Here is a 72,089-nt window from a genome sequence, read left to right on the forward strand (position 1 = left end):
CATCTTAGAGAAATTATAAATGAAACAAAGTGGTTCTAGACCCAGTGAAATATAATAAACTCATCCTCTGAAATGAAAAACTATTTAAAAGTTTTGTTCTCATACTTTGAATGTTTATCAACTGAAATAAGCAGAACCTTTTTTTTTAAAGAAGACTGTTATTTTGATCAGCAAGGACATTGGTACTGTTATATACAAAAAATACACTCAAGACACCTATCAACAAGTATTCTTGCCAACTGTTATCCATCCATTTCAACATGGTATATCAGTACCATGTTTAGCCATGTGGCTAATGCAAGTTTTATTCAAACAGCAAGTCTTATGTGGTTTCTTAGATATTGCTACCATAAGGAAAATGACATCATTTTCTCCATTTCTACAGGTCTTATATGATGCAGTAGCAAGTTAACCTAATGTTTTGAGACAATGTGGGACCTATTGCTCAATCTTAGTTGTTTTAATTTAATTTATAGGATGGAAAACTTCTAAAAAAAAATTCAAAAGCCAAATCTTATAATTTATATACTTAAAGCTTTTTCTTAAACTGCTCACTTAAATTTACAGCCTCCATAAGATTCAAAGGTAACCCGTTCTAAAGGCCAACCACCCTGTTAAAAAAATAAAGCTGTCTCAGTTGAAGATGAGTCCTACTCTACCAAAACTTATATTTGTGTCCCCTGATCATACTATTCTTACTGTTAAATATGGAGAAATATAATACATCAATACTATCAACTCCCTTTACAGATCTTATAACTCGAGAGAAAATTTAAGAGATTTCAGCCCATCCATCCTAAACACCATTCTAGTAACCCTTCTCTGAGCATTTTCCAGAGGTAAGGAACCCAAGACTGAATGCAATATTCCAAATATGACCCAACCAGCAACCTGTACAACGAAATTATAACCTCTTTAGACTTGTATTCAATATTTCTGTAGATACAACCCGAAGTACTATTTGACCTCCAACAAGTAACATTACATTGCTTGGATGGCTTTATAGACTGACTTTACACCAGGATCACTTTCTTTTGTGATTGTGTTGAGGTTATTTCCATCCAAATTATAATAACCGACATACATTACTTTGCATTTATTATAATTAAAACCCACAGCTACCAAATCCCATCCTACGAGGCAGCACAACGACACAGATCAATGCTGTGTCAGAAACATTAATGCTGCGGTAGAACTAGAAGTACTAACATTAGTATTAATACTATCAGTAACCTACATACCTGGAATAGGGTTAAAATTTAAAAAATTGCTCGAGCTTGGTTTCTAAATTTTCTAGTTTCTGGGTTGCTGCTGCTACTCTGTCCTTTTACCCACTGTTTTCCTTTGTTTTTGGTAGCTTTTCGAGCAACTTTCATTCTCTTTCGACCTACCATGTTGCCACACGTGGTTTCTCAGCGCCCTCTACTAAAAGGATCTTTTCATTTAAAATGATATATATATTACTAGTCGTGATACATGTGCCCTAGAGTCTAGGGCCTAGACGAAAGTTATGTAATTAATAAAAGGTTATCTTATCTTAGGACATGAAAAGTTGCTAACCTTATATGCAGTTGTACAAACGCCCATATAAATTGCAAAGCACAAAATGTGAGGATGCAGGTTTACATTTATGTGTGCATGGGCCCAACAAACCTTCTTGCCAAATTTTGTGAAAAGCCTTCAAGAGGAAGAAAAGTGGTGGTAAAAACGCGAAAACGACCGTAAAAGTGCAAATTGCAAAACAGAAACTTTTACGTAGCCTCGCATGGACTTAATGAGCTTCCATACCAATTTCGGCGGAGATTCACCTAAACCCTGCGAAATAGTTACATGGACGTACAATAGACAGTACTACTTTTTTTTAACGTGACAGGGATTTAGTTTTCAAAGAAAAACAGCTTTTCCAAACAGGCGTGTTCATAGATATGTATATTACTCTTCTCCATGCTTATAATAATTGATTTATTTAATCTACAGTAATATTTGATTTAAGTTGTTGAGTGAAATTCCAAGTTGCATTTGAGCACGAGAGAAAAATTGCAGTGTTTGCAGCAGAGAGGAAGTTCAGAAGAAAAAAAGAAAACAAAGCTAAGACGTAAAATATAGAGATAGATAAAGATCGCAGTCGCATATATATCGAGAACAAACAGTCGTGGATCTTCATTAACTCACTTTGTAATTGAAATCTTTTTACCATATAACGATATAATAGCAGCCATGGTTAAAATCAAACCTTCAAATTAAATCTTGAATATATATGCTTATTGAAAAATAACATGAACATTAAGCTTAAATTAATAAAAGAGCTTTAATGCATTTCTAAACTGCTACCTTCCTTTTTACTGTTGCTAGTGTTGCAATATTTTTCAGCCTACACCTTCAGCTATTTTCTCATTGAAGCCATGTATATAACGACAAATTACATTTGTTAACTGTTGTGACGATATACATTTTATCTTTTACCTCTTGTTGCATTGTTCCTTTTGATATGTAGAACATGTCACTGCTTATATGTTTGTTTGTTTTTGGAATTTCGCACAAAACTACTCGAGGGCTATCTGTGCTAGCCGTCCCTAATTTAGCAGTGTAAGACTAGAGGGAAGGCAGCTAGTCATCACCACCCACCGCCAACTCTTGGGCTACTCTTTTACCAACGAATAGTGGGATTGACCATAACATTATAACGCCTCCACGGCTGGGAGGGCGAGCATGTTTGGCGCGACTCGGGCGCGAACCCGCGACCCTCAGATTACGAAGTGCACGCCTTAACGCGCTAGGCCACTGCTTATATGACTTGATATCATCAGGCATTTTACTGGATTAATTTTTTCTTCCCCATTAAGTGATGGCCAAAGCTATACGGTATGCAGACATACTAGTGTATTCTCACCGCCCCGCCCCCTCAATTTAATATAAGATTTTTACAGATTTCCATACATGAAGGTCTATAGTTATGACCAGCCCTGGATTAACCATTAAGCTAATTAAGCACGTGCTTAGTGCACCAAGGGAAGGAAGCACCACAGAAGTTTTCTCCTAGCTATCACGCCCTTAACTCTTTCACTGCCACAGTCAATGGCCCGGCATGGCCTAGCGCGTTAAGGCGTGCGACTCGTAATCCGAGGGTCGCGGGTTCGCGCCCGCGTCGCGCTAAACATGCTCGCCCTCCCAGCCGTGGGGGTGTATAATGTGACGGTCAATCCCACTATTCGTTGGTAAAGAGTAGCCCAAGAGTTGGCGGTGGGTGGTGATGACTAGCTGCCTTCCTCTAGTCTTACACTAATTAGGGACGGCTAGCACAGATAGCCTCGAGTAGCTTTGTGCGAAATTTCCAAACAAACAAACAAACAAGCCACAGTCAACTCCAGTCAATTTTTTTGTAATTGTCCTTATCTGCCATGTTCGACTTAACTCTGCATTGCTAAAAAAACGTTTTCTTTGGCTTGGTGAGTGACTAAAGTTTCGAAAAATTACTAAACTATGTATCTGAAGTAAGAAGTCATTGATTTTCGAAAGATTAATGTAAAAAGCAGTACAAAATGTTGATAGAACTTTAGGTAAAAGATAAACGTATGTTATGATGTCTGACCTTGAAGATGAATAATTTTTCTCAATCATTCCTTCTGTTGTGACTATTCATAAGAAATTACAGGCAGTGGAACTGTTTTGTTTTACCTTTTACTGCTTTATTCAGTCACATCTACAGAAAAATAAGAGTATAATACCACAGAAACATAAGTCAAACGAAATGATGATAAATGTGTACAGAGACGTGGCTAGTTTTATGGTTTTTCAGACTTCTGTTTTCGTACGTTATATTTGGGTTATTGTCTCGTTTGTTTTAGTTTTATTTGCGTTAGTATTGCACTATTCATGTGTGTTTTGTAATATTTTATAAATGTGTTTCTCACTGAAGCTTTCCTGAGCTGTAACACTTTTTGCTTCAAACATCTTGCTGTAAAACAAAACTCCTTTGTGTGTGAGTACATGTTTTGAAATTTATCATACCAAGAAAAAATTTAGAAATGAATGCTACTGTAGCAATGCCACTGTTCATAGATTACATGTAACCTATAAGAGTATTTGGGCGTGTATGTATTCCCTTGTGATTATGTAATAATATAAACAGATCTGAAGCTGAGATTTACTTAGGGAATAAATAATCACCAAAATTTTGTCAAATATGCCACTTTTGGACACAAAAATGGAGATCAAAATTATATTCTCCTTACTTCTTCCTTGACATATCCTGACGTCATAATGCCCCGTCTCTTCCCCGCCCTCTGGTGATATTTTTTATGAGACGAACGAACAATCCAAGACAGAAACAGAGAGACAACGACGACAAGCGTATAGGTGTTATTCAACTATTTTGCGACCATAAATTCATATCAGAACATGTTCTATTACATTTCTCAAAAGCTGGGAAAACAACTGATTAATCGGAGCAGTCTAAAGGCGATAATTTGACCTTTCAGGTCAAATTTTGTAAAACTTCGACATGTACGACAACATGATTTTTAACGTTGTTATTCATACACTATATTACTAGTAGTAGTACAATACTGTGGCATCGTGGTCATGCAAAGATACTGTAAAGAACCGACAAATCAACAAAATCAATTTAGGAATGTCTGAAAAAGTGCATGAATTGAACAAGTTCATGTGAGCAAGGTTAGTATTGAATACTAGGCTAAACATTAGTGGCCTTAATTGCTATGTATCAGCATTAGGCCTAACGTTAGTGATTTTATCTGATACTGAGTGACAATAACGTAAGGCCTAAATACTGTAACAACTTTAGTGAAGTACACTGGAAACTGTATCCTGGAATAATGAAGTGGACTATTCCCAATTTAAGGCCGTCGTTTTGAATTTGTCTTCGCACACAGGCATGCAGATACAGTTTCAGACACATGCCTGTTTTGTTGATGTATGGTTTATTGACATATCTAAAGTCCTCAGGTCAGAACTCAGCTCAAAGTTGAGGTTACGATTCGTTCTTCAGATATTTGATTAGGATTAAGGTACTCTAGCCTAAGCCTAACCCAATATTTAGTAGTCCAATGTGCAGTACAGTTTACAGTTGATTATATGTTATGAATCTGTACCAGCACAGAATGATCACTGTGTATATAAGCTACTACAGTATGTGTTGTTGATCACAAATTGTTTTGGAATACGTTTTGGCTCACAATGGATTTGCATATTACCATTGACACTGCTTTTTGCATACAGCTACCACAGCAACAACTTTTGCAATGACTGAAAACTAATTCTTCTAAAATGGATTGAAGTCAGTATCGAATGGTTTTCAACCAATCAGAATGCAGCAAATCAATAAAGGTATTTATGAATTCATGTTTATGGGCTGATGGAACTAGGTCTTAAGATAATTTTCTGACAATCTTTGTCCAAATGTAGACCTAGAGTTTAATATGTTTGACTGTCTTACCAACGTTTTTCTTTATGAATTTCAGTCTTTCTAATTATTATAACTATATACGATTCATATTCTTTTGTGTTTTTTTTTTTTTTGTTTCTGTAATTTTCAGACTGCAAAATGAAACGTGTTAAATTAAGTGGTGAACAAAGAGAAAACTGGCAAAAAAGAAACAACAAAAGGCTTTGGATTTAGTGGCCATTGTTTGTAATTTTTCACTCATCTTACACAACATAATCTTCAAATGAAAACCCATCTCTGCCATCAGAAGTCATTTGTACTGCATCTGACTGACAAGATTGAAGTGGAACCAAGCTCCACACCTACAAGTATCACTTTGTTCACTTCAAGGTTAGAACATCATGATGACGTTAAAGTGTCACAGGTTATCTTAACTGGCACAAGTCTTACAACTGATCTCACTTTGCCTGTAAATTATCCTGATATTTCTAGTGTTAATGTTTGTGCAAGTTGCTCTACAAGACAGTCTGAAGTTGAAATAATTGCTGAAAATGAAAATTACTGGATTATGGTAAAATGCTTCAGTCTACAAAAGATGAAGAAACTAATGCAAAAGATTCAGGGTTGTAGTTCGATATTTCTGCTGATGATGTGGCTTATTGGATTGCTTTTGGACCCACTGACTGTCAACACCAGAATGGGCCATTTAGCAAATCATTCCGGACTTTCAGTAGTGGCAAACCAACGAGATACTGTTCACAAAAATTCGTTTTTGGGTTGAAAGCCAATGTTGAGCAATCCAAGAGAGAGTAGTTATTGTATTCACCATCAACAGGATCTGTTTACTGCTTTGTTTGTAAACTTTTTTCCCCTAACTTTTCCTCGCGTTTAGTTAAAAGAGAAGGATTCAGTGACTGGAGAAATATTATTGTAATTGATCATCATGAAAAAGCACTACTCACCAAGACTCTATGTTAACATCCTTAACTCCCAGACAAGGCTTAGGCTTGCGATAAGACTTGGAAAATCAAATTAAGGAAGAGTACAATTACTGGAAACATGTCTTGAAGCAAGTAATAGCTGTTATTCATACATTAGCTGAACGTGGCCCGGCTTTTCAAGGAACAGATGAAAAATTTGGTTCACTGTAGAATGGGAATTTTTTTCGGGCTGCTTGATCCATTTTTAGCAGGACACATTTCAAAATATGGAAATTCTGCAAAGGAAATCCTTCTTACTTGTCCAAAAGCACCTGTGAAGAACTCATTGAACCAATGGCTCAAAAGGTCCACGCTTTCATTGATGATGGAGTAAATTATTCTGATTATTTTAGCTTGTCAGTTGACTCGACGCTGGATCTATCACATATAGATCAGTTAAGTGTTGTACTTTGATACTTAAATGATGGACAGCGTATTGAACGCTTTTTAACCTTTCTGGAACTGAAAAGCCGTACTGGTGAGGAAATGCCAAACCAGGTATTGCAGTACTTGCGTGAAGTTTCCAAACTTAAATTTTCAAAATGTAGAGGTCAGTCTTACGACAATGCTGCTAACATGTCTGGGCGTTATAAGAGGATGCAGCAAAATATTTTAGAAGTAAATAAGTTTGCCATATATGTTCCCTGTGCAGCCCATTCACTAAATCTGGTAGGCCGAAGTGCTGTTGACTGATGTCAAGGGGCAGTTTATTTTTTCTCTACAATGCATTTGCTCTATACATATTTTTTCAGCCTTAACCAACCAGTAGAATATTCTTAAAGCTTGTCTTGGAAATGAAAGTGTTTTAAAATCCCTCTCTGATACCAGATGGGAGACACGTGCTATGACAACAACAACGATTTTGAAGTCCTTTAAAATTTTGTAAGCTTTAGAACCTCTAGTTGAAGACCAGTTACAGAAGGGAGACACTAGAAGAGATGCAGGTAATATTGCAAATAAGATGCAAAAGCTAAAATTTGTTTTTAATGTTGATCACGTGGGATGAGATTTTGCAAAAGTACCATAAAGCAAGCCAAGTTCTGCAAAATGAGGATGTGAACTTAAAATATGTACAGATCTGTACGGGTCATTAGCTGACCAACTACGCACTTAAAGGGATGACTTTGAAAGATTTGAAGCAGTTGCAAACGAAATACTATCAGATATTGATTACAATGCAGCTCAAACTCGCAAACGTGTCAGAAAGAAGGTACTCAATGACGGAGATGCACAAAAAGTAGATCTAAATGCCAGAGATAAATTTCGTATCACAACCTTCTACACAATTGTTGACAAACTAGAAACCCAGATGAGAAGAAGAAGTCTACAAAGAAATAGCACACAGATTTTCTTTTCTAAATGATGTGACAAATAATGTCACTTCATCTGCTGAAACTGAAAGGTACTCTCAGTGTTTCCAAAAGCTAATTGATGCTTACCCAGAGGACTTGGACACTAATATTTCTGCCGAGCTTTAGCAGTATCACTCATATGTGCATCATAAGTTCAGTGCAACAAAATCTAAAAACCAGATTCAGTCATGCTGAACTCTATAAAATAATTTCAGAAGACAAAACCGAGTGTACGTTTCCAAACGTAGACATAGCATTGCGTATATTTTTAACATTAATGATCACAAATTGCACAGCTGAGTGTTCATTTTTCTCAACTCAAGCATATTAAAAATCGCAACAGAACAATTATGCGACAAGATAGGCTGAATGCCTTGTCTCAGCTAAATATAGAAGCATATTTGTTACGCCAAATTAGTTTTGAGGACTTGATCAAAGACTTTGCAATTAAAAAAATTAGAAGAAAACTTTTTTTAAATTTAAATAAATATTAAGGTATAAGTAAATAATTTGCTTAAAGAGTTTTAAGTTCAAAGTGAGAAATTATTAACATCAAAATGAGAATTTTTTTTAATAAAAGGGTTTTGAATAAATATTTCATTCTTTTTAACATCAAAATGTAAATTTGTTAACATGAAAGTGAGAATTGTTAATTCAAGAGTGAAAACAAATATACAGTAAAATAATTATTTTAATTGTCTTCAATCAAAGAAATAATTTCCCTCATCATTTCTAAATAAAAGCCCTCAGTCATTGTTTGATTTTGATCCATGCCAAATCTGTTAAATAAATAAAATAAAAAAGTTTTTATTCTGGCTACTTCAAAACAAATAAATAAATGAAACTGTGAGTTTATCTATGGTTACCTTATGCTATCACACATCCCACTTCATCATGTAATTGCAATAATATTATCCCTATTACGTTATCACAAACATAGGAGTTCGATAATAACTCACAATCCTTTCATGGCATAATATAACATTCAAGGACAACAACGGTCCTTTTGATCCACCTAGACCATCATATATACTAGACTGCACTAAACACAAAAAAAAACTCAATGCCAGTTCTTGTTCAAATACTTATTAAGCTTTCTCATAAAATTAACTGCAACAGCAATATCTGAAAGCTACTTGTGCCATTTGACATTTATAAACCACTGTGTTAAAAATATAAACATGTCTTAGCTGAAGGCATTTCCTACCTTGTCATGGATATCCCAATACTAGAGTTTTCATTAAAGCACACCTTATGGATCAGAATGATTGCTCAGTTCATCTAGAATATTGGCCTTAGTGAAGCATTTCTGCGCATTTTAAATGCTTCAAATAATGAATAATTATGTGTATGAAGGATACATGTGATGCTTATTTACAGAAGTAAAAAAAAAATGGTTATATAACAACAATTGCCTGCGAATAGAAACGTGTTAAAAACGTTTTGCTGGTGTGTTTATACCAACTATAAACTGATGCTATCGACGTCAAGGGAGAGTTAAGAAAGCTTCATAAACAAGACGGAACTGCGAATGTTCCCCGACAACTTTGAGACACTTTGTTTTGTTTTTTTGGAATTTCGCACAAAACTACTCGAGGGCTATCTGTGCTAGCCGTCCCTAATTTAGCAGTGTAAGACTAGAGGGAGGCAGCTAGTCATCACCACCCACCGCCAACTCTTGGGCTACTCTTTTACCAACGAAAGTGGGATTGACCGACACATTATAACGCCCCACGGCTGGGAGGGCGAGCATGTTTGGCGCGACGCGGGCGCGAACCCGCGACCCTCGGATTACGAGTCGCACGCCTTACGCGCTAGGCCATGCCAGGCCCTTTGAGACACCACAGTATGGGTGAAGGCTACGAAAAATTTATGATTTTCGTGCACAAAACTGACAGAAAATGAAAGTAGTCGGCGATTTGAAGTAGTATCAGTAACAAAAATGTATATATAGATACAAGAGAGGAAGCTGCCAATTTACTTACTCTTTCTGCAACCAATGACTAAGCAGTTTTGTTTTTGTTGTTGAGTATTGCACAGCGATCAAGTAAAAATAACCAATTAAGTGTCAGAACTACTTGCGGGTAGTTATGTATGTTATTTGGTAAAATACTGGGAATAGTTTGAATAAAACTCATGTACCCAGCGGAAAAATGAGCTCTCCTAAATTTAAAACAGTTCCCTGAACCCCACGCCAGTGCTTTCGCTGAGCCAGTTAAAGTTTGAAGATAACCATGACCATTACAGTGATGAGTTCTGTAAACGTTTCTCATCTAAACTCACTGTAAGTAACTTATTGCCATTATTCCTGACATCGGTTAGCATGGTAAAATACAGTTGAGTTGATGTATGGAAAAATATTTGTTTTAAAGAGTGTTTTGTTGGTTGAACTAAAAGAGTTCTATTGGTCTAAGCGAAATATGCAATATTGATTGTAAGCCTATAAAACATCTTAAAAATTTTTGGAATCTTACTGTTAAAGCTGAATCCTTTATTATAACTCTCATTCCTCGACTTAGTGCTTGTGTACTCCACATGCACACTGCATTCCTCAGTTTAAATAACAGTTTACTGGTGATATTAGTCGAAGCTCCAACGGCTAAGCTGAAACAACCAGCCTGCCTCTATTAAACTAGTGAGTGTAGATAAATGTGTGGTAGTTTAGAAGAAATTGGCCATCTTTTATATGCAAAAACGGCTCGTTTGGGCTGAGAAAACACTTTACATAGAAGAGCGAACAACGTTTCGACCTTCTTCGGTCATCGTCAGGTTCACAAAGAAAGAGGTAACTGACCGGAAGCTGACCACATGTTTGAAAGGGGTTGTGTAACTGTGTGTCGAAATTGGCCATCTCTTCCCACAGTTTGGCTAAGAAACTCTTTTTTATATGACTGCAAAAAATAACTTTAAAGATACTGGAAATAAATATCCTTATTTGATTTTAAACTACGCTGTGGATTTTATCGTTGTTAAAGATAAGATAAAATAGCAGTAGATAAATAACTCATTTCCTTTGTTACTAGATAATGTTTTATAATAAATTAGCACAGCACGATTAGCATATTTGAGGGATAATAATGGATCCAAACCTTAGAATTTGAATTACAAAAAACTTGGTTTTAACAATGTTATGGTGTGAAGTGTGATTATAATATATTATATTTGGCATTAGATAATATTACTAGGCTTTTAATCAGTGGCAGTATGATCTACCAGGTAACTGGCAAAATCCCGGTGAGTCCTTAGAATTCAAGTAGTAATGCCTTTCACATTTTATAATTTATCACTTAATAACATCTAAATTCATGTTTATAAGTTAAAATCAGTGTCCTTTACCTATCTTGAATGGATAAGTTGATGCAGAACACTAAAAGACACATTGAATGCATATAAACATCTAATATACAGTCAATATTTATACCCGCTCTTGAAGACCTGACTGCAAGTAAATATAAAACACATTCATAGCCTCTTGAGAGAGTGTTTTAAATGGCTAAACGCGTCGCATTCTTTAACCTACTGGTCTGTTTTAAGAATTTTGCTTATGTAATAGACAGGGATTCCCAGTAAGTTTTTATGTATAAACATAGACACTTGTGTAGATCTGTCCTTTCAGGACTGAACATGACTGCATGCTGCGAAGGTATACATATAAGTTACAGTACCAGATTCCTCTCGTGACTTTTATCTCATAGTTTTATGTATAAAAATCTGAATGACTGTATAGCCTGTGCCGAAATTGGTAACAAGTCTTCTTTTTTCATTTTCATTAAAGTCAAGTCTTAAGTCCTTCAAGTCAAAGTTGAAGTTATAAGTCATTTCCAGCAAGTCTCAAGTCATTTTGTCTCACTTACAAGTCAAGTTATAATAATAAAGGTGTTTGTGAACTAGCCAAATGCTCCATAAGGAGCAAGTACACTATGCTTTTTTTTTGTGAGTGAGTTATGAAAGCCAAAATAATGTACTCTCCATTTGTTTCTACGCATGCTTAGTAAAGTTTGTTTGTAGGAGATCGTTTCCAACATACTTCATGAAATAAACTGGATATCATTTGAATATGATGTCATTCCAAAACAAACTGATTGTACACTATTTGTACCTCATATATAACAATCCATGGCGGTGAAAAACGTAAAAAAAAAAAAGAAAAAGGTTTTGTCTGTGAATATATTGAGCTGTTTTTTGTAACTTGTCCACGTGCAAAACGATTTTCATGTTAAGATTATAAACATTTTATAGAGCTGACTTCTTCATCTATATATTCTTTAATATAGACCAACAATTTACCACTAACTGCTCTTGAAACATTTCCACATCACCACTAGAACAAAAAACCTCAAACCTCAGCTCACAAACAAAATTGACATTGGTACCAACCAACAACACAATATTACAAAATAGTTTATCATTTGTCTCTGACATCAGTTCAGAAATAATTTACCCGTAGAGAAAACATTACACATAAAATTCCTGTTGACTTCAAAGTCACCACAAAACTGGGCCCTAAACTAAAATCTTTATCAAATAAAAACTACATAGAATCACACAATACCATCATAATTTAAAAACAGAATTCTACATAAGAGAAACTGATAGAAAATTGGAAACCAGTTTTATTAAATACAATAGAAACCGTCCCTTGTTTACCATCATTGCAACTTATAAAACCTCAGTATATCTGTACAAAACGTAATTTTAAACAAAGAACCAGGCATTGTTAAATGCATAATAAAGGAAGCTGGCCTAATCGAACAAAACATTCCTTCTATAAACCAACCAAGATACTTTACTAAGCTGTGAAGCGATATCTGGTCATGATCTTGTTGAAAAGTTCTTTTCGTTATCAGCCTCCACCACCACTGCCACAGCAGTATGTCTGTAGATTTCTACCATTAGAAAATTGATTTTGATATCCGTGATGGGCAGAGCACCAACTGACTTTTGTGTAGTTTGTCCTCAATAATAAGAATCGTTTTTAATTACTTGAACAAGCCATTATAAAACTTTTGTTTTATAAACATTACGCCCGGCATGGCCAGGTGACTAAGGCACTCTACTCGTAATCCAAGGGGCACGGGTTCGAATCTCCGTCACACTAAACATGCTCGCCCTTTCAGCCGTGAGGGCGCTATAATGTGGCGGTCAATCCCATTATTCATTGGTAAAAGAATAGCCCAAAAGTTGGCGGTGGGTGGTGATGACTAGCTGCCTTCCCTCTAGTCTTACACTGCTAAATTAGGGACGGCTAGCGCACATAGCTCTCGTGTAGCTTTGCGCGAAAATTCAAAACAAACAAATAATATAAACAGTAAGTTCCTTTTTACCAAACTCCCCCCCATTGGCTCAGCGATATGTCTTCGGACTTTCAACGTTAAAATCCGGGTTTCGATACCCGTGGTGGGCAAAGCACAGATAGCCCATCGTGTAGCTTGTACTTAATTCAAAACAACAACTTTCTACCAAATTCACATTCAAAATTAAATTAAACATGTTATTTAAACTATACCAATAAGTAACGTATATAATAGTATCAAGTAATACATATTTTAATAGCATATAAATTTTACATTCTTAGTTTTATTAGGTAATATTTTTTTTTAAATCCTGAATTTTCCCAATGTGAGAAATTCGACATTTTTCTCTAGGCATCCTCTTTTCTCTAATTTATTTACCACCCCTCCAAGAAATGTAATGTCTCATTCACAACTTATATATGATGTCACTACATATGTACTGCAAGTAATTGATTCTGGGCAAGAATCTTATTCATCATTAGCGTATTTACCCTGTTATTAAGAATGCAAAATTTTGCTGGTTCAGATATATGTTCACATACAGTAATGGGAAGCGTGTAACGAGGGCGTTCCCGCATTAGCAAGGTGGCAGCACAATCGTCAGGGTCCTTCACCTTGTTTGTTGTTGCATCATCTGGACGCGGACTATTACCGGGTAAATGCATAACGTTTATTCCTTGTATGTCGTGTGTAACTTATTTAGGAACATGAAGTAACAAATATACAAATACATCGTGTGTATTGTATTTGTGTATTACGACAAAATTTCTTTTTCTCAAGTGAATCATGAACTTTGAAATGGGGGATAGTATAAACCTTGTTATTGATTTCAATGTCATCTAGGCCTAAAAAAAAAGTATAGAGTAGCTGCATGACGAAAAAAACAATGTCAATTTTATGGTGATAGTGAGCTTGTGACATTCCTTGATTTTTATGCTTACGAAGGTTAGGGTTTTGTCATAGATGAGTATTTTAATTACGAAAATGATTAATTCATTGTGGCATGCCGGGGACAGATTCTACCAGGTACAGGGTCAACTTTTTGTACAAACAGTGATGTGTGCAAATTTGTTGTGTATACTCTTAAAGATTTCAAAGTCATTCCAATACAGAAAAAGGAGAGATTTATTAGCAAAATGGATTCACAATTGACAGTGTTTTATGAGCAACATTTCCGCAAAGTTCTTTTGAAAAACACTTCTATTGGAACACAGAAAAATACAATTTTAATGATTACTAGTACATGTATTGGTTAAGCTGTTTAGTGTTATTATAACTGTATCTACCACCCACATATTATACAATTATTTGGTATGCCTGGTTTAACTTTAGTATCCCTTGCTGATATCATCCTGTATTCCTGAGTTGCTCCCTTTTAGCTTGAGCTTGGTCCATGTTCAGATACACAGGAAACTGTTTGGGATAATTGAGGTTACATCTAGTTGTATGTTCACTATTCTTTTACTCGAGGTTTGAAAGGTTAATGTGAGCAGAAACTGTATGTCACGAGAAAGATGTCATAATGTGCACAGCTTTGAAGTTATTATACCTTGCACTCCACGCATTCCTGGATTGAATGTGAACATCCTGGTTAACTCTGGCTTTACATAATTAGTCCGATTCAGGCGTTTTGTTTGGCGAGCTGTCCTCTCCTTTGCTTCCGATGTCTGTGAAACCGTCCACGGAAACACTTGGAACTGCGTTTGGTCGCAAACGTTTTGCTTGAGGTTCATAACCTGAAAGAGAATTATTTATAAAAAATATGTATCACTAAAATCCACTTGTACATGTTACGATGTACAACTTGTCATACTTTCAAACATTGAACACAGTGGGATCATATGAAATCATAAAGGCTCTAGAAGAAAAAAACTGATGATGGTGGCAGGTGGTGTGTGTGTGAATGTATATATGTACATGTTCCTCGGCCCCTGTGGTGGTGATGGTTGAGGTAGTAGGGGGAAGTACTGGGTGTCATTTTTTTAATTACTAAAAGATGTTTCACTGTAGTAATCTGTCACTACGAAGTGCTCATGGCACACGACACAGCTTGGCCCAGGCTCCCACACACGAAAATTGACCTTAGAATCAGCTCTTCTAATGACCAGAATCCAGCGTTTTCAAATAGTCTCTCTTTCCTTACTCGTATTAGAGTATCTGTGCTCACCACGATTTTTGCACAAAGGAACACAACATTTAGTTTGCGGCATACTGTTGTTTTCTGTTAAAATGACTCTTTCAAATACCAAAAACAACCAGACAAATGCACAAACAAATATGATGCTTGGACCTTCTTGATTGTGCTACCGCTTCGCGACTATGTCAGAACTACGATATTACGAGTCGACCATTTGATGCCATCCTTGCCCCATGCATTTTGGAACTTACGTAAACACAGCGTAGCGTGTTTGCTTGATAATGTTTTTTTGCAGTAAAATTTAAGAATTCGTGTATTTTTACTTGGACTGCCAACAAGTCAAATTACAAATCATAATGGGCAAGTCTCAAGTTAAATCACAAGTAATTTTGTCCAAGTCCCAAGTAAAAACAAACGTGACTTGAGTCGACAACACTGAACTTTGAGTAACTTTTGGGCCTATTGTTTAAAGTTAACAGCGCTCTGCTAGACTTTATACTTTACAATAACAAGTAATATCGGAAAAGAAAATCTGTGGATGTTAAAAGCACGAATCTTCTAATATAAAAAGTGCAAGAGTCTGCAAAGGTTACAAGAAATATAAAAGTCAGTGTTTGTCGTTCAAAGTCCCCTTTTGAATAATAATGAACATTCCTTAAGAAGTAGATTTATGAGTAAATCTGATTTTGGTTGTATAAATATCAATTTGATCACGTTATTAGTTTCTAATAATGAAATTATAACCATAGTTTAGTTTCGCTGATATTCATATCTATTACAGGCCTACGTTGTAAAGTGGTTGACTAAAATATGTTATGCAGAATATTTTGGGAGCTATATACAAAACAACTTAGCGTCAGAAAAAGGACACAGCCATGCCAGAATAGAGTTTTACTTGTAAATATTATATTTTTAATCACATTTTCACATGCTATAATATTTGTGGACTGTTGCTTTTAATCATTACAGTCTCAGTCTGTCAACAGTAATTATTTTTCAAATCTAATAAATTGTTCAATGATTATTAAAGGTATACCTGAAAGTTAAATGATAATTTGTGGTATATTAAGATGCTGTGTGTTTCTACTTTGTTATTTTAATATAATATCCTTTTAAATTTATAAATGTTTCTGGGTGTGTGCAGCCCCCTCCCCATAGCACATAAGAGAGTTATTAAGCTAAATTAAGCTAATTTCGTTCTAGTAGCCATTGTTCCTTTGTCTTTCACTAAATAATACTACCTGTTATACTCATAACTGCAATGTTGCATGGTATGCAAAGACATAGTAGCTGTATCCTCGAATGGTAGTTCAGGTTATATTTCAAGGTTATAGCCTCCCTAGTGTTTCAATGGGATTGACCTTCCGTGACATAAGCAGCGCTCACGTCTTAACATTAGAATTCCCCAATAAAGTAGAGAGAATTATCTGATTTAAAACTAAACAACTAATGCCTCTAGTTCGAATAAGTTTTATAAATAAGAAAGAACACGATTCTCTACTTGCAAATGGCTGTGTCCTGTTTTTCCAAACCTACCGGACCGAAACATGCAAACCCTCCTCTCAAGAAAGTTTTGCAGTGTTTCAAGTGTCCGAAATTCGGGGAAATGGAAACCTAACTGCACGGCCAATGCTCGCTGTGTCAGATGCGCTGGACCCCACGAGGAAGAAAATTGCCCCAAACCCCGTGAAGAATAAGGCTAATTGCCAGGGACCGCATCAAATTTTAAGAAATCAGAAACTGTTTATACAATACAACCAACACTGGACAAAACATTATCTCTTTCACACCAATACTCACTCTACCTAACACTACACGACTGTCACAACCACACATCACAGTACAAAATTTCCCCCTCCTCACAAACCCGTTTTTAAGTTCCAACATTGAACAACTTATGCCCACACAATACACATATTCAAAATATTTTATCTTCATGGGAACAGAAACTTCCACTGCAGACACAAAAAAATAACACTAGCACCTACACATCAAAACTATCTGAAGACACTAAAGAATCAACAACCTAGGTGATTACGCAGTTAGTTTACTAGCCCTCATGACCGAATTCTGCATGATGCTCCCCTAAAAGCACAATGGCATCAGTAGAATTCGATGCACTGATTTCACATATATGCGAAACAGCAAAATACTATGTTATGATACCTAATTTAAAACCCCACCACATCACTCTGCACATAACAAACAGGATGTACAAACGGACTTCCCACGGGTCTGGTCTACAATCACACAACAAATGATTGGTCAATCTTCAACCATACTTCTACCGGAAGAAGTTAAAATTATCACAAACAAACACGATCTTGAGAAATACGTTCAGTGGTCTGTTAGCTCAGTTGATTAGAGTATCGTGATAATAACGCAAAGATCGTGAGTTCGATCCCTATACAGGCCATTTATAAGTGACTAATTTTCCGACAGATTCCCAATAACTTCCCGTACTCAATTATTATTGGCGATCTCAATTCCAAACACCGCAATTTCAATTGTAGGTCAATTAACCGAAATGGTGTAATTCTTAATAATTTCATTTCTCAGCATGATCTCATATTAGGCAACAACAATATCCCAACTCATACTCACCATGATGGGACCCAGGACATACTTGACCTTGCACTATACACGACTAGAATATCCCCTACATTCAGGATTTCACGGTTCACCATGATATCGGAAGTGATCATTACCCCATATCTGTAACTTTAAATATCGCCGATTCTCGAACCCCAAATACTCAGCCATATCTGTTTGATTTCTCTGCCACTAATTGGCACTCTTTCTGGGAATTTCTTGACCGAAATTTACCTCCAGTCATTACTCAAGCTAACGACCCTGAATCTATCAACGAATATTTACTTCACATCACTAACGCAACAACTGATGCTATGCATAAAATAATTCCCAAACGTCGTATCGATAATCATCCAAATTCATGGAAACTAACTAGAGAAATACATTTACTGATCACCAAAAGGCGCAGACTGAGACGTCAATTTACAACTTCCCGAAACCCCAGGATTAAAACTCAAATAAACCGTGTGACCAACCTTATCAGACGTCGCATTAACGAACAAAGAGATCAAAACTGGACCGAGTTTTGTGAATCTCTAGATACTTCTTATAAAGACCCTGCCATATTCTGGAAAAAGCTTAAAAGTATTTGCAACGACAACTCAACCAACAGGATTCCTAATTTAAAACATAATAACATTGTTGCAACTAATGACCTCGAGAAAGCCAACTTACTAGCTGAGTACTATAAGCAGGTTTTCGCCACTCCCAACTCGCCGTACTTTAATCATACTCATCTGTGCACTGTCCAAAATTTCATTCAAAATAATATGGCAGCGTTCAGTTCGCATTTCCCGTGCTGTATACCCCACAGTAACTTTGTCTACAGCACTGCCCTCCAAAAACTAGCCAAACCAATTACACCGGCTGAGATAAAACTGATTATTACAACTTTAAAAAATAGTGCCCCAGGTGAGGATGGTATACGAAATATCATTCTCAAAAAAGCATCACCTTTATTCTTAAGACACCTAACAGCTTTATTCAACCTTTCCTTTTATTCAGGCTACTATCCACCTCCGTGCAAATCCGCCATAATTAAAGTAATACCTAAAACAAACCCGGCATCCAGCAATCCCACAGATTATCGACCCATTAGCCTAATTAACAACATTGGCAAATTGTTGGAAAAATATTAGCTAATCGTATAACATGGTATTTGGAAGATGAAGAGCTACTCTCTGAAATACAAAATGCTTCCCGGAAAAATAGACAGACAGCTGATCATTTAGTTCGGTTAACCGAATCAGTTACACAAGGTTTTAACAGAAATCACACCACAGTTGGCTTATTTTTAGACGTGAAACAAGCCTTTGATTCTGTCTGGCACCAGGGGCTTAAATTTAAACTCTTCCAATTTAACTTTCCGCCCACCCTAACTAGATGGGTATCCAGTTTTCTTGATAATAGAACAGCTAAAGTTAGAATCAAGAACGCTACATCTCATACTGTTCACCTCTCAGCAGGGGTTCCCCAAGGGTTTGTACTCAACCCTCTGTTGTATATTCTCTATGTCAATGATATCCCCTTCCCGCCGCTCAAATATACTTATGCGTCGCAATATGCCGACGATATCGCGGTATGGAGCATGTCACGTGATCCCCTCTTAGCTGCCACGAAAGTCCAAGCCACATTAAATAGGATTACCGCCTGGTGTAATACCTGGCGGGTAGAACTTAATGCTTCTAAAACACAGGCTATAATATTTAAACGAAAAAATTACGAGGAAAAATAAATATCTTTCCAAAATTAAACTGAAAATAATGAACACCGAAATTAAATTTTCGCCTACTGTAAAATTCTTGGGCATTATATTTAATAGAAAGCTGGTTTGGTTTTTGGAATTTCGCACAAAGCTACTCGAGGGCTATCTGTGCTAGCCGTCCCTAATTTAGTAGTGTAAGACTAGAGGGAAGGCAGCTAGTCATCACCACCCACCGCCAACTCTTGGGCTACTCTTTTACCAACGAATAGTGGGATTGACCGTCACATTATACACCCCCACGGCTGGGAGGGCGAGCATGTTTAGCGCGACTCGGGCGCGAACCCGCGACCCTCAGATTACGAAGCGCACGCCTTAACGCGCTAGGCCATGCCGGGCCTAATAGAAAGCTTACATGGACAAATCATTTTCAATCTATTCTTTCTAAAGTCTATAAACGTATCTACTACCTTAAACGTATTGGTAGTATAGTCCGTGGATGTAGATCCAACACGATTCTCGCTATTTACAGAACCTACATTCGACCGATAATCGAATATGGTAGCATGATCACGGTAAACGCTCCCTCTTCCCATCTTAAAAAATTACAACAGGCCCAGAATCTTGCCATTCGTCTTGCGCTCCGCCTGCCCAGATACGCCCCGTTAGCATACGTCAATAGAGCGAGCTCCATCCCGCCTCTCAAGAAGAGACTCACCCATCTTGCAGCCAAATACTACAAAAAAGCAAAGAACCGGACATCATTAACAAACCAAATTCCACGATTAGCAGCCACCCCACGCTCTTGGCAGCGATACCTCTCGCCTTATAATTACATACATGCCCTGAATGTAAACTTAAATGTCTAATCATTCATGTTCCCTTTTCATTTCCAGCATCGGGCACTGGTGAGGTTGGTTTCTTTCGGCGCCTCACCAGTGAAAGTGGGTTTTCTCGGGGTACTCCCGTTTCCCCCCACAACAAAATTCCTGTTACCTTGGATCTATAGATCCCAGCCCTGAAAAGAGGCCTGTCAGAGCACACATTTTAGTCTATCCAAAAGTTTAAAAGTTTAAGATGTTTAGGGAAAAAATCAGAAGATATGACTTAACTCAGCTGACGCACTGCTTGCATCTCTCGGCTCGCTCACTCTGAGAAACCGTCGACGACCACTTCTTTTCTGATGTATTTCTGATGTAATTCTTCGAACTTTGGTGGATGTGATGCTGAACCTTCCTCGTCATTCTTCGCTGTCTCCACTGGCCGGCAAATCTTCTCAGTTTCTCCTGACGCCCCCCATTAACATTCAGTAAACTATTAACTTCCATTTTAGTTTATTTGCGACCGTCGCGTTAGTTACACAATTAACATGCCACTCTAGCCTAATCTTCCTCTACCGTAATCAGTTTGTTTATTTATTCTTGCCTTGTGTGGGGTGAAGAAAAAACAACAGTATCTGACCGCCCCTGGTTATTTTTCGTTCAAAGAACGAAATGATAATTTAACCAAAATCCCTACCTTGATCGGGCGGACAGATTCCCACCGTACACACTAAGCTAGCAACACTATTTTGCCCCCCCCCCCAGTAGCTCAGAGGTATGTCTGCGGTTTTACAACGCTACAATCCGGGTTTCGATACATACAGAGCTCAGATAGCCCATTGTGTAGCTTTGTGCTTAATTCAAAACAACAACAAGTACGTTCATGACGTCACTGTTGCCATTTCGAAAGCCACAATTCATCCATTCTACAAAAACACTTCCATACAACAATGGACACTAGCACCAGAAATACACAACATCATTAAGGAGCGCAGAAGATTCAGGCGCTTATACATGAATACGAGGGACCAACTGCTAAAACCAAAAATAAATAAACACACGCTCTAATTAAACGCAACATGAACATCCAAAGAAAATAAAACTGATTCAAATACTGCAACACACTAGATAACAGCAACGACAAACCAAACGAATTCTGGAAAAAAATTAAAATCACTCATGAGGGAAAAGAATAACAACAAACGTTTCCAACACATTAAATATAACAACATAACCGCTAAAACTGACGTCGGCAAGGCAAACTTACTTGCCGAATACCACACAAGTTCATTCGCTGACATAAACTCACCATCTTTCAACTAATCTTTGAAACAAAACATTGACAACCATGTCTTAACTAAACCTAGCATATACACTCCGCAATTTCCGGCTAACGTTACTGCTAACTTAACTTTAACAAATGTTCATGACGTTTTCGGAAGACTAATCACAATGGGGGAACTAAAAACTTTCACTGCCAAAAAAAACTCCTCAGCTGGAGAAGACAGCATCAGAAATATCATTTTTAAAAAGGCCTCCAATAACTTCCACCGACATCTTATCAATATCATGAATATTTCCTCACTGACAGGATATTTTCCCGATGCTTGGAAGAAGATGAGAATAACTGTCATTCCTAAAACAAATACAGGAAATTCCAACTCTGTTAATTTCAGACCTATAAGTCTACTAAACTGCATTGGAAAATTAATTGAAAGAATAATCTCAAAAAGATTGCTCTTATTTTGTGAAAACAATAATCTCATCCCCAATATACAGAACTCCTCATGGAAAGGAAGACAAATCACTGGTCGCCTAACCAGACCCACAGAATCTATATATAAGTCATTTAATAACAACTAGACAACAACCGTAGTATTTCTACCTGTCAAAAAAGCCTTTGATTTAGTGCGGCACAACGCCATTAAATATCACCTATACTCTCTAAACGCTAATCAAAGAATCATCAGATGGATTTCTAACTTCTTAACTAACCGTACTGCAGTGGTTAAAATAAACAGCACTTTATTTAAGATCTTCAATATTACTGTGGGTGTCCCTCAAGGATCTGTCCTACTCCCTTTATTGTACGTAATAAAAAACCTCATATCGCATTCAGACGCAGCCTAAACAGACATCACAAGAATCTGAAAAAAGTAAATATTAAATTAGGCAGTAGCATAATTAAGTTCTTATGCAAAATTCCTAGGAATAACGTTTGACACGCGACTCCCCTGGACACAACACTTCAAAATCATAAACAAATCAGTTAGCAGGAGAATTTATCACTTAAAACGTATTACAGGGAATAATAAAGGATGCACACCTAACACCATTATCAAAATATATAAAACTTGCATTTGTCTTCTCATCTAATATGGTGCTCAAATCACGTATAACATACAAGAAAGCATCGTCAGAACACTACAATTCCAACAAAATAGAGTCCTAAGAATGGCCCTTAGGCAACTCAAATTCACTCCAATTAATTACATGCATGAAGTTTGTAACATACCACTACTCAAGGACAGCCTAACAACATTAGCTCACAATTATTATGAAATTGCAGAGAAACGAAACTCTTTAACTGCTAAGTTACATACCACGACAAGCGCCCCACACAAAACAATATCCCATACAACAGATACATGGCCTCCGAGACATCATAAAACAACAACAAACACACTATTCTAATGTAGTTATAATTATTTACGTCTTTATTCGTTATCAGCTTTGGGCACAGGGCAGGTAGAACATTCGGCGCCTGTCTTTTGAAAGTGGGTTTTCACGGGGTACTCCCGTTTTGCCCAGAGCAAATTCTGAAGCACTTGGATTTATTGATCCCAACCACTTCGTGACCCTGATCACGGGTAGTTTGATGAATGGTTCATTAACTTGTTTCTTTTCGTTCTTCCATAAAGTTCTCCCATCAAGTCCTGTCACCGACAGTTCAAGAACAACGTCATGCCACCCGCCCTGAATGTCTTCTCTCAGCTACCTTGATCAGACCGGACACCTCCATTTGCACTTCTCTGAAACAATTACAACCTTAAATATCAATCGAACAACATAGAAACAAACCAGACCTAAATTCAAATTCTCGATAATCATAACAAAATTCTATCACGAGTGGGGCGAAGGGGGATATTAATATCCCTCAACACCCCAGTTGTGAATGTTTACCTTTTTATAAAACTAAATTACTACTACGGAATTTTCGTTTTTTTCGTGTGTTTTTTTTCATTATAATTCGTTATATAATTCTCCTTGGGCTAGACGGATTAGAATGTGTTCGTGACCCCAAACTGACCATAAAAGTTTCCACTCTTGATGATGATACTGTAACTTAATATGTTTTGTGTATATTCGTGACCTTTTGTAAGCTTTCAATAAACATTACAAGTGTTTCATATGCTAAAATTAAGATATTTTAATGACTTTTACTATAAATTTGTCTGTGAATATAGGGACTCTTTGTTTGTTTGTTTTTGAATTTCGCACAAAGCTACTCGAGGGCTATCTGTGCTAGCCGTCCCTAATTTTGCAGTGTAAGACTAGAGGAAAGGCAGCTAGTCATCACCACCCACCGCCAACTCTTGGGCTACTCTTTTACCAACGAATAGTTGGATTGACCGTCACATTATAACACCCTCCATGGCTGAAAGGGCGAGCATGTTTGGCGCGACTGGGATGCGAACCTGCGACCCTCAGATTACGAGTCGCAAGCCTTAACACGCTTGGCCATGCCGGGCCATATATGGAGTCAAAGTGCTAACTGTTCTATTGCAAAGTGATTTTCATTTTAAGACTAAATATACTTTTTCATCTGCAAATGATCAAACATCATTTGCATATAGCTAAAACCTTCTAAATATATATCAAACGTGTTTCTGGGTAAAATTTTATATTTTATGATATTTTTTCTATTCTAATTCTATATACATGCAGTCAAACCGAACGACTCCGTAACCATCATGTAAAAATACGAAATAAATTTCAAATTTAATTGAGATTCTTAATTACCTTTTTTCATTCTAGAGAAATTGCACCTTGTAAGAGGAAACTACAGTTGTTTCATCTAAAAAGTTTAAATTCGCAAGTTTCTTCCTCCCTTTTACATATGTTGTTATTCACATAGTAGTGTTATTATATTTACTTCACGAGGATCAGAGCTGATTGTGCGCATTTGCTCTGATCCTTATCAAGACCATTTTCATGTAGGTAAGTAAAGTAACATGAGATGTATAGAACAAACTTTCGCTTCGTTTAATTGGCATGTAGTCCTATTCTTCACAAACACTCCCAGTAGTTTGAGCATTTTATACATATTTTAAGTTGATAATACGTACATAAACATCCTACAATATTTTTACAATAACTTAAGATTATATTATGTTTGAAATGTCTAGTAATTAGGTGGCCTGTATTTTACTTTTTGTGTATGTATATGTATTTATTCACCAGGGAGAGATGCTTAGGGCTATCACCATCGTGTGTGCAGTACCTGTAAAGTTCACATAATAAGTCATTTTTCTCCAATTTTTATCAAAATAATTTAGGATACTATGTAGTAGTCTATCTGTTAGTGTTTCTGTTTGGGTATTTGTGCATGAAATTGGAGGAAATTGTTCTGGGAACTTTATAAGCTATTGTAAGTAGTGAATTTTGTATGGTTTGTGATTTACTTTGTACTAGTTTTGGTGCTACATTTACCTATATTGGAACTGGATAGTTAATTACAGGTTATACATATGTTTTGTACATTTTTACTGTGTTGTCGGCTGTTGCTGAACTGTTTTTTCCAGTCAGACTCCTTGCATAGATTTTGCCTGTAATATTTTACGTAGTTTATCTATGTGAGTTTCAAGTCGTAGGTTAGTCCTAAAAATTTGGCGGATATAGCAGTCTGAAGGAGCGTTCAGTTCATATATAGATTTGGTTGTTATTTTTTATATTTGGTTAATTTGATGAAAACAACTAGTTGTTTTTGGGTGTGTTAATTTTAATTCTGTACTTTTGGCAATATTCGCTTATTCTGTTTCATTGTGGTTGTAAATTTGTAGCTGCTATGGAGTGTCGAAAGCTTTCTCGAAATCAAAACGGCATGCGACTGCATCCTTTTTGAAATAAAACTATTACAATGGGTTCAGTTAATGGAAGTTTGAATAATTCTGTATTATTTGTGAGATAGTTGTTTACTTTTATATAAAAAATATGTATTCATGTCTGGTTCATGATGTGTTTTAAGTGTGTTTTGCAAATGTTTGAAAGCTTGGGCTTTTTATGTGTTGTTTGCAGCGAGGGGTGTTTTCTTGTTTCGTTATGTCCGTTTTTAAGTGTGGCCAGAGTTGTTTGGGTTCTGTTTTTTTCAGTTAGTTCGAAACAGAAGTTTAGCTTGTGTTTGTATTTTGTTTTTTATTTTGTTTATTTGTGTTTTTATTGCTTGATTTCTTGTTTCCATATATTGCCTTTGTAGTTGTCTTTGCAATGTTTATTAACAAACCTATGCAGCTATTTTTGTTTTTGTAGGTGTTGAATATTCTGTTATAAAGTCTGTGAAAATGATTTTGATTATGTAAACAAACATCAGTGTGCCAGTCTGTTGTTGTATCATCATCTTCTTGTGTTTCAACTGTGTGTTTCGGGAATGTTTTTGTTAGTTTTAGTTATTGTTTTGAGTGTTTGTGCATATGTCACTTTATCTTGCTTGGGTGTTATTAGAAACAGTTGCTTTGTTGGATGTTGTTGATTGTTGTTTCATTACCTTTTGTTATTGAACTTTTATTTCAAATTTTCGTTGTTTTATTTGTTTGTATTTCCACAGCCTTTGTAATTTTCTCTGTTTTGTTATCACAATTTCAGCATTTTGGTTGTTCTTTGTCTTTCTTACATTGTGTTGCATAGTTCTGTCCACCACACCTCTGTGTTTCCTGACATACTGCAGAAACATGTTCAAACCTTTGACAGTGGAACGGCCTGGCATGGCCAAGCGCGTAAGGCGTGTGACTCGTAATCCGAGGGTCGCGGGTTCGCGCCCGCGTCACGCTAAACATGCTCGCCCTCCCAGCCGTGGGGGTGTATAATGTGACGGTCAATCCCACTATTCGTTGGTAAAATAGTAGCCCAAGAGTTGGCGGTGGGTGGTGATGACTAGCTGCCTTCCCTCTAGTCTTACACTGCTAAATTAGGGACGGCTAGCACAGATAGCCCTCGAGTAGCTTTGTGCGAAATTCCAAAACAAACAAACAAACAAACAAAGCTATATTAAGGGCGGCTAGCGCAGATAGCTCTTGTGTAACTTTGCGTGAAAAATTCAAATCGAACACATATACTGATGTTAGCTGGATCCGTTGCTTACTATGCATGATTGTTAGGTCATGGTTGGCCTGATGATCTCTGTTATTGAGGTTACATTAGGTTTCTTGTGTTCAATTTATCTTGTTTTTGTTATCTTAAGCGGATTAGGTGGACCTATATGTCCATTGTTGCTTTTAAATTTTACGTTATGTTAAGCTGGGTATGATTGGTTATTTTATTTTGGAACGTAAAGATATAGATTAAAGATATACTGTTTTACAAATTGTTATGATATTTTCTCATTTTGCTTTCCTTAAGAAATTTGTTCAGAAATACGGAAAATTGGAGATCGTATCAAGTTCAACTATCTCAGTGAGGAAACGGGAATTGGTACCCACGGGTATAATGTTTTTGTTGTAATGCTTGGTGTTCTTAGTAAAGTATCGCACAGCCTCATTTAATTTTCATTTTGTGTTTAAATACTCAGTGTAAACAGCAAGATATTGAGTGGAAATTTTAGCACAGGTAGTTTCCAAGCCATGAAATTCGAGATTGGTCTTTTTTGCTTGACCATGAATCATCATGTGGAGTGTTGTTACTAGTATTAGTAATATTACTGCTTCTGGTACTAGTAATATTACAGTTAGTTACTTTTACTCTATAGTTTTAACATTAATTTCACGCTTGGTTTATAGTTTTAAATTAACTTCTAACTAAGCCTTTCGTGTCTTTGGTAAAGAACTGCATTTACTTGGTTTAATGTTTTTGTTTGTTAGGCCTACTTTAGAAAGTAAATAAGGCCAACACCATAGAAAGAAGCTGAATTAAAAACAAAAACATTTCAAAATTAATAACTATAAAGGCACATTCGTTGTGAACATACTTTAAAGTTTATATTTGTTGGTAGTTGCAAGAGGTTAATTAATATAACATATTACTATAAGATAATTCCAAAGTAAGTTTATGTGCTGGTGGAGTTAATGGTGAAACTTTGTCCAATAATTAGAAATGTTTAGCTGTTGTTTTTGAAAAATACTTTTAATTAATTTTCAGACATCTCAATTAATAGGTGTTGACTATAAGATTTTAATGATTTGAGAAATGAACAGGTTTCAATATTTTAAAAATATGAACTAAAAGTACAAATGTGTGGAATGTTTAGTTAAGAAATTGTTCACACTTAAGAATGAAAGAATGCTTTTAAAAAGTATTACAATGTATATCATTTATAATGATGTGAATCATTTTTCTTTGTAGTTGTCTTTGCATCCTTCAACAGTTAGTATGGAAATTCATGATTTCATTAAAAATGATAAAAAAAAATTTTTTTCTTGAATGCATGAAATTTTCTTTGATAGACATGGAAATGTGAATAATGAGTGAATCTGTGAAATTTGAAAAGTATGTATTTTATTGAAGCAGTTTAGAGGTTTTTTATGTTGTTGCTTTACTAACTAATTCTTGATTAAAACTTAAAAGGCAGATATAAAAATGAGATGTGAGGCATACTTGATCAAGTTTTATTTGTTCAGCCACACAATACTAACAGTGTGTAATGTAATCTTGAAGTATATTTTTCTTTTACAGGTTTTAATCTTACAGAAAGCTTGTTTGTTAACTATATCACTTTAATATAACAACAAAACTATCAAACTGCATTTGTAAATAATTTTTTTTGCTTTATATGATTATGAAAAACTTATTGTATTAAGCACAGGTATATGCAAGTAAAATTTTGATAAATAATTTAATGAAAAGTGATACTGTGTTAGCATTTAACTAACAACATTTACAACATTGTTTCAGTTTCAAAGATCTAACAAATCATTTATTTTTTAAACGTTAAGCATTGCATTAATTTAATGCTAAAATGAAATTTTAAAAAAAGGTAATACTGTACAGGAGGAATGAAAGAATTTTAATCATGTATAAATATGTTTTATAAACAAATTATGCTTGTTGATTATTTACAGATTTTGTTTGTGGTATTCAACAGTCTATGGCTTGAAGTGATTGTCTAAGCTTTGAAAGCAATGAGGAAGAAAAATGTTTCTGGTGGTTCTTCTGTTCGTTATCATAAGCTTTCACGAACAGACAATGATTTTATAGATCTTCAAGTAAGTCTGTAGTATTAGGGAAATTTTGGTGAATTTTTAAATAATGAAAATAAACAATTTCACACACCTTGAATTCCAGAGATATAAATTAGTAGATTCACTCTGTAAGTTCAGTTATTTATTGTTACTGAAAACAATTAAAAATCATAGCTAAGAGATCAACCCATCACTCCAAACTAACTTTCCATTGGAACAATGTCAACACAATACTAGGAATTTATAACTTTACTTAGTATCCTGATAGTGCATTATGCCTGTATCAAGGCAATCTAAAATGAAGTCTTAAGAATATCGATCAATGTCACTCTTACATACATGGGTACATATATGAATAAATGCAATGAATGTTTCAAATAGCAAGATGTTAGAAATGAAGTTTGAGCTTATCTATGTACTTATGAAAGTAAAGGAGGGATTTTGTAATGACATTGGTTCAAAATGTGAAATACCATGACTTACAGATTGAGTAGTAAATTTGAGTAGTAGTAGATATTTTACATCATAACATGATATAAAATGGAGTTTACTACTCAATCTGTAATGACATTGGTTGAAAACGTGAAATACCATGACTTACAGATTGAGTAGTAAACTCCATTTTATATCATGTCATGATGTAATTGATAAACTGTATCATTACGTGTAAGATATAATCATAATACAAGAACTAAGGAAACAAGCATTTGTCTATGAATTATCAATGAAATTAGTAATAAGTGCAGATATACTGTGAAATTATTTAAGGAATGCTTGTAACAAAGGTAGCCTATTTATAGAATAATTATTGGTAAAAATTGGTTAGATTAACAGCTAGTTGGAACTATTTTTCAATTTCATTTTCATTAAATGGTAGTACTTTAATATATCAACTGAGTTCAAAGCTGTAATTTTGCCTTGGCTGATAAAAGTTGAGTGATTTCCATTTCTTTCAGTGTAATTTTTTCTTGGTTTTCATATGGGTATGTTCTTTTCCATTTTTTTAGTTTTGATATGGACATGCTGTTTTTTTAGTCTTGAAATCTTTATCTTCTTTTTCAGCTTTGATATGGGCTTTTTTAAGCTCAATTTATTGTAATTTTAAGTGGATTTATGTCTGTGTCACTCAACTCTGGTTGGTTTGTTGGACTAGTATTTCAACAATACACTTTTTTAGTTAATTTTGTCTCAATTTCTTAACTTCTAATTTAAAATTTTGGTAATTTCAAATAATTCATTTTGTTATATTTTTCTAGTTGTTTGAGGAAGGAGGATTCAAGAAAACCTTAATAATCAGACATGATCAAATCTTGTTAGCACTAATAAATATAAATTGAATTAAGATTTGAATTTTAATTTAGAACTAATTTTGTCCTTGATTTGCATCTCATATGTGAGCCCACAATTTGTGGCATTACTTGTAATTTCTCAGAAGAGTCTGATTTATTTTGTTATGTATATTGTGTATTACAATTTCAAATGACCAGAAATTTATTTGAATTTAGAAGTCAATTAAATGTCAATATGTATTAAATTTGATATTTGCCAACAGAATTGGTAAACACAATTTTATTTCTTGATACAAGGATGTTGTGAATACTTATTTGCATATCCTGATTTTTCGGTAGTCACAACCATATCTTAGGTTAATTTATTGCAGGGTGATTTATTAGTTTCACACACTATCCCTGGCCTTGAGTACTGTGGGGAATCACTTTGCCTCAGAAAATACCTTTTTATCCAAAACGTGTAAATTCTCAACACATTTGGCTTCTGCCCACCAGAAACATTTTTCATACACCTATGAATTTATGAAGACTTCAAAAAGGGGCCCAGTGACATAATTGTCTCTGGGACCAGACCTGCCTCTTGACACCCCTACACTATCCTCTGGACTTGCATTGACCTTGAAGGTGTTTTGGATGGTCGAAACACTTGCTTGTCATCTACATACCCTGAGGTTGCGCTTTCATTATTATTTGGATGACTGGCTACTGCTAGCTTGTTTTAAACAGGAGTTAGCCCATCACATTCATCAGCTGCTCCTGGAGATGGCTAAAGTTGGCTGAATAATGAAGCTGAAGAAGTCAGTCTTTCAATTTATCCAATATCTGATCTAATTGAATGGTTATTTTTCAACACTAACCTCAGTTAGACTTTATTTCATGGAGCTTTCAGTTGTTCATAGTGTTACTGCTCACAAGGTTCAATTATTAGGTTGTCCAGAAATAAATGTTGGAATTCTCACGATGACATTTTGAAGCTGAACATTGAGTAACTTATCATTAGTTGGTTGGTTTAATCCAGTGTTTATCACATGCAAGGTGTCTTAATTGTCTGCTGTTTCAACTTTACTTAGAGTTAGTTTTGCAACCCCCAAGGCAGCCTAGACAAGAAAGACTTTTGTCTGATTTTCCTCTACAACTTCAAACTTGGACAAAAAGCTACCAAAACTACACAGAACATCAACTAGGCATTTGGCCATGGATCTGTTACTGAACATGCAGTTCAACATTGATTCCAAAGGTTTGGGCATGGAGATGAAAGTCTTGAAGATCGTAGAAGGAAGCCATTCTTAGATGAAACCACATTAAGGGAAGCAGTTGATACAGATCCTTGCACAACAGTACATGAGCTTGCAAAAGCTAGGCACAAGCAAATCAAGCATTGCCAACCACCTGAGTGAGATTGGAAAGATGAAAAAGTTGAACAAATGGGTTCCACATGAGCTGACTGAAGATCAACAAAATCAGCGTTATGAGTCCTATCAAGGATTAACCTCTAAAAATTGAACAAATTGGGAATTGAGATTCTGCCTCATCCACCTTGTTCCCCAGACCTCTCCCCTACAGATTTTCATTTTTTGAAGCACTTTGACAACTTTTGAACAGCAAATGCTTTCAAAACCAGGCAGCAGCAGAAGAAGCTTTCAGGGAGCTCGTTGATCATAGAAACTCTGATTTCTTCAGTAGCAGCATAAACAGCATCATTACACATTGGCATAAGTGTGTTTAAGCAAATGATATTTACTTTGATTAAAGCATGTTTTGCAACACTGGTTTGTACTCTTCCAAACTTCATAATTCAAAAGTGAAATTTATTTCTAGACAACCTAATACGTTTGGAAATGTGATCTTCCATGACAACTTTTACTTCTTTTTGCCATGCTCCTATATGGGCTTATCTTGACCAGTGGAATCTTGTGCAGGATTCTTTGAAGACTCATTACTATTTCTTCTATCTGAGTCAAAGATCTGGACATTGATGACTTTGGGGTGTTGGTCTGTGGCCAAGAGGTCTTATCATATCAACACCCTTAAGCTTTCATTTGTAAGTTGGACTTTGGTTCATTCTAACACTTTTACAGTGGTTGCTTATTTAAGTCAGCAGGGTGATACTTGTTCTTGATTCCTATGTTTTTATATGTTGGATTTTAATTTTTGGCTGCCAAACAAAATATTCAAATATATCACTGTTATGTTCCAAGTGTTTTCATTCTTGTTGTGGATTGTCTTTCCCTTCCAGACAAAGTCTATCCAACAAAATTGTCTTTCAATTTTTGTTTTCCAGTGGCTTTGCCTTCAGTGGGATATTTCTTACAGAGATCACTTTACTACGTCCCTTAACCACAAATTACCTCTATTTTGGTCTCTGGTTCCTCATTGTCTTGCTCTGGCTGTTGATGCTTTCTGTCAGGATTGGACCTGCTAATATCCATATTTTTATCCTCTCATTTGACTTCTTTACCAGGTTATTTTGATCATTCATATCACTCTGAGTACAAGTTCTTCTGATTGCTCTTTACTGTCTAGCTTCTCCAGTTTCAACTTACCCCTCCACTACCTTTTTCCTTAACTCCTTTTTTTTTTTGTCAGTGTTTCATCCAACTCTTCCTTTTTTCCATCTTCACACTTATTTTCTATCTTGTTCTTGGCGAAAAGATCAGGCTTGTCCTGATGAGTAGCTTCATTTCTGGATCATATGTTTATCAATGTAGAGGAGCAAACGTTTCGACCTTTTTCAGTCATCCTGTATATCTTTCAGTATGGGAAACATTTCCGAAACCTGCTGATACAGTCACCTTTCGGCAGTTTTCTTTATACAGAAATGACAGACTGTGTGATGGACGAGTGGCACTGTTGGTTGATCAGCATGTGCCCACCCCGTCTTTACCACTTAACACACCCTTGAAGGCTATAGCCATCTGTGTTTTCTTGGATCGATCATACCATCACTGTTTGTTCTCCTAACTTGTCACCTGGAAAGACATATGATCAATCAGACCTTGAGGCTCTCATTGAACAGTTTCCGTCTCCATTTTTAATCCTGGGGGACTTCAGTGGACATCATCCCCTCTGGGGAAGTGTTGAAATTGAGAGGAGGGGTCACTATGTAGGGCATATGCTCTCTGATCACAACCTTTCTCTTTTCAATACTGGTTCTTCTACTTATTTCCATGCACCTAGTCAGTCCTTTACTGCTATTGATCTCTCAATTTGCTCCCCTTCATTATTTTCCCATTTTTCATGGAGGTTTGATAATCACGAAACAGTGGTAATTTTCCTATAATCTTGAGAGAGACTGGCCGTGGTCAATGCCATCCGACCAATGTGCCCTGATGGAAGCTGGATCAGGCAAACTGGCCTTCTTTCACTGCTCTCACAGAACTTGATCCTGCCATTGTCTGTAAGCCATCACAAGAAGATCTGTGTGGCAACACTAACTGACTGTATTATACAAGCAGCTGCTCAATGTATTCCTAAACCTTGATGCATTTTCCACTATATCCTCATCCATGGTGGAATCCCGCCTGCCACGTGGCATGGAAGGCTCAAAAATGAGCCTGGGATAGTTTTCATAGATATCCCACACTCTTGACCTACATTGCTTTCCAGTGGGCAAGTGCACATGCTCGATGGGTAGGACGTCAAAGCCAGAAGCAATCTTCAATTAAGTTCACAACCAGCATATCTTCTACCACCAATTCCAAAGTCATATGGACAAGATTCAAAAGGTCAGTGGGCAATATAACTGTTTTCCTCTCCATCTTGCTCTCTGATGGCTAGGAAGTACTTGATACCCAGAGAATCACTGATACTTTAGGTGAAAGCTTTTGCCTGGTATCTAGCACTTCTGCTTCTTCTTTCACTTTCTTAGCCATCAAGACTTGGGTACAGCAAGCACCTCTTTCCTTTCAAGCTGATTGTCTCTATGACTATAATCGTCCCTTTACACTGGTGGAACTCAGACTGGCCCTTCATCGGTCTGGCAGTCCATAGGTTGGACCTGATGATATACACTATGAGATGTTGCAACATTTATTTCCTGCTTCTCTTGCTATTCTTCTGATTGTTTTTAACCGGATCTGGCAGGAGAATGTTTTTCCTGATGCCTGGCAACAGGCTATTGTCCTACCTTTCTCCAAGCCTAGGAAGGATCCCAAGATTCTTTCAAACTACCGCCCAATTGCTGTGATGAGCTGTCTGTGTAAGACCTTAGAGAGGATGGTTAGTGCTCATTTTGTTTGATTCCTTGAATCAATTTCCTCTCACCCACCCAGTGTGGTTTCCGATGATAGAGCTCCACCATGGACCACTTGATTCGACTTGAAACGTCAAGCAGAGAAGCCTTTCTCAAATGACAACATCTTGTATCAATATTCTTTGACATTGAGAAGGCTTATGATACAACATGGAGGTATGGCATTTTGCAAGACCTCCATATATGTGGGTTGCGTGGCCATTTGCCCATTTTTATTAAACATTTTTTAATAGACAGGAGATTCTAAGTTCGTGTGAGTTCGACACTTTTCCATTCTTTTCTACAGGAAATTGGAGTCCCTCAGGGCTGTGTTCTGAGTGTCACACTTTTCAGTGTAAAAATTGCCATCATTGAAGAAATCCCTCTCACTGTTGCAAATGTGTTCTATGTCGATGAGTTTCACATTTCTTGTCAGTCGTCGAACGTGAGGTACATTGAGTGGCAGCTACAGACTGTCCTCAGTTGTTTACTGAAGTGGACCACAGCAAAGGGCTTTACCTTCTCTCTCTCTCTCTAAAACCGTTTTCATGCACTTTTGCCACCAACGGGTATTCACTTTGATTCTGAACTTCATATCAGTGAAGTTGTGCTGCCTGTGGTCTCTGAGACTAAGTTCTTTGGGTTTATCTTTAACCATAAGCTGACCTTTATACCACACATCAAGCAGCTACGGGTTAAGTGGACAAGAGCACTGGACATCCTCCGTGTCCTCTCTTCCACCTCTTGGGGAGCGAATCAATGTTTTATGTTAATGATATATGTAGCTCTTATTCGATCAAAACTCTACTATGGATCACTGGTCTAGGGTTCTGCCAGACCATCGGCCTTAAAGATGCTAGACCCTATTCATCATCAAGGCTTTTCAAACTTTCCCAGTTCACAGCTTACACATAGTCTCATGAACCTTCCTTGCACCTTTGCCGATTCCAACTGTCTTTACTATATGCTTTGAAACTTCGTTCCCTGCCAAAGTATCTCGCCTGGGATTGTGTTTTCCTTCCTTGATGAGCCATGCTTTTTCAGAACAGATGGTCTGCCATTGCTCCTTTTGGCCTTTGTATCCAAGTGCAGTTAGATGAATTGGGTCTGTTTTTGGATAACATTGCTGTATCCACTGGTCAGCCTAACCCACCATGGCTTCTTACAGTCCCTAATTGTGACCTGTCTTTAAGTCATCTGAGAAAAGTAGACACTCCTGATTGGAAATACTGTCTGCCATTTGCTGAACATCTTTCAAACTGCCCTTCCATTCCTTTTTATACATATGGTTTGAAATCAGGTTACTGTGTGGGCTCTGCCATGGTTTGTTGTGGTTTGGTGGTTGCACGCAGAAACCCCTCGACAGCTTCTGTGTTCACTGCTGAGCTGTATGCCATTTCTCTTGCCCTGGATCACATAGAAGCTAAGCAGTACTCGAACTGCACGATTTATATTAACACTCTTAGTTCTCTACTGGCCCTGGAATCACTTCACGTTGGTTCACACTCTGTTCTTGCTGATATTCAAAACCAACTGGCCCAATACTCTTTAACTTCTACTTCTCTTTAGTTTTTCTGGATACCAGGCCACATTGGTATTCTCGGGAATGAGCTCGCCAACCCTGCAGCTAAGTCTATCTGCTCTGGCACTATCATCGCTGTGCCTGTCCCATACATGGACTATGGTCCTGTATTCAAGGCTCGGCTCCGTGCCACCTGGCAGTTGATGTGGAGTGAGCAATGCAACAACAAGCTTTTTCCAAATAAAACCCTATATTGGACTTTGGCTGTCTTGCTTCTGTAAGGATCAGAAAGAGGAAGTTCTTACTAGACTATGCATTGGTCACTGTTTTTAACTCATTGTTTTCTTTTATCTGGAACTGGTGCACCAGTGTGTAGTTTGGGTAACACTCAGATCACAATAAGCCACAATTTACTTTCTTTTCATTGTTACGATTCACAAAGACGGCACCATTTTACAAGTGTTCTGTCCCAAGGTTTTTCCATAACATTAGACAGTTTTATTGGTGATGGTGACACTGTCCACCTTGGTAATGTTTTTAGTTTTTAAAGACCATTAATCTTTTATGCCATTTAAGTTTTTTAATTTATACATTACATTTTTTTTGATGTGGCTCCCTTTTGAAAATCACAGTTCATCTAGTTCGATTTGAAATTAAAAACTGGCCATAACATTAAGTAACTCAAAATCAGGACTGGAAAGGCTGACTTCATGTGGCTGACGGTGGTTTTTGTACTTACCTGTTAGTCTTCCTGGTGAGTTATGATTATTACAGTTACGCTACAGAAAGTTCTTTACAACTTGAATTACTGTAGTTTATCTCTTGACGTTGTGGACTAGATGTAAACATTGGTTTTATGCTATTTATATGTTTTTTTAAACTTTGTTTTACCTTATTTTCCTTTTATGAATTTTACTAAATTTACTTTTAACTTTATATCGAATATTTGGAGCAGATAGCCCAGCTGCTTTGTGCCATAAAACACTAAATCAACCAACCAACCGTCTTCATGGTTGGCTTTCTTCTGGTCATTGGTGATATGATTTAACTTCTCTCAATAATTAGTCTCATTTTCTGGCTTGTTTCATTTGTCCTTCTTACATGGGAGTTTCTTAATGCAAATGCAATTTTCTATCATTGGTTTCTTGGTGCAGGGAATTCCCCTGATCAACCTACTCTACGTTTTTCAAGCATATTTCATCTCTTGACTTTTGATTAGATTTTCGTCAGATATTTGAGCAGTTCTGTCCCATGTCTTTCATTTTCTCTAATCCCACTGGTATTTACCTCTCCTACACTTTACTTGTGGATGTGTTTCTTCTGGATTTCTGCCACAACAGACTGCCCTTTTGAATAGGGATATTAATGTGACCCTGCTGTGCTTCACATTACCTACATTTGAACCACTTTCTCAGTGCTTCTTTTTTCACCTTCTCTTATGTCTTCCTTCCTTCCTTTTTTTGTTTGTTGATGTTGGTTGTTTATTTGCCATCAGTATTTTACATATTCTTTATTCTTCTCCATGTCTTCTTTTTTCTTTCTCACACTTTGATGGATCATGAGGATGACTCCTTCATTTAGTCTTCACACCTTTTTCCTTGTTTGTCCTGATATGGATAGATTTCTATGTCCTGTATATGCTGTTCTTTGTTATCTTGTCTGCAAAGCTTTCTTCTGTGGTATATGTTCCTGCACCCTTTCTTCCTTGGTAATTGTCCTCTGTTCGTGCTCTTCCTCCTTAACCATTTGGGCTTGGCACCTCATTGGTTGGCATATTTCTCTTTATTGTCTTTCTCCTATATGTTGTTCTGAGTGCTTTCTTATGCAATTTGACACCTTACCCCTATATATGTTCATTTCTCATTATTTTCATTGCATTGAGCTTTTCTTCTTCGGGTTATTGTTTTGCACCTATAGCCATTCTAAAATATCAGAATTCAGTGAGACTTTGATTGGGTGAGTTTTTTTTCTTCTTATTTTTCCTTTTCTGGGGTCCTTTTCTCTTTTGTTCATGCTCATTGTTAGGATCACACACTGTGGTAAGTGGTGCCTGATCAAGTTATTTTTTAACTGCTCAAATCTACTCTTTCAAGCCATGTTAACTTGCATGTTATAATTCTATGGCCACATAACACGCTGCACTTGTAGATTTATCCTTACCATACAGTGTGCCCATCTTGGACTGTATCCACCCATGGACTACCTGGGTAAAGAAGAGGAGCACAGCTGTTCTTCCCTGCCATGTCTGATATTGAATGTAGTGTTATGTTCTGCTTCTAAAAAATAGTGTTTTGTGGCCTCCATTACATTGTCTGGGGTATTACCATTCCTCTGGACCACACATTTTACTTCCTCTTTCTCCTCATGGAGTTTGAGAGTCCTTATCACTTTGCAGTTCCAAGCTGCTGGAGTGGTGGACAGTGGAAGCATCACTTTAATATGTTAAGAGAAGTACAAAATAAATAGAAATTATTATAAAACCATTCAGTTGAGAGTAGGGTGGTGGTGTTCTGGTGCTAGATGATGTGACATTCTCCAGTGTGATACATAAAAAAATAATATTGAGATGTCAAAATTGCAGTTCGTTCTTTTTACTGGTCACCCATTGCACTTGGATTCTTCGCTGCTACTTCCCCCTTTTCTTTTTTTTTTTTCCACTTTTGAGTTTCAAGCTTTTGGGGGAGTGAACCATAGAGTATCCTCCTGAATGAGATACACAATATAAAGAATAAAGACTCCAGTTGAGTGTTCTGCAAGTGTAGATGAACATGCCCTCCAATTGGGTGTTCCATTCTGCCCAGGTTTGTCTGAGGGGATGTTGTAGCTTTGGAGTGAGTCAACATGATGATTTGGATCCCTCAGCCTATCCCCATGAAGAAGTTGGTTTTTAACAGTTGAGTTTTGGACTTAAAATTAAATCAGTCAACATGTAGGGTTCACCTTCCTCTTGTTTCAGTTGGGATCTTCATCCTACCCCCACATGGATGTCAGTTCCCAGTAGTTGAGTTTTGAGTTTAGATCAAAACTAATCACATATATCATCACATATTGCTTGTAATTGAGATCTTTCATCCTAACTTGCATGGATGTCGGTTCTCAGCAGTTGAGTTTTGAATTTAGAACTGAATCAATCAACGTAACTCTTTGCACATGTTCAATGTGTCTCTAATTTCTCACTCAATTTGTCTTAAGTGCACTACCCCAGTGTTGTGGTTCAGAGTTGATACACTTGTTGTTTGCTCCGCAAATAGATTGCAGAAATGAATAAGAATTGTTGTGGTGAGTGGGAATAACTACCTTTAGGAAATACATTTTAAGTGTAGGAAAATTATAACATTTTTTGAGAACAAATATGAAGTAGAGGGGAAGAGCCCTCATGTTCTGTTATATTTTGTACATGTACAGTTTTCATATAACATGGTTGGGGAAGTCATCAAATCATTTTGTTTTAATTATCTTTATTCTTTTTTTTTATTTTCTGAAGATAATACCTATTCTGCTTGTGTGCAAGAAGCTTGACAGCTAATGTCCTTCAAAGATAGTTTCAGTGTCATGAGATTACAAACTTATGTATGCTTGAATGAGAATGACTGGTCACTCTGGATAAATTTGATGTTACATATGAATGTTGAATTTAAGAGTCTGGTAGATTATTTCAGTCTGATAAGTTGAAAATATAGAATACAGTAGAAACAACTGTCTCTTGTTTAATAACAGCAAGTACATTCAAACACACACATATTTTTGACATAATGAAGATTATTAATTTTCATCCTTAGTATCTTTGTTTTTTGGACTCATTTATTCACTATCCAGTACCATTTTGTAACAGATACCTTGTTGACCTCCTGTAGAGTAGACCTATACCATCTCTCTTGAAGTGAATGCACCAAAGAGTTTATTATCTCTATAGAATCTACTAGTCAGACTTTATTTGAAATGCTATGCACTTTTTTCTTTTTCTTTTTTTCTTTCTTTTTGTATTCTTATCTAAAAATATTTAACTTAATGGAAAGGGTTTAGAGAAAGGCTACTCAGATGACTCTAGAGGTAGAAAGGTTATCTTATGAAGGTAGGTTAAGATTTCTTATTTTCTCATGATTGTGTTGAAGTTTATAAAATTAACTGGGGGATTGATAAGTTAACTGTAAGTGCATAGGTTGATCGATTGGACTTCATCCATACTGGAGAATTAATGTTTACTATAAATTCTGTTACTCTGTTTGCTTATCTTCACAAAATTTTGCAAGTTTTTATCAAGCATTTCTAGTATATTGTACATAAAAAAATCAGAAATTTTAATGAAGAATTTTTATTAAAGATCTGTCTGTGAATTTGCTTTAGTCAGTCTGAGTGCAAGGTGATATTTATGTTAATAACAAAAATACATCTTATTATCTTTCAGTTTTGATATTTCATTTATGTAATCTTTAGGATCTTCTAAATCTGTATCAAAAGTGTTTTTTTTTCATTGATACTTTATATTTTATTTACTGTAATACTGTACAAGCTTTTAAACAACTTGGTAAGCACCAAAGAAATAATATGGAATTTGTTCTACCCTTTTGTCTTTCCAGAATGTATATATTGTAAAAGAAAATTCTATATATTTATACTAAACAGTCTTAGCCCTGTACCAATTTATGTCTGTTAAACAGCTAACCACCCAGTGTTGTGAGCACACAGCTCAAGTTACAGTGAACAGGATATCGAATTATGTAACCTCTTGCAGCTTGTGTGTATCATTAATACTTTTTATTTAATTTTTTGTTTTCTTATTTACTCTTTCTAACCTTTACATTTTAGTTACTTTCATAATAATATATATAAGAAATACAGAAAAAGCAAAGAAATTTAGTACTTAATTGTGAGTTTGTATATTTTATCCTTGAAGTCTCAATAAAAACTAACCCTAATATTGGTAGGGTTATTTTCTTCAAATAATAAATCTAGAACACAAAATAATGTCCTACACAAAGATTACAATAGCTTATAACTATTATAATTTAACTAGTTTTCTAACAGATTAATAATTCCATTAAGATAATCTTTTTTATCATGTGTGAGGTACACTTGACAATAGCACCATTGAAACCTATATAGAAAATAATTCAAAAGCTATTATCAGAACAAGCTAGCATTATATGCAGTTTAATAAATTAGTCTTCTCTTTCTATTGGATATAAATATGCAACAGTAAACATCAGGGAGAATTACCAACATTTTCTGAAATGCTACCTCCTCCTCCTATGCAAAGCTATTTCAACCTTAATTTACTCCCTAAGCATTGATAAAATTTTTAAGAGTGCACCAGTTTATTATAACCCTTCATTTTACACAATTTCAGCCACATATGCTGATAATACTATGTAATAAAATTTTTACTTTTTCTTATTCATGGGCAGAAAGTGTTATTTCCCAATTGCTTATGCCTAAAGTAAATAGAAAAGACCTGTTTTTCTCTTCAAACTTTGGTTTTGTGACTTGGGTAATGAAATTTTCAAATTTACCCATTTTCCAGAACATTTCAGGTAGATTCAGTGCTGAGTAGCTGATAGAGAATTTTCTTGAACTTACAAGAATTTTCTAGAACTTTCCACAGTAATATATATATATATATATATATATATATATACAGGGGCTCACCACTTTAGTTCTAGCTGCCTAAGTGAACACATAGATCTGATTTTATCAGAGATGGCATCAGGAAGCTGCAAGCATTCTGCTATGTATGTGGCCAATTTATCAAGACAAGAGCAAAAAGTACTTTGTGAAAGAGGAATACAACAGCATCAAGACCTTGCTAGAAGCCTTGAAGTATGATGAGAATGGCTAGGAGGTTATCGAAGACTTCAAAATGGTGGCATTCCTGATGGGTTTCTAAGGTGGATTTACCAAGTTTCCTTGTTATCTTTGCCTTTGGGACGGCAGGGACATTGCAGCGCACTACAACAAGAAGCGCTGGCCACAACAGACCAAGTTCTCTATCGGAAGGCACAATGTCAAGTGTGAGCCACTAGTGGACCTCCAGAAGGTGTTTCCACCATTATACATGAAATTGGGTCTTATGAAACAATTTGTCACAACTCTTGATAAGGAGTCTGCAGCCTTCAAATACATTCAAGACTTTTTCCCTAAGTTGTCTGAGGCAAAGGTCAAAGCTGGTGTCTTCATTGAACCACAAATGAAGAAGATCCTGGAGTGCACAGAATTCCCCAAGAAGCTCAGTGAGAAGGAAAAAAACAACTTGGAGCAGCTTTGTTGCAGTGGTTTGGGGCTTGGGCAATCACAAGGCCAAAAATTATGTGGAACTGTTTGAGACTTTGGTGAAGAAATATGGCAAAATGAGCTGCAGGATGTCCCTGAAAGTCCATATCTTTGATGATCATCTTGATAAATTCAAAGAGAACATGGGAGCATACTCAGAGAAGCAAGTGAGCACTTCCACCAAGATATACTGGACTTTGAATGCTGCTACCAAGGAGCATATAACAAAAACATGATGGGAGACTATTTAGGGGCTGATACATGACCCCTCGGTGTGGATTACTGTACGTGGTGAGGGGACCTCCCAGGGAAGGTTTTGTTCTGTCTGGTTACCTTCTCTGGGATCTAAACATCCACTCCACGTGTTTGCCGTGCGTGGCGACCCATGAAGGGGAGGAGAGGATCCTGGTGGTTGAGGGGTCCAACCCTAACATACCAATTTGGCCTTGAATTCCTGTAGACAGGCAGCCTTTGGGTGGCTCCCCTTGGGTCGGTCGGCTGATCCACTTGGCTAGAGTCAACCAAGTACCAGTGTTGGAAGTTCTCAACGGGTGTTGTGGATATTGTGCCTGATGCTGGTGTTTGGGTATAGTGCTCACGAAACACTGGCATTGCTGCATTGTCCTTGCATGACTTTGTAGTGTGTCCCCTTGTAGGGCTCCATGGTGGGTGGGGTCAGTGGGTACTGAAATTTTTCTTTTTTCCTATGGATCCTCCTTCAAAAAATTTAAATAAAATAGTGAAAAAACAGTCAGTGGGTAAGTGACCATGTCTTGAAGACTCTGAACAGCAATCTTCAACATCTGTAACACATGTACCTCATTTTCTTATATTACATTCTCTTTCGGAAAAACCTTTAGGACAATTGTCCCCCTTTTTTTATTCAGAAGGGACTAGAGGGACTTGCTGGCTCTCCAAAGTCAGTAAAGAAGCTTTGATTTGGAAACATCCACATCCCAACACAGTGAACTCCTCTTGAATTCAAAGGCAATTGGGGATATATCTATTGAGGTTACACCTCATGCTACTTTGAATTCATCACGAGGAGTTATTGTTGAGAGGGATTTGAAGAACGTCCCCGAGTCAGAGATTCTCGCTGGTCTCTCCACTCAAGGAGTTTCTGCAGTGAGGTACATCTCCACTCGCAAAGATGGAGTTACACTGCCAACAAATACCCTCGTTTTGACATTTACTTCATCACATGCACCTGCCACCATCAAGGCAGGTTATCTCATTTGCAGGTACGGCCATACATTCCAAACCCTCTCCGATGTTTCCAATGTCAGAGATTCGGCCACTCAAAGACATCATTTCGTGGTTCCCTGACATGTGCTCATTTTGGGGACAAGGACCATGTTGCCTATGAATGTGACATGGACTCACATTGCATCAACTGCAATGGTTCTCACCCCTCCTACTTTTGTTCTTGCCCAAAATGGTTGGAGGAAAAAGAGGTGCAGCATTTGAAAACTACTCTTTAACATTAGTTATCCTGAGACTCGGAAATTGCTGCCCACCACTCCATCTCGGACATATGCTGCTGCACTTCATTCCACAACTACAGTGGGAGTGCAGACAGATCTCTCTGTGCTTCCAAGGGAATCGTTTTCAAAACAAATGAAAAGCCTTTTGACCTCCATGGTTAAAAAGGTTGATGAATCGACTTCCACACCCATCTCTGTTCCTCCCATACATTCCAACAAACCTCAAGATCCACATCTTTCAGTTTCAAATACAGGCATTTCTTCTGATACATCTTTTTCTCCCACCCCAAGAGGCAAAACAGTCATTCATTCTCATCCTCAGTCACTGGAATCCCATTCCAATAACAAAGACCTGCCAACTCGACCCAGGGCAGGTTCCATGGAGGTTGATAGACCTCCTTCAAATAAGGACAGTAAGGAAAAAAGACATGGTCGTAAACAGAAGGGTTCTCCAGCCACTTCACCTACTCGTCATTAAAAATGGCCACTTTGATACAATGGAACTGTCGAGGTTTACGTTCTAATCTGGATGATATCAAAACACTGATTGCTTCCTGTTTGTCTTTCCTTACAAGAAACATTTCTCAAACCTGCTGATACAGTCACCATTTGGCAGTTTTCTCTGTACAGAAATGACAGGTTGTGTGATGGACGAGTACATGGAGGGGTGGCACTGTTGGTTGATCAGCATGTGCCCACCCTGTCTTTGTCACTCAACACACCCTTGGAGGCCATAGCCATCCGTGTTTCCTTGGGTCATACCATCACTGTTTGTTCTCCTAACCTGTCACCTGGAGGGACATATGATCAATCAGACCTTGATGCTCTCGTTGAACAGTTGCTGTCTCCATTTCTAATCCTGGGGGACTTTAATGGACATCATCCTCTCTGGGGAAGTGCTGTTATTGATGGGAGGGGTCGCTCTGTAGAGCGTATACTCTCTGATCACAATCTTTCTCTTTTCAATACTGGTTCTTCCACTTATTTTCATGCACCTAGTCAGTCCTTTACCGCTATTGATCTCTCGGTTTGCTCCCCTTTATTATTCTCCCATTTTTCATGGAGGGTTGACAGTAATTCACCAAGCAGTGATCATTTTCCTATCCTTTTGAGAGAGACTGGCCGTGGTCGATGCCACCCTACCCACGTGCCCCGGTGGAAGCTGGATCAGGTAGACTGGTCCAGTTTCACTGCTCTCGCAGAACTTGATCCTGCCATTGTAAATGAGCCATCAATAGACGACTGTGTGGCAGCAGTAACTGGCTGTATTATACAAGCAGCTGCTCAGTGTATTCCTAAAACCTCAACACGTTTTCCACGAAATCCTCGTCCGTGGTGGAATCCTGCTTGCCACTTAGCACGGAAGGCTCAAAAACGAGCCTGGGATACTTTTCGTAGATATCCCACACTCTTGAACTGCATCACTTTCCAGTGGGCCCATGCACATGCTCGATGGGTAAGACTTTAAGGCCAGAAGGAATCTTGGATTAAGTGCACAACCAGCATATCTTCTACCACCAGTTCCAAAGTCAAATGGGATAAGATTTGAAAGGTCAGTGGGCACTACAATTCTGTCCCCCTCTCCATCTTACTCTCTGATAGTCAAGAGGTAGCTGATGTCAGAAACATAGCCGATACTCTAGGTGAAAGCTTTTGCTGGGTATCAAGCACTTCTGCTTGTTCCTCCACCTTCTTGGCCATCAAGACTTGGGCAGAGTGTTCACCTCTTTCCTTTCAAACTGACTGTCTCTTTGACTACAATTGTCCCTTTACACTGGTGGAACTGAAAATGGCCCCTCATCGGTCTGCCAGTACATCTGTTGGAACTCATGATGTTCATTATAACATGCTGCACCATCTATCTCCTGCTTCTCTTAATGTCTTTCTGATTGTCTTTAACCGGATCTGGCAGGAGAATGTTTTTCCTGATGCCTGGCGCCAGGCTATTATTTTACCTTTCTCTAAGCCAGGGAAAGATCCCAAGATACTTTCAAACTACCGTCCAATTGCTTTGACGTGCTGTCTCTGTAAGACTTTAGAAAGGATGGTTAATGCTCGTCTTGTTTGGTTCCTCGAATCAAACAGCCTCCTCTCGCCCACCCAGTGTGGGTTCCGACAACAGCACTTCACCACAGACCACCTAATTCATCTTGAAATATCAATCAGAGAAGTATTTCTCAAACGCCAACATCTTGTATCAATATTCTTTGACATTGAGAAGGCTTACGACACAACATGGAGGTATGGCGTTTTGCGAGTCCTCTATACATATGGGTTACGTGGCCATTTACCCATGTTTATTGAAAATTTTTTACTGGACTTGAGATTCCAAGTTCGTGTGGGTTCGACACTTTCCCGTTCTTTTGTACAGGAACTTAGAGTCCCTCAAGGCTGTGTTTTGAGTGTCACACTTTTCAGTATAAAGATAAATGCCATCACTGAACAACTCCCTCTCATATTGGGCTATATGTCAACGACTTTCACATCTCATGTCAGTCGTCGAACATGAGATATATTGAGCAGCAACTACAAACTGCCCTCAATCATGTACTGAAGTGGACTATGGCAAATGGCTTTAATTTCTCTCTCTCTAAAACCGTATGGATGCACTTATGCCGCCAACGGGGTATTCACCCTGATCCTGAACTTCATATCGGTGAAGTTTCGCTGCCAGTGGTCCCTGAGACCAAGTTCTTGGGGCTTATCTTTGACCATAAGCTGACCTTTATAGCACACTTAAAGCAGCTTCGGGTCAAATGCACAAGAGCACTGAACATCCTCCGTGTCCTCTCTTCTACCACTTGAGGAGCAGATCGATGTTCAATGTTAAAGGTATATCGTGCTCTTATTCGATCAAAACTCAACTATGGATCAATGGTCTATGGCTCTGCCAGACCCTCGGCCTTAAAGATGCTGGACCCCATTCATCACCAAGGATTCGACTCTGCACTGGGGCTTTCCGTACCGCTCCAGTTCAAAGCTTATACGTTGAATCTCATGAACCTTCTCTGCACCTTCGCCGTTTGCAACTATCTTTACAATATTCTTGAAACTTCATTCCTTAACAAAGCATCCCACCTGGGGATGTGTTTTCCTTCCTCGGTGGGCCGTACTTTTTCAGAACAGACGATCTGCCATTGCTCCATTTGGCCTTCGGATCCGGGCGCAATTGGATGAATTGGGTCTGTCCTTGGATAACATTGCAGATTCCACAGGTCAGCCCATCCCACCATGGCTTATTACAGCCCCCAAATGTTACCTTTCTTTCAGTCATCTGAAAAAGGCGGATACTCCAGATTGGAAGTACCGTCTTTTATTTAATGAACATCTTTCAAACAATCATTCCGTTCCCATTTATACAGATGATTCCAAATCAGATAATTCAGTGGGCTTTGCTATGGTTTGCTGCGGTTCGGTAGTTGCGTGCAGAATCCCCTCTACAGCTTCTGTGTTCACTGCTGAACTGTATGCCATATTGCCCAGGATCATATTGCAGCTGAGCAGTACTCCAACTGCACTATTTATACTGACTCGCTTAGTTCTCTACTGGCCTTGGAATCGCTACACGTTGCCTCACACCCTGTTCTCGCTGATATTCAAAACCAACTGGCCCATTTCTCATTAACTGCTACTTCTATCCAGTTTTTCTGGATACCAGGTATTCACGGGAACGAGCTTGCAGACATGGCAGCTAAATCTATCTGCTCCGGCACTATCACCACTGTGCCTATTCCATACTTGGACTATGGTCTTGTATTCATAGGCTCGGCTCCATACCAGCTGGCAGTCCACTTGGAGTGAGCAACGCGACAACAAGCTTTTTCAAATAAAACCCTATGTTGGGTTTTGTCCATCTAGCTTGCATAGAGTTCGGAAGGAGAAAGTTGTTCTAACTAGACTACGCATTGGTCACAGTTTTTTAACTTATCATTTTCTTTTATCTGGAACTGATGCACTAATGTGTAGTTTGTGTAACACTCAAATCACTATCAGCCACATTTTACTTTCTTGCCATCGTTACAATTCTCAACGACGGCAATATTTTAAACATATTTTTTCCCAAGGTTTATCTGTAACATTGGACAGTGTTATTGGTGATGGTGACACTGTCCACCTTGATAAAGTTTTTAGTGTTTTAATGGCCATTAATCTTTTTAATCTCATTTAAGTGTTGCATATTTATTCATTACACCTTTTTAATTGTGGTTCCTTTTTTACAGTTTCATTCTCTCTAGTTCAATTTGACATTGGAAAATGGCCAGAACATTAAATAACTCGATACCAGGACTGGAAAGGCCAACTTCAGGTGACTAACGCCGAACTATCAGTTTGAACTACTCGTTAGTCGTCCTGGCGAGTTGTTATTACACTTTTGCTGCATGTCATTTGACACTTTTACTACTTTACCTTTTAGTACTGGCCATAATGACACATAATCCGGAACCAGGACTGGAAAGACCAACTTCAGGTGACTGACGGTGATTCTTATACTTACCTGTTAGTCTTCCTGGCGGGTTATGAACATTACCATTCTGTTACAGGAAGTCCTTTACAACTTTGTAGTTGTTATTACACTTTTGCTGCATGTCATTTAACACTTTTATTACTTTACCTTTTAGTACTGGCCATAATGACACATAACCGGGAACCAGGACTGGAAAGACCAACTTCAGGTGACTGACGGTGGTTCTTATACTTACCTGTTAGTCTTCCTGGTGGGTTGTGATCATTACCATTCTGTTACAGGAAGTCCTTTACAACTTTGTAGACTGGATGTCAACATTGGTTTTATGCCATTTTCTGTTTTAATTGCTTTTTTTTTTTTACCTTCATTTACTTTTACAAATTTTACTCCATTTACTTGACTTTTACCTTTTTACTGGACATTTGGCTACTCATTATTACGATTTTGCTATGTGTCTTTTAAAACTTCTATTATTTTACATTTTGATAATGGCTGCTATGAAACATAACCCGGAACCAGGACTGGAAAGGCCAACTTCAGGTGACTGACGGTGGTTCTTGAACTTACCTGTTAGTCTTCCTGGTGGGTTATGATCATTACCATTTTGCTAAAGTACTTTACAACTTCTCTTACTCTGCTTTCTCTCTTAACATTGTAGACTAGGTGTCAACATTGGTTTTATACTTTTTCTGTTTTTCAATGATGTTTTGTTTTACCTTCATTTCCTTTTATGTATTTTACTACATTTACTTTATTTTTACCTTTTTAACGGACGTTTGGCACAGATAGCTCAGCTGCTTTGTGCCATAAAACACTAAATCAATCAATCAAAAACTGATACATGAATGTGATTTACATTAGAGTCGCAAATCTTGAAAAACTACTCACTTCTGAACATTTTTGTGTAACTTTAGTATAAATACATGTGAATTTTGTTCATGTGTTGTTTTATCAGACTTTGTGTAAATGAAAATGTGCAAATTTGCCCGTATTTACATAGAAACTTGGTTAAATTTTTAAATTTTATTATCCAGGTCACAAAAGCAAAGTTTGAAGGGAACTATGGCCATTTTCTGTACTTTTACAATATAAGCAATTAAGAAATAACACATACTATCCAGGAACAAAATTTGTGTTACATAGTGTTATCTTTGTTTTTATGTCGAGTTTACTGACATAACTTGATAACAAAGTTTTTAAATTTAATTTTGAGTATTACTGTAAAACATTGTGACTTGCATGCTTTGACCACCACTCCACTGTATACATAAGTTAAAGGCTTCTGATTTCATTTGATTGTATTCTGGAAAGAAAAGAACAAGAGGACACAAGTTTAAGCTCTGAAGAAAGGCAAGCTAGATACTAGTTAGGACAATTTTTTCTCGCGAAGTGGTCAGCATTAGAAAGGAGTAGCCATCAGCAGTAGTGAAGGATGGCACTCAGGAATAGCCCTTCCCTCTAGACTGTCACTTCAAATTAGGAACAACTGGTGCATATAATTCTCATGTGGCTTTCTGCAAAATTAAATAAAGAAACAAACCAAATTTTAAATAGGACCTACCTGAAAGTTGTACATATAAATTAAAAAGAGGAAACAAATTATATTTTGAAATATAAAGGCTATATTTAAATTTTTACTTTTTCTTAGGGGTAGGTGAGTAGGGACATCTTAAATGCCCAGATAACACTTAGTTATCTGTAATTTTTTTTTGGTAAAAGACATCTCAGTTTTATCCTTTAATTCATTTAGATTTTAGTGTGTATTGAAAGTGAAATTGTGACTAAAAGGGCACAAATTTTTAGAACTGAGGTTTTGAATAACTTTGTGGTCATCTTACTTTTTCTTGTTTCTAGTTTGAAAAACCTAATGTGAAGATTCCTTGGAAAGCCATTTTACTAGCAATGTTTTTATTTGTCATGGGAAGCATCTTAATCATTATTGGCTCTCTTCTACTGACTGGCCAAATTGAAACCAAGGTTTGTAAGGTTATTACTGTTACATTATTATATATAGTGATCTTCATGTTACATTTTGTAGGTATAGTTGAAAGTTTTTGAAGTCATAAGATTTGTGTTTTGGCCTTAAATTGTTATAGTTCATGTGCTTTTGTGTGTTTTTGGAGCTATGACATAAAAATGCTAAATTTAATTATTTTTCTAAAGTTTCTGAAGGTGTATATCTTATTATAGTTCACCTTTAATATTAGGTAATTCAGTTTAGATGATGTACACACTATGATTATCCAGTTTGTGTCCAGCCTTTCAAATCCTTCATATCAACTTAGAGTCAATGAAATCATTTAGTAGAGATATGGTCAACTATTTTATTTATTATTACCTTTAGAAAATACAACAGTTTACTTAATAAGGGTATAGAGCAGTAATTTGCAAAATTATGGTGACCTTAAGATATAGTTAAGCATAAAAAAACTGAAAATTTATATCAATAGCTTCTTTTTTGTCTTAACATTTAGCTCTAAATTGTAAACATGGCCTGCAGGTTAGGGCACTTAACTCACAACCTATGAACCATGGGTAGCTATAATGTGATAGTTATTTCCACTATTCATTGATAAAAGAGTAGCCTGAAATTAGCTGTGTGTGGCATTGACTAGACCTGCCCTCTATTCTGTCACTTTAAAGTAGGTAAACTAGAGCAGAAAATTCTTGTATAAATTTGTGCAAAATTAAAGAAACAAACAAATCAAATTGTAAATAGGGCCTACCTGCAAGTTGTTGTACCTTTAGGAGGTTACGTCTTTGTGTAGAGGGGGAGTACTGTTACTTACAGATGCATGAAGCACCAACAAATATGGTTAAAAGCCTACAGTTAAACGTAAAAATTCTTATATTTGTACGATAAATCCAATGACTATCTTAAAGTTCCACACACATACTTATTTTTAAACCTTTCCATCATTTCAGTTACAAAAAGTCAATACAATAGAATTTTTTTAACTATATAAATTACATAGGGGAGGAAATGATCATGAATCAGAAACAAAAGATGAAAGCTCTTTCTTTTAAAGAGGCTATCATGATTTCTCATCCGTGATACAGCTATGTACTAACATAACATCAGACAACAAGAAGATCATATGTAATATACTAAAAAATTACACCACATTTATTGAAAACCTCTATTATTAATATATGTTTAAAGACTTGCCCATTATTGCTTACTCACTGACACCTCCACCTTTACATTGTGGAATTCTAGCTTTGTGTAAGAGACTATTTCATAAGTTAATATTTTCTTACATCAAAAATATATTTCTAACAGGTACTTATCTTCTCCCATCCTTCCCATCCACTTCAGGTATTTTATTACCTGACAGTTATCGGATGTGAGGATTGAGTGGGATTAACAAAGGGAGTTAGCTGCACACATATAGACGGTATAGTACTATTGGTGGAGAATAGTCACATGATATGTAAATGCTCAGAAATGGCATGAAACTGATGAGGTATAAAGACTGGTTTGTTGATTGCAAAAATTTTTTTTTGTGGTGCTTAAAGGGCAAACAAGGATCAAAATAGTTTTATGTTAGATAAGGTATGTACCAATCAGAAATACATTCTGAGTGTAAGGAAATGTTAACATTCAACATAAGGCAATCCTTTATATATGCTGTTGAGTGTATAATTTATTTATAATGTGAAAAATGTGGTATTTTATACACTGGACAAACAAACTGTTAATTCGATGATTGAGCACCTGAGCTTGTAAACTATATTAAAGTGCAGAACTAAGGTACATGTAAAGGCAAACATTTTACTGAAAACAAATATATAAATGTGAAAAGCCTTAGATTCAGGGACATACACATGCTCCAATAAACATAGACAACAAAGAACAACTAGAAAAAAAAGTTTTCAATCTGTGAATCTTACAACCTTTTGACATAAATGAACTTTTTTCATATAATTTAATTTCTCTGTTATTGTTTTTCAATTGTAATTTTAACCTGTATTTGGTTATGTTTTCATTTATTCTTTTCTTTTTATGACTCATAATATTTATGTAAAATAATTTTGTGACTCAACATTCAAAATTCTGTGCACATGTGTTTTTGTTCTTAGCTTCACCATCTGGTGAAGAGTATTGGCTCAAAATGCTATCTTCCAGAAATAAAAACTTGTAAAAAGTTTTGTAATTGGAATGTATCAGCCAGAACATGCAAAAGCTAAATTTTAATTTAGAGAAGTGAAAGTTATGTTTGAAAAGTACTTATTGTTTGTATGATAGTTCATGAATCCCAAAGCCTTGATCTGATTGTATAGTGTAGGATTCTGTTGGTAATTTTTTTAAAATTAGAGCAAGAATGTTTACTGGAATCTTGTTTAAGGTTCTGGTGATAGAGCATTTGGAGAACATTGTTTCTTTCTATTACATAAAGGGTAGAAAGACATGCTGTTATTGACCTTTAATGTAAAGAACTTTGAGGTGTGAGTTTGGACTTTTGTTTTTTTCTTGTGAAACTCAGGAGTAAAATAAGTAATTTCATTCAGGTGTTTATACTTATTGGTTTGAACAGTCTGTTCTGTGCTGGAATTATAAGGTAAGAAGTGTGAATTTCAATATAAAAGACAATATTTTTTAAAACCTTATTTTGGATTTTTACTGAAGCAATGTTTTTTGTTGTTTTTTTTATTTTGGTTAGCTATAATCATGAAGAATGACTTGCTTGATGATTAAATTTGTGCTATTAGTTCAAATTCTTTTAAACCTTTGTGGGATTCACAAGGGTTACACATAGTTTAGCTTTCCAATAATTTAACTATTAAAAACATACATTAAATGCTTTCTGATGTAAACAATTGTGGGATTTATTGTAAAACTGTGATTCCTAAGATTTTGATTAATAATCATGATTAGCCTGTTTTAACCAGAAATATTTTCACTGAACAAAAGTAGATTATTACAACTTTAAAGAGTACATTCTTTTTTAAAGAATTAAACAGTTTACAGAGTTTTAATGGACTCTGTAATAACATTTACTTTTGTATAGTTATACCACAAGAGAGAATTGTATTAATAACTGCACAGAAAAACATTTGGAAATAAGTCTTTTTAACAGAGTTGATTGTTCAAAATGGCCTGATTATTCAGTGAATAATCATTCTACTAAATTAAAATTTGATGCAATATTTTGTTAAAACCTTTTGGATAAAAACATTTATAGATTGTAAATTGGTTTTCTTTCTCTCTTGTTAAATGGATATGCTATTGGAAACTGATTCTGTAGTTATGTTATTTTGTTGTTATATTCATTTCTGTTTATTTTCACAGTATAAAAAACAACTTTAGTTAAAAAGTTGCAGTTTCATTCTACATTGCTAATTATAGATTGATATCATAAGTACTTTCACAGTCTTTTATTTATTCTAGCACACTGACAGTACCTGGCTTCTAATTTTTCTGGGGTCCATAATGTTCATTCCGGGTGGATACCATGTGAGAATTGTTTATTGTGCATATCGCAAGTATCCTGGCTACTCCTTTGACGACATTCCAGACTTTGACTAGTGCATTCCAAGTAAGATAAAAATATTAGTGTGATGTTAATAAATGTGATCTGAAGGCCATAATTTATTGTAAACCACATCTACTCTGAAAGCTATAGTCAAAATGTTATCTTAGAAATTGAAAGTATCAAATGCCTGTATTTTGTAAAGAAAGCAATATATACACTGCTGGCTAAAATCTTAAAGCCAATGAACATAAAGGAAAAATATGCATTTTGTATTGTTAGACTCAACCACTTATTTGAGTAGAGCTTTGAAAGATGAAAATAAGAAAAGGAAAAATAAAGATAAAAAACTTTTTTAGTCTTAAACTTTTGACCAGCTAGTATTTAGGCTAACTTCATAGTATTCACATTTACCCTATTAATTGCTAAAAAAGTTATTTATTTTTATTTTCCCTTTTCTTATTTTCATCTTTGGAAGCTATACTCAAATAAGTGGTTGAGTTTAACAGTGCAAAATGCATATTTTTTCTTTATGTTCATTGGCCTTAAGATTTTGGCCAGCAGTGTATGTGTATATTTGTTTGCATTTTGTGTGAGGTATGTATATTATAATTATTCCAAACTAAGACAGTATTTTCAACTGTTGAAATATTTAAATTATATTACTTTGTACTTTGAACAAATAGCTGAACAACACTATTACTAAAAAAAAAAAAAAGTTGAAAATTTGGAAGGGCTGACATTTTTTTAAATATCAGGTCTTAAATGAACTTGTACAATAATTTTCAGTTGTATACTCTTTTTTTTTTTTTTGCTTAAACGTTTTGAACTATGCATGTGGATGAGTAATTTGTCTCTTCATTAATATTAATAACATAAAAGTTAAAACTGTATAGAATAACTTCACAATTAAGTAATATTATTAATGTTTAGAAGTATATTTATTTTGCAAATTGTTAACTTGACATATCATTAAATGTTTCAACTGAACAACTTAGTTTAGTTGCTTAGTCTCTTAAGAGAGCACCTCTCTTGGGGACCAACATAAAGAAAAGTATCTTTCAAATGGGTTATGAAGGAACTACAGTGTAGTTAGATTTGAAATTTCAAACTAACATTCTTGCACATATGAATGCATTAGTAAAACTATATATATATATGCATACACACACACATGAAATACAGTTCAAAGATTCACTTCAAGATGGATATGTGTAACAAAACTTTAATCATTTCTCTATTATTTTGGTTTAGTAGTGTCACGGGCTACTCTTCAGTATAATATTTGTTTTGAATAACTTTAATGTTTCTTCACAGTATACTTTTTTCTATATGTTTGAAAAATGTATCCTAAAATTGTCATCTCGTAATGAGCATTTCAATTTTTTTATATAGTAAGAATTGGTTGTTTCCTTCTATTACTTATTGATGTTTTTATAAAGGTATTGTTACTGAGGTAAAGAGTATTTCACAAACTATTTCATTTTTAAACAATGTATTGAAATTCTTCAAATGATTATCTTGATTAATATGTGCTTGATAAAAAAGATTTCAAAAGTGAGATGATGAAATTGTTTTTACAAAATAAACTTAAATTAGTAATTATGCAGTGACCACATAATGTAATCCGTAGTCAGTATTCAGTTTTTATGAAGAATTGACTGTTTACTGATGTTTGTTACTGCATAGTTGTTAAAATATGTATCAACAACAAAAAAAGGTACATATACAACAGTTATAGTATTTTGCAACAGAGGAAGAAGAACTTATTTGTTATTAATATTTTTAGATGTTATATATTCCCTCATAAAAATTAAATTGGTTTAAGGTAATAAAATTCAAATTCTGACAATATAGAAAGCTGTATTTTGACATTTTATATTTCTTTACTATAGCTCTAGAGAACTCAGCTGGAAATGAATTCTCTAATTCTGATATATATTATCATATTTTGGGGCCAGTTGCTGTTTTGTTTGATCATCTGTTTGGAGCTACCTGGTTATTTGTAGGGATTTTGTGGAGCTATTTTCATTATACTTGAACTGTAATGTTTTAGTCTTTCATTAGGCTACTGGATATACATCTGTTTACTCTTATGTTGAAAAAAAAGATGAAATTAACTGTACATATACACTTTAATCTTCCACCAGTACTTGTGTTTAATGTGATAATTAAAGTTACTTACATTAATTAATGGATATAAAAATTATAAATATAATGTAAGGTAGTGTTTTTGCTAAAATAGATAAGTTGTTTCTAAATTATATAAGTTTTTCATGTTCCATGTATAATTAAGCACAGGTTACCAGCTAAACCAAACATGTTTAATAAAGACATATTTGATTAAATATCTTCTCAGACTATCTTACAGTTTAAAGCAATTTTCCAATTTTACATTAAATATATAATGTAAACTCTTGGAAAACAAAATGTCAATAAACTATGGTCCTCAAAATGTTTTACCTAAATAACCTGATATCAGCATAAAGTCTTTGCAGACTACTTTTTCAATGTCCTTTTGGGTGAGAAATGTGTAGGCTAACATTTATTAGTTTTAAGTAAAAAATTATCAACATCTAAATTATTATCTTGTGCCAACCTTTATTTTCAAAACATGCTTTAAATTTCATTTCCCATTTTAGTATCTGTGTCTGATCGTGTGCTGTTAATGTTTATCAACCAAACTTATTCCACTGTACTTTAAGAATTACTCTTGGGTTGTTTTCAAACCAATAACTTTCATCACTCTTAAGCAATGTGAGTTTAAAAATTATATGAAATTAGAATTGGTGGAGTGACTGCGTGACTGTTCTGAAATAATATGAAATGAATTAATAGGTCAGCATCTGGAATTTTTTTCAGCAAAACATGCAAATATGTATCTCCTTGTTTATTTTTGAAGAATATTATATACTGAACTTCCCTAGAAAAGATAATGAAAACTGTATATTTCAAGGGAAATAAAAATCTTGTAATTTCAAACTGTTATATAGGGTTGTTAATCATCCATAAATTTCTTTGAGTACAAAAAAGGTCATTGTATGTCAGTAAAAACAAATGGCAAGGTTAGCAACTCTTTAATCACATCTAAAAATTACCTTGTTTTTTTTAATGTGTAATGGAGTTACCATTTTATGTTTGTTTTAATACCTACGTGTGTTTCAGCTTGATGCATGTGACATATGTTGTTGGATGTGTGTTGTGTGAATCTTGTCTATTCTCTAAATTTGTTGAAGTTTCTTGAGAGTAAGAATCAGCATCTATTTTGATATTCATTTCAAAAAGAAAGGGTAATTTTTGTACATATGATATTAAAGAGTTGCTAACCTTTCCCTTTGTTTCTATTTACATACAATGGCCTTTTTGTACTGACATAAATTTATGGATGATTAATAAAAATGAAAATGCTACCATTTTTTTGAACAGTGTTGAAAGTTCAATAATCTTGCATGGTTGGTATATAAAACAGACATCCTGAGAAACATTTGTATATTATGAGTAAGCTACAGTCAATATACTATAAGCTCAGAAGCTATAATTGTGATTAACACTTATTCAGAAAACTACAGAATTGGACCAGGAACATTTATAGATTTCAAACATTATCAACCTTTTAACGTAGGTATTTAATATTTCTAAAAGGACATTAAATATTTTCATCAGTAAAAACTAAGCTCATAAGAAGCGTGAGGCCAACCAAACTAGCTAGCACATAAGCAAGTGGTAACAATCAACTCAGAATTAATTTTCTCATGGATCTGGGTCATCAATAAAATATTCAGTTCTAGACTGGATATAAGACTTAGTACCATCTGTAAGTTTGTAAAACTTGTATATAAATCATCATTTGTAATAACTATTATTACAAACTGTATTGTTTGTTTATTAAAATATATTTGTATCAAGAAAAAAAAAATGTGTATCAATCTTGTTGGCAAATATCATAAATTTAATACATATTAACATTTAATTAACTTTTAAATTACGATTAAAATTTCTGATTATTTGAAATAGTAATATGTAATGCACTTATTATATTGGAGACTTGTCTAAAATAAATTATAATATGTAACAAATATTACCATATACTGTATATTATTTAGCATTAGATATTATTAAATGTTTGCAGAAATGTACCAAAATCCCATCGATATTCATCTCTTAAATGAACATTCTGGGCTGGTAAATAAAGTGCAAAGAATTGGTTATAAAAACTTATTTTGTTAAATTTCCATTTTTGCAGTTGGTTATAGCATGATATGAATGTAAATATATCATTCTGTAATTACAATTAGTCAATAGTGTTCAGATATCAAAATTAAAAAGTTATGTCATTAATGCAGTGGGGTGTATTTTATATGTAATGGACTTGGTCACAGATTGTTGCTCCAAAGTGTAGTTTTTATTGCAGAAGACTTGTATAACTGCTGAGGTCAATGTTTTCCCCCACCTCTATATATTTTTTAAAGTTTATCATATGTGGGTGCTTGTCTGAGCAACCTAAAGTAAGGTAATCCATAGAAAAAAGCATAAAATATAATTCCATTTGCACTAACACCTTACAGAGGAACTGGCATATAAACTTGGATGTCTGGCTAAATTCTTTGTTATGTTAGAGTTATATCTTAATTGTCTTTCAGTGTGTAAAAAAAACAACAACAGAAAAACTACTTCCTTGATGGATAAGTTGTCAGCAGGTCTGTTAGAGCTGTAACTTGAAGTTACCATAGAAAGTCACTTGAAAAACCTTTTGTGACTTGCTGTGTATCATTTTCATAAAGTTGCGTCAACAGAAGGATTATAATAAATAGCAACTATTTTCAGACACTTAAGTAGACACTCTTCATTTAGTATGATAACATACTTTTATTTCTCACATACCAAATACTTCAATGACTAGTTGTTATCTATGTTCTTAGAATCCTCTAAACATGGCTACTAGGTTGCTTCTTTTTTAGACTTGATTTTGTATGAAGTCTTTTGTTTAAAGTTCCAAGGAAGTTTTCTAATTTACCTGCAGTGGAATATTGTGTTCTTGGGTTACTTCATGTGACAAGCTGTATAATTTTATTTACTATCTGGTGTGTTTTTGTTACTGGTAGTGATTTGTTTGATAGTCTGTTTTTCTTTGATACAATAATATCTTCCACTGCTTTATTGACATGGTTAAACACTACGGGTATCGCTTTCTTTGAGATGCTAAAATTTTCTGCCTTGCATGCTTTTACATCCACAAAATGGAGAAATTTGTGGTATAAAATTCTGTAGCACTCTCAGAAAAGTCAGTTTTATATAGCATTTGCACTTGCAAATCATCATACTGCAACTAAGTTCCATGGTCAGATTAAGAATATTAATTTGTGTAGCCACAGGTCACAGTGGCTAGTTGTTAGAATAGATTGTGGACAACCTTTTTGTATTTTTTCACTGAAGATGTAAAGAGAAAATCATTATACTAGTTTACACATATATTCTTAAGTTGATAACTCTGGCTGTAGTGATATTTATAAATCAATTTGAATTTAAAATTGCCAATAAATTTAAGATATCCATTAATGATAAGTTATAAAAATAAGTGATACCACAAAAAGTATCACCCATTACAACAATGAATGATTCTTCCAAAAATATCAGACTTTAAGAAGGACTCATGATAATGTCATCAAAACCAAGAGCTCAAAGAAAGTCAAAAATGGGATAATTATTGCAGAGAATGGTATGAGTGAAGCACTGCTCTGAAAATTAAAATTATAACCACATGAAACTTTATTCATACTTAAAATAATACATTAGATTGCATTCTCCATATGTTGCATTTTCTTATAGTTCTGTCAAAAACAGGGTTAAACATATATTTGAAGTACTTTTAAGTCAAGCATATTGTACACTGTGCCCTGGCTGCATGCATTTTAAATGAGTAAGAAAAGTATCTTTTGTTTCAAAATCACAGAATATTTTACAGTTTTTCATATCATGATGATATTAAAGGTTTTTTTCTTCCTTTAATTGTAAGTAATACTGTTATCATGAAGGCCCACCAGTTATTGTAACATAAAATATGTCTGCATCATCATGGTTCATGATACTCTGATGTGCACTCACTTTCGATCATATTGAATTTTAAGAAAATGATTTTGAAAGATTCTTTTATGTTTGCTACTTTACAGCTCAATAGTGTGAGAGACATGACATTTTAACAGGAAAGTCATAATGGCATAACACATTAATGGCAATTATTATTCATTACCTAAAATAACCTATGGTTTGCTGTGCTCAAACTTTAAAATTATGTGCATGATCTTTTATTTTCTTAACGTAGCATTAAAGATGTATATTAAAATCTGTATATTGCTTTTTTATTCTTAATAAAACAAGATATGTTTTTGTTTTTAATTTTGTGCAAAGTTACACAAGGACTATATGCACTAGCCTTCCCTAATTTTGCAATGTAAGACAAGAGGGAAGGCAGCCAGTCATCACCACCCACTGCCAACTTGGGCTACTCTTTTACCAACAAATAGTGAGATTGACCATCACATTATAATGCCCCCATGGCTGAAAGGGCGAGCATGCTTGGTACGACAGGGATTCGAACCCATGACCCTCAGTTTACCACTCGAATGCCTTAACCCACCTGGCCAGGCTAGGCCAACAAGATCTGGTAGACTAAATATCTTTAGTCTAGCAAATATATTTAAAAGCTAATTTTTAATTTTTTTCACAATATATAATAGATTTTTTTTACTCTGTAACCCTTGACTAGTTGAAGTTTTTTTATATTATATTAAAACTACCAAATGTATTACATATTTACTTCAAATATTAACGGACTTCACGTGCTATAAAAAATAATAAAGATATAGTGAATTATGTGAAGATATAAAAACTAAAAAGGGGGGATGTGGTATTTTGCAAGTAGTGTTTTTAGCCCTTTTAAAGAAATGCAAAAGTTATCATACTTGATATATGTTAAATGCTATAGTCATTCAAAATATTTTTGCACATGAGAAAATTTTTTAAAACATTAAGATAGTAAATGCATTAAATGGCATTTTCATTATCACTGATTTTCATAAATTGTAAGAACATTAAGGCTTACTCTTAGAAAATAAATTATGGTTAACCTATATTCAGTTTTGGAAGCAAAAAATGAAAGTTAATTATGGAGCACAAACGTTAAGTTTAAGTGTGGCAGATGTCATGCGCCAGTCACGATGACATTATAGTTTCACGAAGTGATATCACAAGGCATTGCTGTTTTAAGGAGGGATGACATCACGGTTCCACAAAGTAGCACTAGAGAGATGATGTAATAGTTCCATGAAGTAGTAGCAGAAGGCCTGTTGGTAGAGGAAAGAGTAGGATGATGAGGTCGTCATCGCAGATTGTTCACGAGCGAGCCTCCAGAGGGTAACATAGATCAACCTGCCTCAACATGTTATCAACCTTATCAGATAGCAGCACTGCCTTTATAAGGAGAGCTTGGGTTTCTCGTGAAATGGTGTTTTAAATATTTCCTCAAAAGGTAGTCTGATCTTTACAATAATATACAGCGCTTCGTTTAAAACAACATCTGTGTTATGACTTAGACACAAGTTTTGGAAATATTGTAGTAAATAGTTTGAATTTTTTCGTTTTTATAACATGCTAACTCAAAAACCAAAACAAGGTTGTCAACCAATTGCGCTGCGGTGTCATAGTATCAAAAGAGGTATCCACTTTAACAAGTATTATTAACTGGTAGTAATTCTAGTGCAAATAATGTTATCATTACCCCTTAGAGGTAGTTTTCTGACAGAAATTTGATGTTTCTTTAAAAAGCTTAAGTACAGGATGAAACGGAAATGACCAGCCAATGATAGACAAACAATAAACACTGCAGTTAGAACTCATTGTTTTCAGAACTTGGTTATAAATACAGCTTTCCACTGTTTATTTAAACACTGTATAAACAAGAGTAAGCGAGTAAAGAAAAACTTTTCTAAAAACGAGGTAAATGTTTGTTTTTGAATTTCACGCAAAGCTACACGAGGTATACCTGCGCTAACCGCCCCTAATTTAACAGTGTAAGGGTAGAGGGAAGGCAGCTAGTCATCACCACCCACCGCCAACTCTTGGGCTTTTTTACTAACGAATAGTGGGATTCACAGCAACCCCATGACTTTCCTTAAATATGAGGCAAAATCTAAAATTAGGTTAATTGATGATATTAGCTTGAGTGCACAACATTTCAAGAGGCCTGTCATCCTAGCTGCTCTGAGCATGGGAAAAAGCACGATAAAGCTAGGTGACAGAAAACACAGTTTACTTATTTTCTTTGACTGTCCAGTGTTCAATATACCCTTCATTTATCAGCCCTGAACCTGCATTTTGTCTGAACGTTTAGCTTTTCTGACTTGTTATAAAACTTTTTGTATATGAAAATATATCTAACAGTAAAAAACGTATACTAAAATCTATCTATATAATAGAATCCATGAATAGTTCAGATGATACTTAAGAAATGGAAGTTGCTTGTCACCAGAAGGTGCATTGCATTGATTTAATCATATGATTATGTTATCATCACTAGAGGGGGCATTGTTATGTAACATCAGATGATCACGTCAAAATCATCAGAGGAGTTACATATGATTGCATCATCATTATACTTTTTCACTTCTATGTATAATTATTTCTGTCTCTCATGTCACATTTAAATGATAAAATTAGGGTTTGTATTTATTTCAATCGACTAGACGAAACTTTAAGCACATGTTTATAAAATAAGAATTTTTTTTTTCACAAGACATGATCCTACCTACAATCAAATAAATTTATAAGAGTAAAAAGGATAAATTATTAGTCCAAACAGTTGAAATTGATAACAATACACAAGAATTGTTTGTAGGTAGCAGTAGGCGTAAGTTAACTAATATTGATACAGATGATCTTCTAAAAAAACTTATTTCTGGTGTGCTAAGACTATAGTTTAAGCTATATAATCGCTCAGAAATCATTTTTTAATATACATATATCAGTAATCAACGAAGATCGCTACTTGCATGAATAGCGAAGGACCTGCGTTGTTTGACTAATGTTCTAGAAGAGCCTGTACAGTTTAAGAAATATCGAGTTTAAACGTTGAAATACATATTGTTTCTTCAGACAGTTTCAACCATGTTATATACAAAGGACCATCATATCCTGAAAATATATTTCTTTTGTTTTATGATAAACATTTTGACGTCATCTATCTCTTTGTTTTTGTAACAGTGAGATTTCTCGTCACATTATAGAGACCCATGGTGTGATCGGAATTCGAACCTGAGACCTCCATATCACGAGTCGAGCGCCAGGTTGCGCCAGGCGTATCATCTTTGCCAAGAACGATTTATTTGAGCTAAAATAGTATTGTTATGTTTGTGACAAGATATTTAGCAGTTTAAATAAATATCGTGTCAGGTTTCATGGAGCTGCGATTCTTTAAAGTAGATGTCTGTGATTTGTTGGCAATAAATTTCAGCAATGCATTGACAGTGCACAATCCACTTATTATAATATATTTAAAACAAGTCAAAAGTATGTGTAAAAAATTCATTACACTACTGTTTACCACAGTTGAATCTAGAATCTAAATACTTCTTTTTTCATCAAAAGTACACACAGGCTAGTTAAGACACTTTAGAATTCAACTTACAACATGAATTATTTTTTCTCCCTTCTATTATCAAAATACAGCCAGTGATACATTCACACTTCTGTTGTGCTCACCAGCAGCGTAGCGGTATATCTGAGGAATTACAGCGCTAGAAACCGGGTTTCAATACTTGTGGTGGGCAGAGTACAGACAGCCCTTTATGTAGCTTTGTGCTTAACTTCAAACAAACAAATACTACAGTTGTATCCAGAGTTTTGAATAGTTCTCTTTTGTGTCGAAAGTCTACACAGGTTGGTTTACTTATACTTATAACCCAATTGATAAGACGAATTATTCTTCTATTTCACTATTATTACAATAAAAGTTGTAAAACTCACTTCAAAATCACCACTGTAACCGTTTTTTACGACAGTTGTATCCACAGCTTTAAATAATTATCATCTTTTCATGAAAGTATACAAAGGAGAGTTTAATTACTTTAAAATACCCTTTGACAAGATAAATTATTATTTTCCTATATCTTTGTTATAACAATACAAACTATGAAACTTACTTTAGAAATCGATTGATTGTTTGTTTTGTAATTTCGCACAAAGCTACTCGAGAACTATATGTGCTAGCCGTCCCTAATTTAGCAGTGTAAGACTAGAGGAAAGGCAGCTAGTCATCACCACCCACCGCCAACTCTTGGGCTACTCTTTTACCAACGAATAGTGGGATTGACCGTCACATTATAACGCCACCACGGCTGAAAGGGCGAGCATGTTTGGCGCGACCGGGTTGCGAACCCGCGACCCTCAGATTACGAGTCGCACGTCTTAACACGCTTGGCCATACTGGGCCTTAGAAATCGAATATTAAGCTGAACTGACACACAGTTTAATTTCACTTTTGGGTGTGTGTTTTCTTATAGCAAACTCTCATCGGGCTATCTGCTGAGTCCACCGAGGGGGATCAAACTTTACTTTTAATACCACTTTAACTAACTTATTATTTATACTAACACTCTGTACTTACACATACCTATAACAAACGACAGAAAAATCTAGAAATATCTATCCTTCTAAGTAACAAAAATATTAAACTTAATATTATATTAATAAGACTTCAAGTAATGTAACGTGAACAATAATACGAAGCCTAATACAATTAAACTACATACAGACTCGTACAGAGTTATGTAAGGAAACGTCATATCTATTGCTTTTCAAATATATAACTTTTAACACTTGTATGAAACTGAACAATCATGAAATATTAGATCACGAAATAAACTAAATATGAATTCGTAATCCGAACAGTTTTGTATGTTAAACATCATGGAACAAGTTATTGTGACATTGCTAAACAATGAATGTTAGAAGTATCAGTCTACAGTTTGTGCTGGTTGTAACAGATTTAGTAAATCAGTAGATTGCTGCAACAGGCACAAAACAAAGAACACTAAACAGTGTAAAAAAGTGATTTGTCATCATGACATTATCCAGATTTTAATTGATGTAGTGAAATAAGATGCCTAGGATGTAGAACATTTGTCATAATTTTTTAATTAAAACAGTTTAAAATCTTTCTAAGAAATATTTTTATTTTAAGACAAACCAGTAAACTGAAACTAACAAGGGGAATTACTGTGTGGTCCATCATTTTAAAGGTAAAATTTATGTGATGAGTTTTGTAAATTGCTATTTTCCAAGGAATACAATGATTGCACAGGTGTAGCTCATAGCTTGAAAGATTTTAGCAGTCATTATATTTTAAATTATATTATCCATCAAGAAACAAAACCTGGAATTATTGTTAACGGTAGAAAGATAATGATAATGACCATGAAAGGCCTGAGTTATAGACATTTAATCTCAATGACCTTATCATCACTCCCCAAATCTTTGGACTTAGATGAGTTATAGAAAGAATATTTTTCTCATCTGTTTAGCATAAGATCAGACCAAAAGTATCGACAGCATATACCCGATTCCAGCTTTTACTCTTCAGACACTATCTCAATACTTAGAAATTCTTGGACTGGCACTGACAGCGATGTGAAAGAGAATATATCTTTTAAGTCGAACTACATATCAGTACACATAATGGCTAATTGTTGTTGTTGTTTGTTATTAAGCATGAAGTTACACAAAGGGCTATCTTGCTCTGCCCACCATGGGTATCGAAACCCGGTTTAACAAACGCAACACAAAAACATTTCTAATTAATGATATACACTGCAGTATAGACACAGAGCAAATACAAGCACTCGCACAAAATAGCATACTTTTACAGAAAGTAAAACTCGCAGTCTAAAACAATACATGGAAAAACAAAATCATCATTAAAGTACACTCAACTGAATCATAGGACATCCATAATTTGATATCGAAGAATATCTTTCTTTGGTATCAGAAGAAATAAAAACGCTGCTGTTTTTACGCACTGTTTGAATTGCCAACGATATGTCATGTAGGAGCAGCTTGCAGATCTCTCCTACCATGTGTGACTGTGGTGCTGAACATCACAACTCAATGAAACCACAAGAAAATGATAAATCATATAGTTGCAACTGTAAACAACACCACACAGCGAATTATAAGAGATATCCGAAATACAAAGACGCATAGATACTCATCTATAGTATTCAGAACAATCAACACTAGAGAAACAAATAAGCAACACACCGAGTAAAACCCAAATATTATAATTTACAAAAAACGAATAATCAAACACGTATATACAGTACATGCACATAAAGCATGAGCCAACTTACCTACAAATGAAGAAAATAAACCAACAGTAGAAGGTGCAGTAAACAACACCTTTTAGAAACTTTTTAGTGAATACCAGAATTAATCAGTCAGTATCGAACTACTAAACTTAACCAAAATCATTTCACATTGATTATAATTTATATCATTCAGAAACTCATGATTACATTTACACTACAAAACACCAAATAATGATCAGAAATAGCACAATGACAGACTTTTCAACATCACCGGATTATGGAATTAAAAGTATATTTTAAGATATTTGTGTAAAATATGCATTTGATAACTTAATCTTGTGAAAAGTATCGTTTAGCAGAGATTTGTTCGTGGAATTTAAATTCAATCATATAAACAGTAAATATTTATAGACTTTCAAAGAATAACGAGCATATCAGTGGCAATAATCACAAATAAATAACTTCATCCCTCTCACAGTAACTGGAATTAGGCCAACTACTTGAAAAGCAACGACCCGTGCTTCTAAATCTGAAGGCCTTGTTTGTTTGGGAATTTCGCACAAAGCTACTCGAGGGCTATCTGTGCTAGCCGTCCCTAATTTAGCAGTGTAAGACTAGAGGAAAGGCAGCTAGTCATCACCACCCACCGCCAACTCTTGGGCTACTCTTTTGCCAACGAATAGTGGGATTGACCGTCACATTATAACGCCCCCATGCCTGAAAGGGCGAGCATGTTTGGCGCGACCGGGATGCGAACCCGCAACCCTCAGATTACGAGTCGCAAGCCTTAACACGCTTGGCCATGCCGGGCCATGAAGGCCTTGTTACATTATGTTCAAAATTCCAAGGTACCTTATAATGCAAATTAAATGCAATATGAATGAATAAGTAAAACCATTTTTAACATCACAAACGGACCCAGAATTTTATTTGTGCGATCTGTACAAAATTTATTTTCTAACACAAACTGGGAATATCGAAAAATACAATAGTTTAAAAAATGTTTACACATTAACTAAAGAAGTAGAAAACACCCAGTATGCCCATACATTAATGAGTTTACCGCATTCTGCTTCTCAGACATTCAGCTGAAACTCTAGTACAATGGTTCCCAACCAGGGGTGTGAGATAACACCAGGGGTGCGTGATAACATTTGTTTTGGCCACCTTCACCTTTATTTTTAAATAAATAATTACTTTGAGGGGTGCGAGAACATGTTAAATTTTTTTTAGGGGTGCGGAGCATAAAAAAGGTTGGGAACCACTGCTCTCGTAGATAGGATAAATTGAGCAATTTGCAAAATGTCAGAACATTAACTTGCTACCACACATTTCTCGATAGCCTAGAAAGTAAAGGTCATGATGCCTTTGCAATAGTGAATTAATACCCGGTATATTTCTTGGAGTTCATTAATACCATAGTTTAATATTATTAGCGTGTTTGACGTGTGTACGCACCCCATATGATCGTTGTAATTAGTGATTCACGTCATTAAGCTATTAACAAGTAAGATATGGATCATTCTAACCAGAACTGTGTTTTTCTATGCTATAGGTATGTACTTTGACCATGTCCAAACAATAAACTTGAACATTTGTTCACTACTGGCTATCAAAGCACCTCTTTTGATATATATATATATATGGTTATTTTACCAATTTGCTGTCGTGAAATCTCATGTGTCACTTATTGTGAAATACAGCTATTTCACATAATTATGTAAAAACTAAGATACCTTTGTACTGGATATAGTACCAGGGCTATATGGAGTTGTATATCTTGTTCAAACAGCAGGAGGTTTGGAGGACAGTTGATTCTAATCAGATCGACCAGAATTAACAAACTTAGCAAGTACATATTTAACAGTATTCATTGCCCCTTCAGCCAAACATTTAAATTGAGGAGTATGTAGTGAAGCGCGTTTTCTGTGTTCGCAACACACGACATAACTCTGTAAACAAGTAGTTGTTGCAGTTAACTCCATGTTAAGTGTGGATCTCTACAGTAGCGCCAAAGCGTGAAATCCTTTGTTTAATCATCACGTCTTTGATGTATTGCAATAACTTGTCATCCTATTTGGTGAAGTAACCATTGATTACCAAAACATACTGATCACATCTCTCAGTTCTGAGAAGATCACAAGCCATGCCCAGGCCAACTTTTCTCCATAGAGGCTTCTTCCATCTTTTCTCCAAGTCTTCCCTGACATAGCCGGTTTTTCATTTAGACAGTTAACTGGGTATATTGTCTAAAATTTGTGTAAGTTAATGATGTTATTAAAACACATTATTTGTATTTCTGATCTTCACTTACCGATTTATCAGTAATTACTCAAGTATTTTACTTTAATCGTTAATATTCGTTAGACAAAACTCTAGATTAGCATTAACTTTAAGTGTCAGTTCATTGACATTTAAAATTTTCTTTCATGTCAGTCTATCTATGTAATAAAATCAAAATGAAAACGTTCAATCAAGAAGTTGAAAAGCATAAAGAGCTTACAGTATATATCATTTAGACTGGTGGAGAAACAAAAACTTTTTATGAAAAGAGCGATTAATGAATATTTAATTTAAAAACAGAAGAAAAACATTTATGTACTTTAAACAGCAAGGTATATGCTAGACATTGTAGCCTCTGCTTACGAATAAGTGAGTAATATTTCTTGGAACATCCAGTAGTGCATGTTATAATGCCATTACGTATACGATCAAGTAAGTCTAATTGCTAATTAATTAGTTCAAGTATTTAAGTAGAAATATGTTTTAAAATAAAAATTACTATAATCATTTTACATAATGTTAAATCAATAAACATCAATTTTATTATTTATGGGAAGTTACTTTCTTCGTATGTCAAATTCTAATGTTTGTTTAAATTGATGAATTTTAAGTTAACTATTTTTCAAATATTAACTTAATTATTTTCTTCTCCATATTAAAAAAATTAATGTAATATGAAGAATTAGAACAACTGGTAAATATTTATTAAATTAAAATTTATAACAATATCGAACTCTAATATAATCATTTTTAATGATATTTTATTATAAAATCGTCAAATATGGTTTGTTTTGAATTTTGCGCAAAGCTATCCGAGGGCTATTTACGCTAGCCGTTCCTAATTTTGGAGTGCAAGACGAGAGGGAAGGCAGCTAGTCATAACCACCCACAACTTACTCTTGGCCTACTCTTTTACCAACGAATGGTGGTATTGACCATCATAATATAACACCCCCATGACTGAAAAAGTGAGCATGGTTGGTGTGACGGGGCTTCGAACCCGCGACCCTTAGATTACGAGTCGAGTGCTTTAACCACCTGGCCATGCCCGGCCTTTATCAAATATATCATACATCTGAGGAGACGATGAGTAATAATCTGTATCTCAGATTTAAAGTGGCCAGATCTAAGAAACAGACGAAATTATACTGGAGTCGCATGTGACTAAATCTAGAAAATTCATAAAAGTAGCTCTTGAACACCTAGAAAGTTCATGATAACGTAAGAATCTAGAAATTTCATGAAATTTGGAGAGATGACTCAAACAAGTTATATATACGAATAATCAATATGTGAAGATTCATTGAGAATTCAGTGTTAGAAAAATTGTTCATTGATATTTATCACAAAAAGAAATATATAGTTAAATGCATAGACGAAATTAAGAAATAGGTTAAATAGGTATTTCCTGGTGATTCTTTATTGAAATTTAATTTTCAAATCGGCGCTTATTCAAAGCAATATATACGTAGATGGCGCTAGTTTCGTATATAGTTTTACAGTTCTAGACTGTGTTGTAGTGTTTATTAGGCGTCGTTTAGACTTTCTAGGTAATTTGTGTGCACTTAAGATGTGCAGAAGTGGTAATCTTAATACTAATAATAATTTGGTTATAATAATACAACATATCAATTTTACAGTGTAATTCACCTTTTCTTGGATAAGCAGTTTTTATTGGTATAACATGTCCGAATATTCAGAAGTTCGAGGTGGAAAGCTGTTATTAAAAGGTGAAAAGAAAAGGGAAAAGAAAAAGAAAGACAAACACAGAAAAAGACAAAGAGATGGAACAGAAAAGCCAGCAGTTGATGAGGATGAAATTACACATGGAGGATGGTGGACCACAAGCAGTTTCAGTGATATTAGCGGATCAATTGCTATTGAGATGGCACCTTACTGTTATGTAAAAGCTGTTGATAATGGACTTTTTATATTGGGAGAACCTCATTTACGTGGAGAAGGCCCTTCACCAGAAGAAGTTTTGACAGCAGTTAGATTATCGGATACAAAGATAGCCTTAAAGTCTGGTTATGGAAAGTACTTGAAAGTAGGAACCACTGGTGTTGTGACTGGACGTTCAGATGCCATTGGTGGGATGGAACAGTGGGAACCTGTTTTTCAAGATGGGAAAGTAGCTTTACTTGGCTGTAACGACTGCTTTCTGTCTTGGAATGATGAGAGAAATATTGTCGCCTCTAGTAAAACAGCTCAGGAAAGGGAAATCTTGAAGTTGAGGTCAGTTTCACAAAGAGTTAAATCAGAAAAGGATGATATTCCAGAAGAAGAAAAAGGAAATGCCACTGAATGTGAAATCAATTATGTGAAAAAGTTTCAGAGTTTTCAGGATAGAAAACTGCGAATAAATAAAGAAGATAAATCTGTCCTCAAAAAAGCTAAGCTTCAGGGAAATCTACATGAAGTTCTGCTTGATAGAAGAGCAAAAATGAAGTCTGATAAGTTTTGCAAATGAATGTATGTATAACATTCTGAGGTGTGGTAAATGTATTTAACAGTTATGATATGGAATTACAGAAACAAATGGTCAAGTATGGCTGTAGAAATACTTCTCAGAAATGTTATGATAATCTTTTGTTGCCTTTTAATATTATAATATAAGAAAGAAAAAAGTAATTTAAGGATAGTTGAAAAAGAATATATTCATTAGTTTAAGGCTTATGTAAGATATTTCTTGTAAATGAGAAATTAATTAGTTTTGTAGAGAATTAATCTATTTGGTTTAAGATATATTTTAATATAACTAAAAATTTAAATATATATTCAGATAAAAACATCTTTTAAATGCCTAATGAAGGATGGTATTGTATTCCCAAGGTTTGTCTACTTTAATTGCTAATTTTTCAGTTACAATAATTTTAAAGAAAACACTTGTATATCTAGTTGTTATTTATCATTTATTGATTGGTTTTGATATTTCATCAACTTTTACATTGTTGTAATGTGTTTTGTAGCATTAGTAGTAATCTCATTAAAAGTGCTTTTGAAATATAAAAAAAAAAACTAATCACAGCTGCAAAATAAATACATTTAAACTTTCTTTTTTATATATATAGAATTTTATGATGATTTGTATAAGATAGAAAATAAATGAAAACATTATTACACAAATTTGTTTGCATAAACACTGTAATCATGATTATGGTTATTAACAATACATTACACTGTTATGGGATGCTGTTTAACCTTTTGAAGTAAAAGATTAAATTCCTTTACACACTATTATTTCTTTTTTTATCTTAAGTTGAAATATAATCATAACTTCAAATTTTTATTTACTTTTTTAATTTCTGTTGCTCTATATAAATTTATATATATGGTAAGGGTAATAATTTTATGGAGGTTTGGTAACCTTTTGTACTGTAATTTATTTATGTCATTTACAAGGATGTAAAGATTGACCCAGAATGGAGCAGTGATTTTTCAAGACCTTGGGGGATGCTGATTGAAAAATAAATGTGTTGTGATGTGTCTGGTTGACTTTTCAGTGTAGTAGGTATTACCAATTGTGTGTAAGATCTGTTCAAGTTAGAACAACCATTTATAAACCTGAAATAGTATGTATTAACTTTGGTGAAAAATGTATGATAATTAAATTGGATTACTTAAAACTAATTTTGATGGTTTTAACTTTATCAAGAACATGCATATTATAAAAAAAAAGGAAATTACTGGGAGTGAAGAAGCTAAATGAATAACTTTTAATACACAAATGGTGTTGAACAGTTACTATATGAAAATGATGTGATCACATTAATTCTGAGCTGGTTAAGAAATAATTGGGAAGTTTAAAGGATGCCAAGGTTTGTGAGCCATATGATATTTCTTCAAGTGTTTTGAAGGAGTTTAAGGATTAGATATGTGAGCCACTTGAGTTGGATGTGAGGTCCAGAAGGATGGAAGTTCTATAACATTATTCCTCATTTGAGGGAGATGGTAAAAAATTTCCAGGTAATTATAGGCCTATTAGTTTTACATTAATGTTTGGAAAATCTTTTGAAAATGTGATAAAACATGCTTTGCAAACTTGT

At 35.2% G+C, this 72,089-nt stretch overlaps 2 protein-coding genes across 9 annotated transcripts; both read left to right on the top strand.

Moving 5' to 3' along the window:
- The first annotated feature begins 24,744 nt into the window (after window positions 1-24,744).
- On the top strand, window positions 24,745-57,320 carry LOC143253615 (transmembrane protein 230-like). Of its 8 annotated transcripts, none has more exons than XM_076507740.1 (5): window positions 24,745-24,933; window positions 28,553-28,696; window positions 49,785-49,907; window positions 53,323-53,470; window positions 55,300-57,320. In XM_076507740.1, exons 2-4 carry the CDS (start codon window positions 28,613-28,615, stop codon window positions 53,458-53,460), a joined length of 345 nt encoding a protein of 114 aa, XP_076363855.1. In that variant the 5' UTR covers window positions 24,745-24,933; window positions 28,553-28,612; the 3' UTR covers window positions 53,461-53,470; window positions 55,300-57,320. The 8 variants fall into 8 exon arrangements, with proteins under 8 accessions (XP_076363855.1, XP_076363854.1, XP_076363856.1 ...); XM_076507739.1 differs by lacking the exon at window positions 24,745-24,933 and adding an exon at window positions 26,872-26,979; XM_076507741.1 differs by lacking the exon at window positions 24,745-24,933 and adding an exon at window positions 26,891-26,969.
- Window positions 57,321-69,529: 12,209 nt separating this feature from the next.
- Window positions 69,530-71,673, top strand: FRG1 (FSHD region gene 1). The gene is made up of 2 exons (XM_076507733.1): window positions 69,530-70,515; window positions 71,446-71,673. The coding sequence occupies exon 1, from the start codon at window positions 69,728-69,730 to the stop codon at window positions 70,511-70,513; it is 786 nt and encodes a 261-aa protein (XP_076363848.1). The 5' UTR covers window positions 69,530-69,727; the 3' UTR covers window positions 70,514-70,515; window positions 71,446-71,673.
- Window positions 71,674-72,089: the final 416 nt, after the last annotated feature.

This window comes from Tachypleus tridentatus, chromosome 6 (assembly GCF_004210375.1).
Source record: "Tachypleus tridentatus isolate NWPU-2018 chromosome 6, ASM421037v1, whole genome shotgun sequence".
NCBI lineage: Eukaryota > Metazoa > Arthropoda > Merostomata > Xiphosura > Limulidae > Tachypleus > Tachypleus tridentatus.

Bases quoted from the DNA above. Each gene is read 5' to 3' on its own strand.
- FRG1 (XM_076507733.1), top strand. From the start codon at position 69,728: ATGTCCGAATATTCAGAAGTTCGAGGTGGAAAGCTGTTATTAAAAGGT.
- LOC143253615 (XM_076507740.1), top strand. From the start codon at position 28,613: ATGAGGAAGAAAAATGTTTCTGGTGGTTCTTCTGTTCGTTATCATAAG. The intron at 28,697-49,784 runs GTAAGTCTGTAG...TCTTGTTTCTAG, and splicing joins ATGATTTTATAGATCTTCAA to TTTGAAAAACCTAATGTGAA. The intron at 49,908-53,322 runs GTTTGTAAGGTT...TATTTATTCTAG, and splicing joins CTGGCCAAATTGAAACCAAG to CACACTGACAGTACCTGGCT.